Source organism: Pinus tabuliformis, chromosome 3_2 (genome assembly GCF_031772625.1).
Source record: "Pinus tabuliformis cultivar Carrire ecotype Pingquan chromosome 3_2, CPIR1, whole genome shotgun sequence".
NCBI classification, from domain to species: Eukaryota; Viridiplantae; Streptophyta; class Pinopsida; order Pinales; family Pinaceae; genus Pinus; species Pinus tabuliformis.
In genome coordinates this window covers 53152816-53224904 of record NC_142302.1, presented here as the reverse complement: position 1 = coordinate 53224904, position 72089 = coordinate 53152816, and positions in this window count along the sequence as shown.

Below are 72089 nucleotides of genomic sequence, written 5' to 3'. Positions count from 1 at the left end.
TGTTCAAGTGTTATTGAGTGATCTCAAGTGTTGTTGCATTGATTAGAACATCTCTAGGTGCATTTCATGGTCGTAACCTCTTTGTTGTTGTAAAAAGACACTTTTGGGTCACAGTCACATGCACTTCACTCGTGGTACTTGGGGAACACAGGAAAAGTGGTGTTTTGATGTATAATTATCAATTTTCAAGCTTGTCTAAATTTTCTTAATGAATTGGTATGTGTCACACATGGTTTTATGTCTAAAACTTATCATGTTCACCCCTTTTCCTATATCCTAGACTTAGACAAATCTTTGGTTTCAAAGAAAACCCATTGAGGTCAAGAGCGCATGAGTGCACTCTAAAGCCTTGATCGGGGATCCTTCATTATTCGGAATTGTGCCATGCACCCTCCAAGAGCACAAAGCACACTCCTTAATGCATATTTCCCCTTCCTTGTTTTGAACTGTGCCCTTAAAAAACAAGGCCTTCCTTTAAGTGCACTCCTTCAACCTAAAGGAATGCACCCTCCTTGAGCACACTCCTTTGACTTAAAGGAATGCACCCTCCTTGAGAGAACTCCTTCAACTTGAAGGAATGTGAATGTACCCTCCTTGGGCACACTCCTTTGACCTCAAGGAATGCGCCCTCCTTGAGTGCATGAGTGCACACTGAAGGCATGAATCTTCCTCCTTCAACCTTTAGACTTGTTCCATGTGCCCCCTTGGTATCTTGAGTGCATGAGCGCACTCTGAAGGCACGAAGGCTCACCTTTAGCCTTTGGGAGTGGGCCATGCACCCCCCTTAGTTTCTTGAGTGAATGAGCACACTCTGAAGGAATGAAGCCTCACCCTTAAACCTTCGAGATTGCGCCATGCACCCCCATTGGTTTCTTGAGTGCATGAGCACACTCTGAAGGAATGAAGACTCATCCTTCAGCCTCCAGGAGTGCACTCTGCACCCTCCATCTCTCCCTTGAGTGCAAAATGTATTTGGGAAGCTTGAATCCTTCCCCTTCATCCTTTGAACTTGCGCCATGTGTCCTGCCTTAATTGCCTCCCTCCCTTCAGTGCATGAGCACATGCCGAAGGCCTGAAGCCTCCTCCTCTCAACTCTTCAGCCTTACAAAGTGCGTCTATGCACTCAAAATCTCTTTTTTGCCCTTTTGAGTGAACTGATAAGGAATGAAAATAAAATATGCATTAAACATGGTATAATAAGATGTTTTCAAGCTGATAGTTGCTTTCCATGAATGATTATTGATACAGGTATACCAGAAACAACATGGCAAGCACGCACAAGGAAGATCAGGCAAAGAGAACAAACAAAGGAAGCATGGAAAAAACGAAGAACACACTTGAATCTTGATGATAAAAGCACCCTGAAGACTCCATTTGATCAAAGACCCTTTGGAGGGTAGAGACATCAACAATCAAAGCTGCTTGAAGAATGAAGATACAAGTGGTAGCCATGTCACCACTAGAAAAAGTCCATGTCATCAGTCACTATTATTCCTAGTCATCAAAGATAGTGACATGTCATGTTCTCATCACACACTGATGTAAAAGTCATGATGTATTGTTGTAATCATTGTAAAGATATATAAGTAGAAGACCAAGAGTCATGTATGAACTAAAGAATCATCATATGTAATTCCAAAAGTCATTTGGAATTACAAAGTTTTAGAAGTTCGAAGGTCACTAGAAGTTGGAAAGTCAAGAGTCACGAGGATGCGAAAGGTCATGCTTCAAGTTATAAATAGATCCTCATTTCTCATGTAAAGGACTTTTAACCTTGGATTCTCCCACAAGGCATTAGAGAGACAAAGTTAGTACTTTTGGGGAGCAAGTAGTGGCTCTAACGCTCCACTATTGGAGCTAGTGGTGTTCATTGTATTTATGTATCTTGGGAATTTTGCTTAATATTGAAGCCTTCTAGGCCAACACGTTTTCACACATGGATTGTGAATGTTTCTAAGACTATTATTTAAATGTTTATGGTTCATGTTTTCTTTCATCAATACTGGAGTAATTGAACTATTTCGGTGACTTCAGTGCTTCTTGTTGGAAATGTGTTGTTATGTTTATAATGATCGTCACATTCTTGTGAACTATTTCGCTTAATGTTAGATGAGCCTTTCTCTTTCACGGGTGTCTCCATTAGGGTAGTATTATTACTTATCTCTTAGAGGCTCACTTTATTTCCCTCCCTTTTGAAGTAAAATAAACTTGATACATTTGCAATCGAACATTTACAAGGCCCAATCACTGGCTCATTCAAAAGCACATGTGCACTTCTCTCTCGTGATAACAGCTAAAGCCAAGGCATATCTTTAAGAAAATCGCAATTGAGCCATATTCCAGATGGGGCTCCTACTCGAAATGGTGTGAGGTCTAATATTTCCATCATCTTCAACAACTTCCTAGGGTGACCAATTTCCTGTTAGGGTTAGCCTGTCCAAACGTGCATATGTGGGATTTTCTTCATAAGTACACATTCCCTTGTCCAAATTGAGTGCTTCAATAGTCAAAATTGGTCCTCTAGAAAATAGGAATCTAGTCCCATGGTTGTAATCTGTCACTGAGCTGCCAAATTAAAATTGGTTATTAGTCTACCTCTTGAAGCCATTGTCTCCATTGGTTGCTAGAGCTACTATGTGCCTAATATTCTGCCACCATATTCTTGTTTTTTTCTTTCATATTGATCCTTACATCCTTTGGTTCCTATAAGAGATGGAGGTTTAGAAGTTGTTTCTATCAGTCTTTTGAGAAAAGGGAATTATGACCATATTTAATTTCCTAGAAGCAATGATGTTGAATAAGTTGCATACCTTTCTTGGCTAAATTCCATATGGAGGATATGTGTTTGGAGAAGTGCATTCGAAGAGGTCATTGGTGGGGACCACATTATTGTATATGTAGTTAAATATTTCTTTCCATAAGGCTTGATCTCCTTGAATTCATCTCCACCACAATTTTTCTCCCATATTTGTGCTTAGAGTGTTAGGGTCTCGCAAACCAAGTACACCTCTTGGCTTAGGGAAACAAATCTTGTTCCAAGCAACGAGTGTCCATTTCCTTTCCTTTTTCACTCCTCCCCAAAGAAATAATATTTGAATACTACGTATGGAGTTAAGAACATTGTTGGGAGCTAACACCACTAAAAAAATATAGTATGAGAGAGATTGGAGGACTAATTTCAGAAGAACAAGTCGCCCTCCTATGTTAAGAGAACAAAATGTCCACCTATCCAATTTATTATTAATTTTTATTATCAACTCTAACCAAATATTAGTTTTCACTGAAATATCCACAAGGGGGGGGGGGGGGGGGGGATCTTAAATATTTGGATGGATGTTCATAATTCTATACCCAAATAGTTGGGCTACATAAATTTACATTGCAAGAGGACTACTAAAAAAAAAATCTTAGATTTAGCTTGGTTGATATCCATACTAAAGGAACATGTGAATTCCTCCAAATCCTTGTGAATAGCTCTGGCATATTTCACTACGGGGATGCCCATACACATAGTATCATCAATGAATTGTTGGCGGGAGATGGGAAGATCTTCCTTGAACAATCTTATCCCTCTCAATTTATTCTTTGAGATTGTTGTCTGAAAAGCATGACCTATACCTTCAATCACAAGGATGAAGAGGAAGGGACATAAAATATCAACTTGCTTGATTCTTCTTGATGGGGAGAAAGTTCTTGTAAGGGATCCATTCAACAACACCAAAAAAGGGCTGAGGAAATTAATGCTTTGATCCAATTTTTGGATCCCATAAAGTTTTTTGTTTAATTATGTTAAGTATGGGATTTGTAGGAGGATTAAGGAGTAAAAAAGGTATGTACGATGCATAGAAGAGGGCTGGTGTAGGAGGTAAGGTGCGATGTTGGTGGACACCACATAGTAAGGAGGTAGTGGTGCCCGAGGGGAGGAGGTACATACAAGGAAATATCAGTGGTTAGGATTTTGTAGCAGGGATGAAGTCGACAAGGGATGTCATGGAAGGAAGGAGGTTACATATATATTTTAGGTGAATAAGGAATGGAGGAGTGGAGCAGTTCATTGGGAAAATATTTCAAAGGGTCGTTAGTATTCAAGGGCTAGCTCAAATATGGGATCAAGAAATATCCCAATGGCCTATAGAATAATTGGAGCAATAAAATAGAGGGTCAAGAAGATTTGAAGGGCTTCTATGTAAGGATAAGAAGGAATGTTGAAGAAGAGAAAGGGGTTGGATGAAGGAAAGGATGGAACCGAGGAGATTGTCCAAGAAAAATGTGTACTAAGTCATCGATTATTAGTACTTTTGGTTTTATGATGTCTTTCTGTATGTCTTGGTCATGGGCATGTACGCTAAAGTTAGTAGTTGTTAGGCAACCGTGTTGTAATGTTCTTATATATATGTGTGTGTGTGTGTGTGTATACATATATATATATATATATATATATGTGTACACACACACACACATATATATATATATATACACACACACACACACACACATATATATATATATATATATACATATATACATATATATATACATATACATATATATACATATATACATACATATATATGTGTGTGTCTATATATATATATATATATATATATACATATATATGGGTTTTTCACTATAAGTCTTTTCCCTATTCTATACATGGTGTGGATTTTAAAGGTTAGTGATCCTGCTAGTGTCATGGTTGTATCACAAAAGATAGAGCCTTTTTCTTTTATGATAATATAATATGATGGAAGGTTGAGTTGCCCCCTATATTTCATGTTTATATTTGAATGTACAATGCTGTTTATAATTTGTTGGATTTCTGTGTGTTGAATGTTTTATACTAAGTTTTGAATATTTGTATATGTGTTCAATGGTCTGGATATTTATAAGGATGTTAATGTTTTTAGATAGTGTTGCATGTTTGTAAAGGAACTAGTTTCTGGTATTGTTGATATCTTCGTTAATGGCTAAAGGTGTTACTTGATTTGACCTCTCACACATTTTCCTTCTGGAACTGTTTGCTGCCTGGTGAGATGATGTTCTTAACGCACTGCGTGGTGCACAGTACTAGGGTGATGGTAAAGTGCCTGTTTGGGGGGAGTCCATTGTCACAGTTCATAGGAAGTCCTGTCAGACTACAGAAACTTGGTTTTGACGGTTACCCATTAGCATCTTGGGTGAGACTTCACCCACTCTGTGGGTGTTGCTGAAAGGGTTGATGTTGAGAGGGTTTTTATTGGCCACTGCGTAATAAATCTTAGGTCTTTCAAAATCCCGTGCGCCAACAAATGGTTTCATTGTTAGGACTATGATGCTTGTGTGATAAGATTGTCTTGTAGGAATGTGGAAGCCATGGAACCCCACCCAAAAGGAGATTACCCGGTGGCTTAAGCAGAAGGAGCATGAGTTTGCAACGAAGGAAATCAGGGATAGGAAGCAGAGCACAAATAAATGGTTGTAAAAATATGTGTACATTGATTTCCACGAAGTGTTATTTTTATAATTCCCAAATATATTGACAGAGTGGATCCAATGGTTAAAGGATAATAACCTGACATATTTCCACGATGGCCCAAGGAAGTGGAAAACACAGGAAATATTTTAGCCCCAAGCAGTAAGTAATAAAACCTCACGTGCTGTTGATTTATGGTTTGAAATCATGTTGGAAGGATACATTTTCTAGTTTATAGTGGAGGAGAAAGTGTGATACACCACAACGAAGCAGAAGTTTCTGAAGGGACCAAGAGGCAGGTTCATAAGGTCGATATTGTTACTTATCAAGATGTTGTTATAAAACCACAAATTTATACCATTGGAATCAGATAATATGAGTAGCTAGGCCACTCTTGCACAAGGCGAAGTTAGGGAGAACCAGGAAATGGTCTAAGGAAAAGGAAAGGAGAAGAGGTATAAGGATTGCAATAGAAGCTGACAGAAGACCCGAAAATGTGCATAGGAAGGAGAAGGGATAAGATGGAGTGAGAGAGTTACGAGGGTGGAACTTTAAGGAGAGGAAGGAGGTTTCGATCCGGTGACGTAGGAGGAGGTTGGTTGGCATCAATGCCTACCGAGAGAAGAATATTGGAGGGAGTAGTGCTAGTGATCAAAGTTATAAAGGAACATAGTTTGGTATGCCATGGACAGAGGCAGAGGAAGAGGAAGGAGAATAGTTGAGTCCATGTAGTGCAAAATCTTTGGAACTAGAACAACATAATCATACCATACCTAGTGTTGAGCCCACAACCTCATGCACATCCATAAACTAATAGGTAAGTACTTAGCGTGCTGATATGATTGGCATAGAGGGAAATCGTAGTCAAGGAAGAGGAAATACTAGTAGTAATGGGATTTTTCGGACTATAGGAGGATCAACACAAGGTACTCAAGTTCAAAGTGGTGTGTAGTTGGGGTTGCAAATTTCTAGTAGTTCAGCAAGTGCATGTGGAAGTACTTCGTAAGGAAGTACTATGCAAAACATAATGGAATGGGTATACTTATGGATGCCAATGTTTCATGGCGCTGGGACCGAGGACACATAACAACATCTATTAGTGTGTAAGGTCATCTCAATAACCAAGTAGGTCCAGGATGAGGCCACAAAAATTATGCAGCTGGAAGAAAATTTTAGGGATCGTGCAGTGATGTGGTATATGAAGTTTAAAAGCGCGACTCCAGCTGTAAATAATAGGACTCTAATGGAGATCAAGTATGCATTCATCAGGAGTTCTAGAAGCCAAATTTAGAGTCTCGATGCATTACAGAATTGAAGGAAATTAAGTAGGGTCTAAGTGAGTCAGTATAGGATGTCTTTGACTAATGATTCAAAGTATTGAATGATAGGCTGACATTCAAGATCCCAGATGCGCAACATAAAAAATGGTTCATTGCGAGATTGTTGCCACATATTAGGATACCATTGATGCAACAATAGATAGGAACACAGTCAAAATCTCTATAGATCACACTTAAACTATAAGCTTTTCTAGTAGGAGGTTGAGAGAACAATAACACAGCGTAGGTGCAGTCACAACTAGATGCATTGAACTTACATCTTTAGGATTTAACGAAGGGGAAGGAAAAACGGGAAGATGTATGGTCCACAATATGTCATATAGAGAGCCACCATAGAAATTAATGCAAGTTGTTGATAGACTACATGGTGACTAATGCAATGAATTCGCTTATGCAATACATTGGAATGTGGTGTGAGATCTGTCAAGTATGGGGACACATACTAGCAAGTTTCCCAATGATGCAGAAATATGAGGCTACGACTCACACTTTGTTTTGCGACTTACAAATTTGTAGGGCATGATATCCATCATTTTCATGCATTGGAGTTGATACATGAGTGCACTTTTGACTTGTTCTATGTGTAGGAACCTAAAGGGATAGAGACCACATCAACTAGCTTCAACCAACCCGGGTATAACCAAGGTGGACAGTATAACCAACAAGGACGAGGATGGGGAGTGGTGACTAGGGGACTTGGAGGACCAGGTTAAGGGAGAGGAGGATTTGGCCGACGAAAGAGTACCATAGTTTTCTACTATAGGCTTTAACCCTACACATAAATTACCCACAAATAGGTTCTTACAATAGAAAAATATACAATTACTAGAACATAAAATATACACAGATATTTTCTCCTAGAACCCAAACCGAGAAAACCAGATTGATTTTTCATTATTCCTTTCAATGTTACAATACATTATATACATTTTGAAGCATTCACAAACCCCAACCCATTAACCCTGAATTAGAACATAAATGTAGTCCTTTGACCGAATCTACAAAATACCATGGGAAAAAACCATCATGGCTAAAACCATGTGCGAAAGCCATACTGAAAACCATGGGTAGGTCTACCCACCATTCTTGGTTCCGCATAAAAAAAATCCTGGGGAAATATCTTGGACCCCATGCAACCCCCAATAGGGGGCGCTTCCGCACACCCCCCCCATGCTTGACGCAACACAACAATTCTTGGGACTAGTGGTGGAAAGAATATAACACATACCCAAAAATATCCCACTTGTTTTCTTTCCACACATGGGGAACACAAGAGTACACAGTCATTGGTCCTACCCTGCAACACCCATTGTTTCTCTACACCAAGAAAATTCTTAGTGCCCACAGACTTTGACAATGTATCTGCAACATTCTTCAAAGTTTCCACCTTTTCTAGCAACACCTTTTTCTCTTCAACCATATCGCTCACAAAGTGATACTAAACATCAACATACTTTGTCTTCGAATGATAAGCATGGTTCTTTGCCAAGAAAATTTCACTTTGGATGTCACAGTCTATCCTTATAGCTTGTTGTACCAACCCCATACTTGAACACAATCTATGCATCCAAAATTATTCCTTTCTTGCATGAGTGGTTTCCATGTATTCAACCTCTATAGTTGAAAGTTCCACTACATACTGCCTTGTGCATCTAAATGACTGTTCCTCCAAATAGGTTAAAAATGTACCCACTTATAGATCTTTTATGATCTATATCTCCAGCCCAATCTGCATTAACAAAGCCATGTATGTCCAACATTTTTTCCAATACTAGTCTTCCTTAGTAGCATAAACCATAATCACTAGTGCCACACAAATACTTGAAAAATCGATTCACTGTTGTCCAATGATCCTTTCCTAGTTTTGACTTAAACTTTCTCATTACTCCCACTGCATGTGAAATGTATGGTATAGAACATACCGTTTCTTACATCAGACTACCAACCTCACTCATATATGGAACACGGGACATGTCCTCCTCCTCTTCTTGTGTCTTGGCAAACTATTTAGAAGATAACTTTACACCTATAGGAATAGGAACCTTCACCAGTTTACTATCATGCATATTAATCCTCTACAATATTTTCGTGACATACTTCCTCTAGTTTAACTAGAGCTTACTCTTTGCCCGATCTTGTTTAATTTCCATGCCCAAAATATAGTTTGCAACATAAATATCCTTTATGTCGAATTTAAAGGAAAATTGGGTCTTCAAATCTTGGATAATTTCTTTGTCATTTCTAATCAACAACATATCATCTACATACAAGACCAAATAAATAACACGATCACCAATTAATTTAAAATACATACAATGATCCGCTTTGCTCCTTGTGAAACCAAGTCCTCGTATATATGTATCAAGTTTTTTATACCACATCCTTGGAGCCTGCTTTAACCCATACAGAGACATTTTTAACCTACATATCGGTTCTTTCTGACCCTCCATCGTAAAGTCTTCTGGTTGCTTCGTGTAGATTTATTCTTCTAGATGTCTGTGAAGAAATTGTGTCTTCACATCCATTTATTTTACCTCAAAATCAAAAGAAACATCAATAGATAAAAGTAATCTAATAGAAGCTAACTTGGGAACAAGAGAAAAAATATCACCAAAGTCAATTCCTGACACGTGGGAATAACATTTTTCTACTAACCAAGCTTTGTATTTCTCCACTTTTCCTTTTGCATTCATATTATTCTTAAACACCCATTTTCTGCTATTGGGTTTCCTTCCAATTGTCAACTCCACTAGATCCCAGGCCTCATTTTTGTCCAAGGCTTCCATTTATCAACCATGTCCTTTTTCCAAAGTTTTCCATCATATGAATCCACTGCCTCCTTGACAATTCTACGATCATCATCAATAATAGATAAAGAAAAAATTGAATAGAAAGCAAATGGACTATACCTCTCTGGATTCCTTCTCTTTAGAACTGATCTCCTCAAAACTAGAGTGTGTGTCTCTTCCTGTTCTAATTATTATTCTATTGTAGAGTATGATTCTTCCTCTTTCAGTTCAAACTCTATCTTCTTTGGTTCCTCTTCCTCTAGTAGGACTTCATGTTTAATAACATATTTCACCTCTTTAATTAACACCACATCTCATTTGTATAAAACCTTCCTTGTTTTTGGGTTCCAAAGCTTATAATATTTTAAACCATCCTTATACCCAATAAAGACGCACCTTTCATATTTACTATCCAACTTGGTTCTTTTCTCCTTTGGAACATGTACATATGCATCACAAACAAATACCCTGAGATGTGAGAGACAAGGTTTCTTACTAGTCCATACCTCATGTGGAGTCTTATCCTCCAATGCTAATGAAGGTGATTTGTTAAACAGGGAACATCTAGTATCCATTGCCTTTGCCCAAAATTCCTTTCCTAACCTGACACCACTGAAAACACTTCTTGTCTTTTCCATCAATGTCTTGTTCATTCTTTTTGCAACTAAATTTTGTTGAGGTGTGTATGGAGTAGTCTTTTGTCATGCTATACCACACTTCTTACAGAACCCTTTGAATTCCTTCTTGCATAACTCTCCACCATTATCTGTCCTTAACACTTTATATATCCATGTATTCCTCTATAATTCATCTATAAATGAGACATAGTACACAAACTTACCTAATTATGGAATTGACATAGGTCCAAACACATCACTATGCACAAGCTCTAATATCCCTTTCGCCCTCTTAGCACCAGAGGGGATACTCACCTGATTCTGCTTCCCATATACATAATTTTCACATAAATACAAATCTAGGGAGCTATTATACATACCTTGTATGATACCATTTCCATGCAATATTGAAAGGCCCTTCTATCCAATATGTCCAAGTCTTTGATGCCAACAACATAATATTTTCTCCAGAAACGACCATATTTTCTGCTCCACTTTTAGGAACCAAAAAATTGTTGCACCCATCAATAACAGTTCTACACAAAAGCTTGTACAAAGTCCCAATCTTAACTCCTCACATCAATACCAGTGCTCCCTGAACCATCTTGGTTTTTTACACCTGCATCATCCATCTTGCTTACAAAAATTAGATTTTTGGCCAATGAAAGAATGTGAAGAACACTAGGAAGTGTTCTAATCATTCCACTGTGCAAATTCAACTTGAATTTTATGCGTCCTATTGTATCTATTTATCGAAGGCATTTTTTGGCTGCGAAAATATGCGGAGAAACCAACTCAACCAACTTTAGGTTCAAGATGGCCCTCAAACTGGAGGGGTCTCCCTTAAGTGTTACGAGGCTTTAATGTTCTTCACTGTTAATGAACAAAAACCTATGAAGCACAATGGCTAGATCTAGGGGTTGTTTTATAGAGTGGTTTCTCCGAGTTTCCCATCCCTACCCAATAAATAAGTCCCTCTTCTTGTAGAGGCCTGATAAAAGTGCCAACATTCAACATGAAAAAATAACATAGTTTGAAAGGTTTTGATATAAGAATGTAGGATAAAGTAGATAATTAACATATCCTCCCTAAATATCCAGTTATTTAATAGGCTCAAAAGCTTATAGAAGAACCTTTATATCTGACAATAATAAATCTAAGAATTAATATAGAAGAAACAATCTATTGATTTCCAGGTGGCCAATTAAACAAATTGTTCAATATTTTACTCAGTAATGATCATAACTTTGCAATGGGATTCCATTGAGGTTGAGACTCAACCTAACCTTTCCCATTGTCTTATACAACCTCAAATATATACATGTAAAAGATATGTTATTACAGGAAAGTACTCACATGAAACATATTTTGTCAGAGGCCCAAGCCAAAATCCTTTGATTAAAAACTCTATAATCACAGTCTTTAGCAAAAAATAGGGTTTTGGCATCAAAATTCAACCCTATTACATTCAAAATAACATAATATATAGAACATTACAATCCTAAAGCTGTTACAATATTTCAAGGATCAAATCCTACCAGTTAACTAAAAATAAAAATAATATTTAATTTAATTTGCAAGAAATCTGGAAATGCTTCATTGATTGTTGATCTTATGCTCTTGAATCTGTAGTTGATTCTTTGACTGCTGAATTTCCTCTTGAATTATGTGATTTTTATTTTGTTGTTAATTCTTTTCAACTTGTTGATTTGGATGTCTAAATGTTTCCTACAATCATTGATTGAATCCCTGAAAATCTGCATTTGAAGCTTATCTGCCATGTATCTAATTTGGATCCAATGCGCTAGATCTTCTTGAAATGTTGGAATTACTTCAAAGTATCTTGAATGTTGAAGAATTCTTGAGTCATTTGTTTTTGGTAATCTTTGATCTGTTGATGCCTTGCTACTTGTCTTCTAACTTCCAACTATGTCCACAATTTTAGTTGCCTTCAAATATGGAATTATTGAACCAATTGGTGATTTTATGGCTTTATATACTCAATCACCTACTAAGAAATATGAATTTGTTGAAGATTCTATTGCTGTAGAAATCAAATCACTAATTTATGCCTTGTAACTTCGGTGCCCGAGAAGAGATGATATTGTCTTTAGACAATAATTATAAAGTGATTTCCTAGAAACTGGGCCAAGATGCCTATTGAATAATGATCATATAATCGCTGCAAAATTACTACTCATATGCACATATTACAGACCATTGCAAAGATAATGTAAGATAGATATGTAAGTCCCCATCTCTTAAATTTCATACTGCTAGTTTTGCCTAAGAATGCTAAATTTGATCCTTTGTGGGGAGAAATATAATGAACATGAAACATGAAACATTGCAAAACTCTGGAACTAATCATATCATAAGCCAATGCTAAGTTTTTTTTAAGAGATGGATTGCACCATCTATGCTCAAAATCAGTTCCTTTCATAGCTTCAAATGCATATTCTAAATGAGTTTACATAAATTTCATAGATGCAAAATGTTTAATTTTCGAACAACACTGTAGTGAGACGAGTATGCTTTTTATCTTTGGAAAATACAAAATCACATCATCACTACTTGAAATATCATATGTTTTTAGTAATGAAGAAAATTTGTGCTCTGTATCATATCTAGGAAAAGTTGCATAACCATCCAGATCTCGTTTGAAAACTTTTATTGGAAATTTTCAAAAAAGAAGAAGAAGAGAGAATAGGTCTTTAGTATCATTTCCAAATGCGCTAGTGGCGATTCCTAACAATATTTGAACTTTGTGTATTTCTGAGACTAAGTTTCTCTTTTGGTTATGAATTCAAAATATGCCATTATTTGAGATGTATAAAACCCTTAGAAACTGGTCCACGTGTTACATTAACATCTGCCTTCATTATAACTTCAATTTCACCTTTTCTTTTAGGTCAAAAATTCCAGAGCTAGGAATTACTTCTATAGTTGTAGTAATTGTTGAACAAGTGCCAACAACACTCCTTAGCTTAAGGGCAATGGAATTGTTGAAAAACAATAAGTATAGTCCACCCTTTCTCTTTTCATTTCAACACCCTGAATGAATTCATCCTGTTGAAATATAGAATTGTACTTAATTGTGTACTTACAAATCTGGAATTGATTCCTTATGTGTCATATGCTCTTTGACCGTCCACTCGTCTCCTATTCTTATGATCATAAGTTACCTTGTTCAAGATTCACCAAACTAGATATGGAAATAATTACTCCCATAAGAGCTGAGAAGGATCCATACTATATATGAAAATGTTAGCTAGAATAGCACAAAGCCTACCTTGATATTTATCCTTCCAAGAAAAGAACTAGCCAATAAGATCAGAGTTATGATAGAAAAAATGAACTGTAAAATAAAAGGCTATCTTCTACCATGTTTCGCTTCTCAAAAACCTAAATAGGCCCACGATAGGTGAGACATTGGCAATACATACTCCAATAGTAGAAGGCTAATTGAAAAGCAAACAAGTTTGGAATTTTGATAAAAAGGAGATCAAGCCAATACCACAAAGCTCCATTACATACTCATAATTTTAGCAAGGGCATGAACATAGTTTTCAAGTCTAACAGAGTAAAATACCAGTAATAGCTTGATATTCTGGCTCTAGGCTACCCGAATGCTTAAATAACAAGTCCATAGAAATTTTATAACTGGTGTAAATGAGTCCATGTCTAAAAGTATTTCATAATTAACATGATTGGTAAAAAAATAAGATCTGGTAAATACTCTATCCATTGGCTCAAATTAAATCTATCCATTGTGTAGATCTATTTTCTGGTGCACTGGACTGAAACTCTAATCAAACATAGATTAAAATTTTGGGTTGATTGTATTGACATTCTCATTAAAAATAAAATTTCATGTTGTTGATTGGAGTTTTTCCATTGTAAATTCCATCTCCTAATGACTGTCACATTCCTTTCTGAGTGTAGTGACAAAATTTTCCCATTTGTTGTCTTCACATTGCAAATACTGTAAGCCCAGGGAGAGTGAATGGAGAAACAAACACTCTGATCGATATTAGCACACTGACTTGTATTAGATTGAATCACTAGGATGTGAAAGTTTTTTTTAAAATATTTTCCTCTACATCAGTACCTTCAGGAAATGGGTGCAACGCCTTGATCCTTTCCATCATTAGATACTTTAATCGATATGGTTTCTTAATGATAATTTAGGCAGGCCCTTATTCTTGGAAAAGCTAGTGCTTCCTCCTATGCCTTCCTTCTTCTTTTTTTACACATAGGAATTAAAAACCATAAGTGGAATTGTGTGGGGGGGTACTAGCTGGTAAGAGGTTTTGAGCTAGGGGGTGCCACAATTTTCTAGTGCCACATGTGAAGGATGATTTTGATAAAACCATTCATTGCGGACCTTCCCCCTTCTGTTAAAATTTGAGCAGGCAAAGGGGTCCACAATTCATAATAACCATTGATAAAAAATGATGGGGCACGTGTCATAAAGAGATGTGTGCTATTTTACTCCAACCTTTGCTCTAAAATAATCATCCAAATGCTACTCTTGCTCCTCCTCCACTTTGTACAACACTATCTCAATATTTGCCATTAAATATGTAGCCTTTTTCTCAATGAAGTGAAATAAGTTGTCGATGGATTCATTGATTCTTGGTAGTCAAGAGGAAGTGCAATACCATATTAAATTCTTGTCTCAACAATTGAAATCTGGCACTGTAAAATGAAAATACACTTAGGCATGCCCCATAAACAATGCATTTTTCCTTCACACCTAAGCTCATTACTCTGATCGGTGTCGAGTGGATTCAACAACTTCTCTATGGGCTTCATTCCCCTTTTAAAATGTCCTTATCTGGTTATGTCAATTCTTTGACATGAATTAGGCGTTTTTCTATATGTAAAATTAGCATTGGCCTTTGAATCATGAACTTGAACGACACTTCACATTGTGCTTAACATTTACTTTGGGCGATCTCCTCTGTAAAACAATACCAAAATCTATCACCAAGTTGCTAACACTTGGCATCATATCTAACACCTAGATACTTCATTGCTTGAATTCCGTGGTGTTAATTCCTTGATCTGCACTTTTTTTATTGTTATCTTAGTGGGATTTATCCCACACACAGCAAGAGAACACATAGTAAATGCTTTATATAATTGACTACCCAAAGTTCATTTCGACATGTAGTACATCACTATACACTCCCGCACTTGACCTAGTGCTTGTATATGGAGATTTGATTCGCATTGTGACTTACGTGGATAATTAAGAGATTGGGCTCTTAACCTAGTCTTTTATTTTTCATTTAGTGGGAATTATCCCACATCGACCAAGTACATAACATGGCGGCATTTATTTTCACCGTTAGTTTGATCCATAAGCAACACGTTTGACAAACACTATAATCCCCTGTCCTGTACGGCTTCGTGTTGTGGGCTGGCCTTGGCTTGCTGTTGTGCGTTGCGATAATGACCCTCAATTTTTTTTTCCTATGCTCAATTTTTGAGCCTACGATAACTATTGTTTCAATCCCTCTTGACTCGTCATGTTGTTTTTTTTTGGTCTTTTATGTGTTTTCTCTTAGTGTCGTATCCTCTTAAGTCAATGTTTTTCCTATGCTCAATTTTTGAGCCTACGATAACTATTGTTTCAATCCCTCTTGACTCGTCATGTTGTTTTTTTTTGGTCTTTTATGTGTTTTCTCTTAGTGTCGTATCCTCTTAAGTCAATGTTCCTTAAGCATTGTCACTTAACCTTTAGAAGCATTTGAGTAAATTAATCCATGGTTAGGTGAAATCGTCATCTTTCTTGACTTAGAAACTTGCCTTATTTCCATGCACACACTCGAAAAACACTCAAAAAGAACGAAAAAGAAAACAAAGGCAAGAAGATATCTCACAAAAGGAAAAAGTACATTTTAAGTTGACAAAGACATTCACTTGAGTTGAGTGCACTCCTTCGGGATGAAGGAGTGCGCCCTACTTGAATGCACTCCTTCATGCTAAGAAAGTGTGCCCTACCTCGGCGCACTCCTTCATGCCGAAGACATGTGTCCTGTCTAGTTGCATGCATGAGCCTGGGGTAAACTCCTAGAAAATAAGAGCCTTCTTAAATCCTCTTAACTAGCCATTTCATGTGATGGCAAGTAGCTATCATGCATGGATCACTTCTGCATGTTAATTTCTTTAAATAAACTTAGTTAATCATTCTTTACATAATAATTTCGTCTGAGTTAATCACACAACTGGGGAATCAAGAATCTTTTCATCAAACAATGTTGCAAGTAAGTTTTGCATGTCAAATCCTGCTATCGATTTTCATGATTTCACTGCCAAATCTTGCTTTTCTTGTTGTTGATCACTTGTTTTTTCAGTTTTTTGTTGGTGTTTATGCAAAATCTTCATGTTGCAAGAGTTAATCCAATGTTGCATGCAAGAAACTCTTCACATTATTGAAACCTTCTATCTTCTACCATGCATGCAAAAGGAGCTGTAAAGCCTTGCAGATCTTTCTCTTCCTCATATTATCATCAAATCCTGTTGATTGAACTTATTTCTGAGACTCTAATAGGAAGAGCGCACTTCTTGAGCTCAAAGCCCAATCAGCCTTGAAAACTGTGCCCTATTTGACTAAGTTTTCTTCCTGAGCACGTGAGCACATCACAAAGGCACAAAGCATTCCCCTTTGACCCTTCAGAGTGATACAATGAACCCTCTTTTCTTTAGAGTGCATGGGCACATTACGAAGGCATGAAGCCTCATCATTCAACCCTTTGGCATGCAAATATGCACCCTCCTTTCCCTTGAGCGCATGGGCACTTTGTGAAGGCCTGAAACCTATTTAACCCCATCCTTCATCACTTCAGAGTGCAATAGTGCACCCTCCTTGTCTCCTTGAGTGCATGGGAACACAGGGAAGACCTAAAGGCCCCTTTTCCCATCCCTTCGACCCTTCAGGATGCGACAATACACCCTTGTTTTTTTTTCTTTCTTGAGCACATGAGCGCACTATGAAGCTCTGAATGACCATGCATGTAGCCTTCATGCTTTGAAAGTGCTCCCCCTTGTTTGCATGTGTATTTTCTCTTACATGCAGGTTATTTTATGTTGTCATTCATAGTTTTTCATGATCTATCTTATAATGGCTCTTTTAATGTTATTTACAAGTATTTTTGCATAGTTAGGTTGTTTTAAGCTAATATTATCACTATGAGTGTGTTGCCCCAAACAGGTGCTCGTGCTACAAGTGTTGCCACTTTGTCATCATCTGTTGGAGACATGTCGCCTCGCAAAGTGACCTCCAAAGAACTTTCAGAAGCAAGTGTTGATGAACCTATGGAAGTTACAAGGCCCAATGTTCCCATATATGTAGATACTCAGTGCTTCATTGATAAAGGCACACAGGTCACTTGGAGAAAAATATACAACACATTCATGCAGGAGAGGTTTCTTGGGGACTTAGAAGATTTGCATGCATATATCAATATCAAGAAGTCCAAGATGCACATGATCGCATGCAGGTTCCCAATGATGCCACGTGCGAAGGTAATTGAATGGATCATCACACACATAGATGATTCTCACATTGTGCTACGCAGTGAGAACAATGGTTAGCTTGCCACCTACACTGGTGATGACATGTAGACATATTATAAGATGCTCAAGCCCACTGAATATGCCAATGATGAAATTTACACGAGATGGGAAACCATTAACACTAATGATGTTATTAAAACATGGTGTTGAGAGCCCGCCAAGTTCCGCCATCGCCCATCTGTTGTGTATCCGATGAAGATTCTCAGAGATGTCTATTAGTACCTGATAGGCATGTATTTTTGGTTGTATGGGCTTAAGAACGCTGAGGTGTTTCAAGAGAACTAGATATACACACTCGATATAGTAGTGACCCATGGGAAGTTTTTCAATTGGGCAAATATCCTATCATTTGAGTTGCAACATCAGGTGGCATGGGAATTTTTTTTTACGAGTGAACATGCCCTCAAGTTCTACATGTCTACATTTATATTAGATGGAAACTATGCACAATATACATTCCCAGAAATGAACTGGAACTGGACGCTTGAGGAGAAGTTCCTGGTCTACTTTTAGTGCATCGTGTTATCCAAGTTGTGCTTTAGAGGCATATACAAGTTAGATGAACAATTCTTTGCAATCATATTTCGAATGATTTTTGAAATCGATCCTCATTGCGTGATAGATAAAGTAAAAGAGTCACTTTGATATATCACAGACTAGTTTTCAGCTCCATAGGGTACATGCATAAGGTGATTCAGTTGTTAGATATCCCCTCATCTTATGCTGCAATATGTGACTAACAAAGTGGTCATGCAAGTGTTGGTTTAACAACGAACTTGGTCAAACAGTTTTGTAACCAATTTAGTTTTTAGTTACAGTTAGTTTAGTTATATGTAACGGTAGCTGTTCACAGGTTATATTGAATACCATGTAATGAAATCATCATCGAATAAACAGATTCACTTTTCAGTTTGCTATTTTCTTGGTCTTCTCTCTCTCAATCTGTTCTTGCTGTTCAGTCTTTCTTTCTTTCTCTGCTCATAATTCTAGAAGTGGTATCAGAGCCTGGACAAAACTCCCTGATCCTGTAGACGGTAGCAGAAGTGCTGGATTCCCTGAGGACGACCTGCGGACGGCGTGGACGGCGGCTGAGTGTGGACGGCCCTGCGTTGAGGCTTGAAGATTCGTCCTGTGGACAGCGTTGCCCTGTGGACAGCGTTTGCAAGAATCGATCCCTGGTTGCCCTGTGGACAGCGTTTTGCAAGAATCGATCCCTGAATCCGGCCTGGCTGTGCGTTGAATTTCTGAATCTGGCATCGGTGGATTGGCTGTGCGTTGTTGAATCCCTGCTCCTGTGGACGGTGCAGAATCCAGAATCGTTGGAGTGGCTGTGCGTTGTTGAGTCCCTGCTCCTGTGGACGGTGCAGAATCCAGAATCGTTGGAGTGGCTGTGCGTTGAATCCCTGCTCCTGTGGACAGCGTTATCCGGGTATCGTTTTTTTTTTAAACAGAAATTTTTAAAGGAAAAGAGGGTTTTGCAGATCCTTTAAAAGATAGCAGTTTGCAGAATTTTTTTAAAGATAGCAGATTGCAGTTTTTTTAAGATAGCAGAGGAATTTTTCCAGAGGTTGTTCAGAAATTTTTTTAAAGATAGCAGAAATTCAGATTTTTTAAAGATAGCAGCAGAGATTGAAAAGGGTGTTGTAGTTGTTTTTTTTTTAAATATTGTAGAAGAACAAGTTTGCAAGGGATTTGCACGAAAAACAAAAGGGTTTGCAAGGGGGAAGTTATTTTTTTTTAAAACCCTGAAATCCTAGGAAGGAGGGAAAATGGCCAAGATGTCGAATGCAAGATTCGAGGTGGAGAAATTCACCGGAAAGAGCAATTTTGCTCTTTGGAAACTGAAGGTTAAGGATCTGCTTGTGCAACAAGGGTTGCACAAGGCATTGGATGGGGTTACTAAGAAACCCACAACCATGACTACTACAGAGTGGGAGGACTTGGATGCCCGTGCTCTCAGTACCATCCGGCTATGTCTAGCGGATGAAGTTCTCTTCAACATCGTTGAAGAGACCACGGCGTCAGGTTTGTGGGAAAAACTTGAAAACCTTTATATGACAAAATCATTAACTAACAGAATTTATCTGAAACGACAATTATACAGTCTTCGAATGAAAGAAGGTTCAAGCGTTGCAGAACATTTGAATGTCTTTAATACACTAATTTGTCAATTAACAGATATGGAAGTAAAAATACAGGAAGAAGATAAAGCCATAACCTTGCTGTGTTCTCTGCCTGAATCATGGGATCACTTCGTAACCTCGATCAGCTTCAGCTCTGCTGATTCTTTGAAGTTTGAATCAGTCGTGGGAGCTCTTCTGTCTGAAGAGGTACGAAGGAAATCCAGCACTGATACAACTGCATCAGAAGCCATGGTTGCTAGAGGACGCTCAAAGGAAAGAGGAGACAAACCAAGGGGAACTTCCAGGTCGAAATCGAAGGGCAAAAAGTGTAAGGCAAAATGTTGGAGCTGCGGTAAAGTTGGACACTTGAGGAAGGACTGTTGGAAACGGAAGGAATCCGAAAACCTGAAGAACGAAGCGAATCAGGCTGATTCAGGTATTGTAGACGAAGTTTTATCTGCTGAAGATTTGTGTACGATAGATGAAACTTCACCTGAATGTAATGTCTCTCATAGTTTTGATAGCTGGCTGTTAGACTCTGGTGCTTCGCATCATATGTGCCCACATAGAAACTAGTTTACTTCGTATGAAAATGTAAACAGTAGTTCTGTATTTATGGGTAACAATATGTCATGTCAGACTGTTGGGATGGGAGATATCAGGATTAAGATGTATGATAACACAGTTAGGACATTAACTAGTGTTAGACATGTGCCTGATTTGAAGAAAAATTTAATCTCTTTGGGAGTGTTGGATTCAGATGGTTATAAGTTTATAGGTCAGAATGGCGTTTTGAAAGTCTTCAAAGGTGCCCTTATGGTTATGAAGGCAGAGAAGGTCGGGAATCTTTACAGGCTAAAAGGAAGTACTCAGGTCGGTGAAGCAGCGGTTGCGTCGGAAAAGGAAGAAGCAGGTACTCGTCTGTGGCATCAGCGTTTGGGTCATATGAGCGAGAAAGGTCTTCACATACTGATGAAACGTAAATCTCTTCCCGGTCTGAAATCCTTGAATTTAGATTTCTGTAAACATTGTGTGTATGGGAAACAGTGTAAACAGAGATTTAAAGTTGGCAATCATAATAGTAAAGATGTTTTAGACTACATTCATTCTGATCTGTGGGGGCCTTCCCCTGTTATGTCATATGGAGGTGCATTGTACTTTTTAACGTTCATTGATGATTATTCTCGTAAAGTTTGGGTCTATCTGCTAAAAAGGAAAGCTGATGTATTCAATGTGTTTAAACAATTTAAAGTAATGGTAGAGAAAAGAACAGGCAAATCTATTAAATGTCTAAGAACTGACAATGGTGGTGAGTTCACTTCTGTTGAATTTGAACAATACTGTAAGGATGAGGGCATTGTTAGACACAAAACTGCTGTTTATACTCCTCAGCAAAATGGTGTTGCTGAGCGTATGAATCGGACTCTTATGGAAAGAGCCAGAAGCATGATCAGCAATGCTAACTTGCAAAAGGAGTTGTGGGCGGAAGCAGTATCTACTGCTTGTTATTTAGTTAACAGATCACCCTCAGTAGCAATTGATTGTAAAATTCCTGAAGAAGTCTGGACAGGTCAGTCTTGTGACTATTCTCATTTGAGGATATTTGGCTGTGATGCTTATTCTCTGATTCCGAAAAATCAGCGTTCAAAGTTAGATCCAAAGTCGAAATGTTATGTCTTTGTTGGGTATGACTATGCAGTGAAAGGATATAGGTTGTGGGATCCTACATTGCGGAAGATAGTTATTAGTAGAGATGTAACATTTGATGAATCATCTTTGTTAAAATCAAATGTTGAAAGAATTGAACAGGAACAGGTATCGCCGAGTCAACGAGTTCAGTTGGAGGCTAAATCTTTCGGTGGCAGTCGAAAGGAAGGAGAGACTTCTGGAGACAAAGGTGTTGAAGACACAAAGGAAGCCGTTGAAGCTTCTGAACCAGAGCAAGTTTCTGAACCAGTTCAGCAACCAGTCGCTCTGAGAAGGTCTACAAGGGAAAGGAAAACTCCCAAAAGGTATGAAGATTCTGCTGCTTCATCTTTTGCTTTGGTTACTGAAGATGGGGAACCGTCTTGTTATAAGGAAGCGATAGATGATACAAATAACGAGAAATGGAAAAAGGCTATGGAAGAAGAAATGGACTCCTTAGCCAAGAACAATACCTGGGATCTTGTAGAGCTTCCTGAAGGGAGAAGTGTTGTTGGATGTAAACGGGTCTTCAAGCTGAAACGGAAAGTTGATGGTAGTATTGAGAGATATAAGGCGAGACTGGTAGCAAAAGGGTATTCTCAGGTTGAAGGTATAGACTTTCATGAGATTTTTTCTCCAGTTGTAAAACTTGTTTCTATACGTACTGTGTTGGCACTAACTGCGTTGCTTAATCTTGAGTTAGAACAGTTAGATGTTAAAACAGCTTTTCTACATGGTGATTTGAACGAAGAGATATATATGGAACAACCAGAAGGTTTTGTACGAGGTCGCAGCAGAAGATTAGTTTGCAAGCTCAGGAAATCATTGTATGGTCTGAGGCAGTCTCCCAGACAATGGTACAAGAAGTTTGATTCCTTCATGGTGAGCCAGAACTTTATAAGAAGTGAGTATGATCATTGTGTGTACTTCAAAAGTTTCAATGGCATATTCATTATCTTAGCTTTGTATGTTGACGATATGCTTATTGCAAGCAAAAACATGGAAGAGATCAACAGGTTAAAGGCTCAACTCTCTAGGGCGTTTGATATGAAGGATCTTGGAGCAGCAAAACATATCTTGGGCATGGAGATACACAGAGACAGGAAAAATGGTAAGCTTTGGTTATCACAGCAGAAGTATGTGGAGAAGGTACTTGAAAAGTTCTCTATGAATAATGTGAAACCTGTTAATGTTCCTTTAGCTTCCCATTTTAAGCTTTCTTCAGTTTTGAGTCCTAGAGCTGATGAAGAAAAGCAGTATATGTCTCATGTACCATATGCAAATGCAGTAGGCAACTTAATGTATGCGATGGTATCTACAAGACCTGACATTTCACATGCAGTTGGAGTTGTCAGCAGGTTCATGGCAAATCCAGGTAAAGAACATTGGCAAGCAGTGAAATGGGTGCTTCGATATCTAAGAGACACAAGAGATCATTGCATCGTCTTTGATGGTAGTGAAGGATCAGTCTGCGGATATGTAGATGTTGACTATGCAGGTGATTTGGACAAAAGAAGATCTACTACAGGTTACGTCTTTACTCTTGCAGGTGGAGCAATTAGTTGGATGTCAAAGCTTCAAGACACGGTTGCATTGTCCACTACCGAAGCTGAATATATAGCTGCTTCAGATGCCAGTAAAGAAGCAATCTGGTTAAAGGGTTTGCTCGACGAAATCGGAAGGACGCAGGAGAAAGTGAGTGTACTTTGTGACAGTCAAAGTGCTATTCACTTGGCCACAAACCCTGCCTATCACAGTAGAACCAAGCACATTGATGTGAGATATCATTTTCTGAGACATGTGATCGATGGTGGAAAAGTAGCTCTTAAAAAGGTCCACACACGAGAAAATTGTGCAGACATATTCACAAAGCCAGTTACAGTAGAGAAGTTGCGGTGGTGTTTAGCTTCTCTTGGCTTGCAGGAAAGATGATGAATGGGAAAGTTGTTGTCAAGGTGGAGTTTGTTGGTTTGACAACGAACTTGGTCAAACAGTTTTGTAACCAATTTAGTTTTTAGTTACGGTTAGTTTAGTTATATGTAACGGTAGCTGTTCACAGGTTATATTGAATACCATGTAATGAAATCATCATCGAATAAACAGATTCACTTTTCAGTTTGCTATTTTCTTGGTCTTCTCTCTCTCAATCTGTTCTTGCTGTTCTGTCTTTCTTTCTTTCTCTGCTCATAATTCTAGAGCAAGAAGCTGCAAATCAGCTAGACAAGGGATTATTAGGAATTATTCATAGGAGAAAGAAATCCCCTTGGCCTATCTTTCCATTGTGGATCAGATTGTATGAATTAAAGAGTCACAAGGCTACGATAACAAAGATATAGGAGTTGGATCACCTACACTTTTACACTAAATGTTTCGATGGATATGGTCCCACACGAATTGTTAGGTAACATTGTCAAAGGATCGGTCACAATATGAGGTACTAATCTATGTCTACAACAGAAGATGAAAATATAAAGAACTAAAACAATTCCAACATGAAGACACATCCATTATTGGAGGATAGTTCACCCCACGATCCACCATCTCAATATTTTCAAGAGTAGGAGGAGGAGGAGACAACACCTCAAGTAAGGAAACTAGCTCCTAAGAAAAGGATCAGATATTTGTCGATAGGTAAGAGCAGTAATAAATGGAAATTTGATCCCTTAAGCTTAGGAACTAGACAAGCAGAGTAAGAGGAAGGAGAAATAGAAGAAGAGGATAGGAAAAGTTAGCAGGATTAGTTGCTTGAAGAGCAAGAAGAAGAGAGGAGGAGGATAAAATAAGAGTAGCGGAGGCAGTCCTAGGAGAAGGAAGCAACATAGATATTGGAAGAAGAACAATTGACTCAGGAGTTGGAAGAGGAGAAGTTAGAGGAAGAAGATACCATCCAGCCAATGGAGGAAGAACCAACTACTCCAGGAGAGCATCCTCTCATAAGTGTCATCTTCCATTCAGAGAGATGGGGATCACACCTCCACCAACAGACAAGGTCACAGATGTATGTAGTGTAACATTTGAACAACTTAAGAAGAGTATCATGCAATAGAGGTAAATATATTTCTTAAAGGATCCTCAAAATCTAGTCTTAGTTTTCATAAAGAAGGTGATCTCTGCCAACACTAGAAGAAATCTGAGGGAAGTTATGGCAACAAATGTTACATTCGTTACAACAACATAGGATAACTCATAGCACTTGTTGAATGAGAATGCCAGGTTGAGAAGGGGACATGCTACATTGAAGCAATATGTAGAACATCTTGTAGCGGAGAACCAATGACTATCATCATAGGACTTCAATGCCATAGAATGGTAGTCAACCATGCAAGAAGAGTTGGGGCCAATGGAGGATACTATGACATGATTATATGATGAAATGATACTGATACAATAGGTCGTGCATCCTCTCAGTGGCATTCAAAAGAATGCACAAGAAGTGTTCAAGCTCTTGAAGATAACCAAAAGAAAAATTGACCACATGCAAGAGTGGACTACCAAATAGTCGGAGGCTCCACAACATTTGCAAAAGAAAGATAAGATTACTGCAGAAATTGATAGAGTTCAGTTGAGACTCCACCTACAGAACTACTCACATCTTGGAGCATAGTTGGTTAGCACTATGGCTACCTACAAACGACTACATAATGGGTTTGAGTCTCTTACATAGAAGCATAGGATACCTGGCATCAAGTAACTTGAGGAAATCAGAGGTAGGGAGTTCATCTTTTAGGAGATCAGAGAATATATTGAACAAATCAAGCAAGCGATAGAGAAGGAAGGGTAACCAAGGACATTATTTAGTAGTATGCCTTTGCACCGGTCAGAGCGCACATGAAGCTCTCATGGCCGGAATAATGTACAGTCAAGCTCCAAGAATACACTGATAGAGGCATTAGAGGTGGAGATGCGCTACACAGGTGACTTGACATTCCGGGTTGAAGCCATTGTGAAGGAGTTCAAAGCATGGAACACTTACATTATAGGTGAACTCCATGAAGAAGAAAATCGTTTATCCATTTGATTAGTTTTGTCTTGTTAGGCCACCGTCTCATTTGTAAATTGTCTTATGTAATAAATATCAAATGAAATCCAATGGATACATGTGGAATATGAAAATCCACACATTGGAGTGTAAAGAGTCATGCAGTGAATATGGATAGTCATAGGAGTTGAAGGGTCATGAGGAAGCTCAAAGGTCATTGTAATTTTTATAAATATCTCCTCATGGCTCAAGCAAAGGGATTTTTTGGGCCATGTCTTTTGGAAGGCTTTAGATTCTAGAGGTCTTCCCTTGGCTTCTCTTGTAATACATAGGAGATAGATCACTCTTTGGAGAAGCAATTTGTGGCTTCATGTTTTACTATTGGATACAATGTTTCATCTATGTAACAATGTACTTGGGACCTTTCACTTTTAATCAAAATCTCAATGAACCAAAATTCCTTCACACATGCATTGTAGATGTAGTTGGACTATTCTGGTTATGTTTATGGTATATGTTGCTTTATTCACATACTAAGTTAATGAACTATTTTGTTGCTTAGTTATGAATATTATTGAGTGAATGTTTTTACGTTTTAACAATTGTTGTTTACTATGTGGAATAATCTGAAGGTACTCAGAAAGCCATTCTCATTATTTCATAGTCGCCTTTTAGGATAGTACTATTACTTTTCTAACCAGTATCTTGTTTCCCTCACCAGTAGTGGAAGTTCCCCTTATATACCTTACATTGGATGTCTCACAATGCTCACATTATTGATGCCCCAAAGTAGTGTGTTCTCTTGTGTCAGTTGATACACAAGGCATATCCTTAAATCATTCCAATGGTGGCCAGGTTGTATGATGTGACTCCTACACCAAACCGTGTGAGGTATAATTGGGACTTCACATCTGGGAGGTTGCCTTACAATGTTGGCGACATCTATCACTGTCAACATTCTTTGGCACTAGAAGGAGGGATATATGATAAGATGAGCCTGTGAAGTTTGTTTAAATCTCTTATATTTAATGGTGTATATTTTTACTATATATTCAATAGCTTATGTGATATGTTAAAACACAAGACATGAATCTACTCTACACTTTAACGGGAACCAAAATTGATTGATGAAAACAATAAGCAGAAAAGGAAGAATATCAATCACACATAACATAATATTTCTCTAGGGAAAGAAACTACTAAAAACCCCAAATATCTGAATTGCATTAACTAGAAGATCTGAGAAGAAAATGCAATTCTTGTTCATCCTGAACAGTTCCTACACTAGTATATTCTAACTCTCTGCTTCCTAGGATAACTCTTGCCAACACTTAGCGAATTTACTAGCCTTCCAAGCCCCTACTTCCTTGCGAAATCCCTAAGGGAATTAACCTATATTTAATGTGGAAATTCCCTGTCCATAACTGCGCAATCCAAAAATAGGACCTCAACTGATTGCATGAACCATCTGTACAACTCTAATCTCAATTGGGTCTTCCTATGAATTGACATGCATGCATTATTTATGAGTGAATCTTAAGTTTACTGGTGTGGTACTGGTGATGCACTGGTGCACTACTCCACTACTAGACCTCTACTAGTTCCTCCAATGGTTAGAACTATTTTAACTGACTATAACTCAATTAGACTGGGTTATCTAATTACAACTCAAAATAACTTCACCTAGGCCCCTAAAATTTAGGGATCACTTTACATGACTCTAGATATACTTCCAAGTCAAATTTCCTAAGTCAATTAAGTTGATTTAACTTAATTAACTATTACAAGTTGCTATGAGAATAGAATTACAGTTTAATTTAAGGACAAATTAAATTGGAATTTCTTGTTACTATTTTTAACATTTCTTGTTGTTATTTTCAACAAATGGCTTCATCCCAAATCATAATCTTAAGGTGTTTTACTTAAGCTTTAGATCTTTCAATCCCCACGAACTTTCTTGATAAATTGTCATGATTTAAATTTGATGGCGAGGGTATAATGACCATCCTTCATTACATTGTTGAATTTGTCCAATTCTACTTTTTGAATGGGGTTTTTCCATAAGAAATCCATGCACGGTTGTTTACCATTACATTGGATGGTCATGCGATGCAATGGTACTACTCTTTACCCAGTACTTCCGTCACATCTTTCAAAAATTTGGTTGATGAACTTCATCGAGTTTTTGACAAGTACGAATATTAAGATGTTATTAATGAAATTGATAATCTTAGAAAGGAACTGAATGAATCTCTTCAACATTTCATTGATCGATTCCTTCATATTTATTATGAGTTCCCAGATGAGGATGTGGACTGGCAGTTCTTAGATGAGAAATTTTGTTTCTTATTCTACATGTTCAAAAAATCTTTTGGATCTGATGCTTCATGTCCCCCTGATCCAAAATAATTTTAGCATCCTAAGGAAGAACAAGACATTCCTTTTGTTCCATGTCCTCCACCTTTTGATGTTCTGTGTTTTGAACCTGAATCGGTCATTAAATTGGAAGAACAATTAATTGATAAAGAACTGATTTTTCTTTCACATCTTTCATCTGATGGTGATTCATTCGATCTTATTAATCAACCATATTCTAATATTGATATTTGTCTAGTCAATCTTCCACCCATTAATCAAGATGAACCCTTGGATGATCATGAACCTAACAATTTTCTTCTTTCTGAATTATACAATGATGATTGTCCAAATAATATGGATGAATATTTGTTCTTACATGAAGATTTGGATTTGTAGCAATTTCAAATGGAGTTTGAGGTGGTTATCGATGAATTCCTTTAAGGTATATCTCCATTTGATCAAGAAAATGATATGTTTACAATGGAAGATTTTTGCAGTAATTTTGAAAATCTATCTTCTGAATCCCATGAGTTGATTAATGAATCTTGTTTTGATAAGTAGATGACCTTGTTTTCTCTGATTGATCATCAATCTTGTCAAGATTCAAAGTTAAGTTAGGGGAATAGGACAATTCAACATACATTGATGGTTATGTCAGGTTCCTTTAACCATGACCATAGTTTTGGTTTTGGTCAGTTCATGATTCATTTACAAAGTTTAATCATTCAAATCACCACATGGGATGTCAAATCTCTCCTGAGGGATGCTCTTTTTATCCACATAAAAATTTTCAACCCCCAGGGAAGGATATTTAATTTGATTATTGATCTTCCACTGCTACATCCCATCTCAAACAAATCTCTAATATGTAAGGTAGAAACAAAGAAGAATCTTAATGAATCTCTTTCATCATCCATCGAAGAATCCCACGTGCACGATGACTTGAATTATGGTCATCCTGATGAAATTTATTATGACATGGACTTGTCTTTGTTTAGTATTTCTTAGTTATCTTTCCCTAAATTTTGTCATCATGATCACGTCATGAACTCACTTGAATATTCTTTTATATCCAACCTATGTCACATGGCTTTTACTTGCATACCTCTCGCAAAGTTTTGTATGGTCACATGCCTGATGATTTTTGCTTTTGTGAAGTCTATTGTGTGGTAGATCAGTCACGTGAAGTACACCATCGTGTTTTCACTCCATGTGCTTGTAGAGCAATGCAAATGTTTGCACGGTTTCTTTCCTTCACTGCACTGATTTCTATTTTAATCCTTCATGATCACATCTTATGGTCTCAAGGTTGGGAGAATATTTTGTGGCTGCATTGGAAATTTCACTTTACATGACCCGACCCTCTACTGTGTAGGTTAGGTTAGGATAGGTTGCATGTAATTAGATGCATTGCATTCTTGTTCTGTATTTTCATCTCCCATGTTTACGTTTATTCTTTTAATTTTCCTTGTCTTTGAATAAATCAGTTCGAGCTTTGAGATGATGTGGCTTAATCTTTTGTGAATGGAAAGTTGAAGCACACACAACCCTTGGCTTATCTGCTACCCTCTTCCTTGACTTGATTTATCCCTGCAGTTGATGATTTTCTAACGAAAAATACGATCCTTTAGTCAGGAATCTCTAAGAAAACCATGAAGCTTGCATCTATCTAGCATTCCCATTCTTGCACTCGACTTTCTTATCTATCTGTGTAGAGTAAGATAAGGGGAAAAATTTTAGTGATCAAAGCATCAAAGGTCTAAAACTTGTCTCTGAAGGAACAACCTCCTCTACTCTCAATAAGTTGGGATCCCTCTTCCACCTGTGAAAATAATAAGTGCCTATGCACAGTTCTATGAAAAAGAAAAGAAAATATAAAGGGTGAATGAAGAGAAAGGCTTCCTGCACATGGAGGTGAAGCAAGCGACTTCAGCTAGGTACTATCTAGGCTCACTGGAAATGAAACAACATTTGTGTTCCTAAAGCGAATCCGTTGGGGTACTCTCCAGGTCCGCTAATAGTGGAGCAATGCCAGAGATGTAAAACTCATACTTTTATTGTTTCATTTGCAATAATATATTACCCTTACTTACGTTGACAAAATAATGATACGACTTGCTATATTTTTGTGTTATGTCGAATAATGGAAGATGGGAGACTATATCCTTAACCTGGTAAGAATGGGGAGCTAAGGTGACCTACTAATTGAATCAATACTTCCTGAAGAATGAGGCTCTACGCTTACAATGAAACCATTTTAGAGAAGCTCGGATTCTCTCAGTGTGTCGTCAAGTGTTTTCGTTGTGATAATGACCCCCCAAATTTTTTTCCTATGTTAATTTTAGAGCCTACGATAACTATTGTTTCAAGTCCTCTTGAGTCATCATGTTGTTTGTTTTGTTTTTTATGTGTTTTATCCTAGTGTCGTATCCTCTTAGGTCAATGTTTCTCAAGCGTAGTTACTTAACCGTTAGAAGTACTTGAGTAAATTAATCCATGGTTAGGTGAACTCATCATCTTTCTTGACTTAGAAACTTGCCTTATTACCATGCACACACTCAAAAAACACTCAAAAAGCACGAAAAAGCAAACAAAAGAAAGAAAATCTCTCACAAAAGGAAAAAGTGCACTTTAAGTTGACGAAGATATGCACTTGAATTGAGTGCCCTCCTTCGAGCTGAAGAAGTGCACCTTACTTGAGTGCACTCCTTCATACGAAAGACATGCTTCCTTCCCAGTTGCATGCATGAGCCAACTTGTTGCATGAGGGCACACTCCTAGAAAATACGAGCCTTCTTAACTCCTCTTAACTAATCCTTTCATGCGACAAAAAGTGGCACTCATGAATGGCTCAATTTTGCATGTTAATTTATTTAAATAAAATTAGTTAATCATTCTTTACATAATCATTCCATCCGAGTTTATCACACAACTGGGGAATCAAGAAGCTCTTCATCAAAAAACATTGCAAGTAAGTTTTGCATGTCAAATTCTTCTATACTTTCCAAGATTTCACTGCCAAATATTTCTTCTCTTGCTATCAATCGCTTGTTTTTCAGTTTGTTTGTTGGTGTTTATGCAAAATATTCATGTTGCAAGTGTTAATCCACTATTGCATGTAATAAATTCTTCACATTATTGAAACCTTCTATCTTCCACCATGCATGTGAAAATAACTATAAAACCTTGAAGATATTTCTCTTCCTCATCTTATCATCGAATCTTGTTGATTGAACTTATTTCTGAGCTTCTAATAGGAAGAGAACACTCCTTGAGCTCAAAGCCCCATAAACCTCGAAATTTGCGCCCTGTTTGATCAAGTTTTCTTCCTAAGCACATGAGCACATCATGAAGGCACAAACATTTCCCTTGAACCCTTCAGAGTGCTACATTGAACCCTCTTTTCTTTAGAGTGCATGAGCACATCACGAAGCCTTATCATTCAACCCTTCAGCATGCAACATTGCACCCTCCTTTTCCTTGAGCACATGGGCACATTGTGAAAGCTCGAAACCTGGTTAACATCATCATTTGTCCCTTTGGAGTGTGACAATTCACCCTCCTTGTCTCCTTGAGCACATGGGTGCATAGGGAAGAGTTGAAGACCCTTTTCCCCATCCTTTCAACCCTTCAATGTGCAACATTGTGCCCTTTTTGGTTTTTTTTTTCTTGAGCACATGAGCGCACCATGAAGCCCCGAATGACCATGCATGTCCCCTTCATGCTTTGAAAGTGCACCCCCTAGTTTGCATGTGTATTTTCTCTTGCATGCAAGTTATTTTATGTTGTCATTGATAGTTTTTAATGATCTATCATCTATAATGGCTCTTTGAACATGATTTACAAGTATTGCTGAGTAGTTAGGTTGTTTTAAACTAATACTATCACTATGAGTGTGTTGCCCTAAACAGGTGCTCGTGCTACAAGTGTTACCACTTTGTCGTCATCTGTTGGAGACATGCCACCTCACAAAGTGACCTCCAAAGAAATTTCAAAAGCAAGAGTTGATGAACCTATGGAAGTTACAAGGCCCAATGTTCCCATATTCACATATAGTTAGTGTGGTGAAGTAAAATTATAAGTGCGGACATGAATGAATTTCTCTAGCCCGATAATGGGTCTAGCCACTACAGATACATCCTATGGAATATTTCCTTAGGTTAGGATCAATCAAGAGGGCCTACCTCTTGGTCGCTTATCCTGCTTGATGATGTCCTCGCTTGCTCATTCCAACAATCTCTCACTTCCTTCTTCAAGCTCTTGAAACAAGTAAACAACAACAGACAACAAACATGATAATAGACAAATTTCAATTCAACCTACTTAACAAGTCAACAAACATTAAGCCATGAATATGTAATATTAAAAAACATGTAGGAAATCAATCGATAGTTTCATATATTAATATTCAAAGAGAGATTACAACCATTTGTCTCGACGTCGCAGTCTTCCTCTTACAAGACTAGGTTCCCACACACTTCTGCTAGCACTTCATGATGGCTTCAAACAACAATAGTTTAAAGACTCTTCCCTTTAGGCATCACTCCAAACCAAGCATGCTTCTCCCTCACACAACTAGATCGCTACAGCTAGTAGTAGCTTGCTTGTCTAAAATAGTATATTCACACTCAGCCAAAAGCCTAACTCTCACTTTCACACTAATATGTGCTTGGGAAGAAGGGAGGTTGATATAGGAAAGATGGATGGGAGATGGATCCTCTTCTCATGGGAGAAGGACTTATCCCTTGAGGTAGTTCCATCATTATAGGGGAAAGGAGCCCAAATTGTCATCCTCGACCCTATCTGGCCAAACCATTTAACAGAATTTCGTTACAGAGCTTCTAGATATGGAAGATTTGGCTCTAATTTAAAAAAATTTCCATAACAGGACCGGCGCAACTGGAACACAGCTCAGTCGCATCGATCGGCGCACGGAATAGTGCTAATCTCTGCACATCAGTGAAGCGAGAGATTGATGGAATGAGCAAGCGAGGACATCATCAAGCAAGTTAAGCGACCAAGAGGTAGGCCCTCTTGATTGATTCTAACCTAAGGAAATCTTCCATAGGATGTATCTGTTGTGGCTAGACCCATTATCGGGCTAGAGGAATTCGTTCGTGCCCGCACTTATAATTTTACTTCACCACAAACTGGCGAATTCACCACAAAGTGACCTCCAAAGAAATTTCAAAAGCAAGAGTTGATGAATTTGTGGAAGTTACAAGGCCCAAGGTTCCCATATTCATAGATACTTAGTGTGGTGAAGTAAAATTATAAGTGCGGACATGAACGAATTCCTCTAGCCCGATAATGGGTCTAGCCACAACGTATACATCCTATGGAAGATTTCCTTAGGTTAGAATCAATCAAGAGGGCCTACCTCTTGGTCGCTTATCCTGCTTGATGATGTCCTCGCTTGCTCGTTCCAGCAATCTCTCACTTCCTTCTTCAAGCTCTTGAAACAAGTAAACAACAACATACAACAAACATGATAATAGAAAAATTGCAATTCAACCTACTTAACAAGTCAAGAAACATTAAGCCATGAATATGTAGTATTACAAAACATGTAGGAAATCAATCGGTAGTTGCATATATTAATATTCAAAGAGAGATTACAACCATTCATCTTGACGTCGCAGTCTTCCTCTGCCAAGACCAGGTTCCCACACACTTTTGATAGCACTTCATGATGGCTTCAAACAACAATAGTTTAAAGACTTTTCCCTTTAGGCTTAACTCCAAACAAAACACACTTCTCCCTGACATAAATAGATGGCTACAACTAGTAATAGCGTGCTTGTCTAAAATAGCATATTCACACTCAACCAAAACCCTAACTCTGACTTTCACACTAGTCTGTGCTTGGGAAGAAGGGAGGTTTATATAGGAAAGATGGATGGGAGATGGATCCTCTTCTCATGGGAGAAAGACTTATCCCTTGAGGTAGTTCCATTATTATAGGGGAAAGAAGCCCAAAATGTCATCCTCGACTCCATTCGACCAAACCATTTACCAGACTTCCGTTACGGAGCTTCTAGATATGGAAGCTTCAGCTCTAATTTAAAAAAATTTCCATAAAAGGTCTGATGTGACTGGAGCATAGCTTAGTCACATCGATCAGTGCGGAGAATAGTGCTAATCTCTGCACATCAGCGTGGGGGTGACAAATGTCATTAGTGCCGGTCTTGTAAATTGGGCAAAATAGAAGTTTCAGGGGAAATGGTGCAAAAGGGAAATGATCGGCTCATGAAGAGGGGCATAATGGGAGTTTCTCCATGAAGGCAAAGCACGCAGGGTTCACTGTAGAGGTCCTCCAGGATCAAGGAACGGGGAATACAGAGACAGTGAAAAAATGTTGTGTAATAGATGCCCCCTAAAGTGTGAAGGCCGAGCTAGAGTGAGGGATGAAATGCTTTATAAATTAGTGCGGGGAACCGGTCTGCCGTCAGAAAACTTGCAAGCAAGTACAGATACATATACATAAACTGAGATCTCTGTCAAATTATACATGAATCATCGCATGGACGCAGCCATCCAGAGAATGATCATGTAAATGGATCCAGGCATGGGCGCAACCATCCGTCAAAGAGGATCATAATGAAACCAAGTTATGGTTGTAGCCATCCAATAATGAGAAGGATCACATATGATAACTCATGGTCTGGGTGCAACCAACCACCTGAAAGATACATGCATATCATCATAAACCATGTCACACCACTTTACAACCTGGACTTTCGTGATCTGAGTCTAGGGTCTTGCGCTCCAACACGATCCGATCAAAGTACATATTCTAATATGCGAATATATGTGTTGACGTCGAGCATGCTATAAAGTCGCTTGATTACCAGTCCATGATGTAAACTGTTAACAAGCGCAAGAGAAACCACCAATAATGAAATTGGCCCTCAAGGTACTATCAGCACAATCCACGGGATGTGAATACAAGAACTGAAGTCGAACATCTGCGAAATCACTTGATCGAAAGCCAATGATGTGAACTTGTCATCGAGTGTGAAGAACTTGCCATTAGGGCATGCAAGCTCTAAGGTACTGGAAGGGAGCCTCTTGGTCAAATTCCCAGATAATGAGTTGAAGTTGACAGAAAGAGACCGTGTCGAAGGAGGGCCACAATGAATCTCACATCATTGACACGAGACGAGAGGATGCAAAATGATTTTGGATGATACAGAGAATCAGAGGTAAGTGTAACTACGGAAGGGCACCTCTTGAACATATCGACAACACAAACTGGAAGTCTGGCAGCTTTTGGATCAATAGGATCAGTGGTCATGATGACATGGCAGAGATCAAATGGAAGGCAAAATGAACAACCCAAACCCAGGAAGGTCAATGATACAAAGGAGGATATCCCAACCCGACACGAAGCAAAGAGTGTCATGTTCAAGAGTGAGTTGCCGACATGACTGATAGATTTCCAAATTTTCCCCCACCATATCTAGCGAGTACCCCAATTATTTTTTTATTGCAAGCTTGAAGGGGATAGCATATGTTTGCACTGTAAGTTCATCCTTCGAACAAATCCAACCTAGTAAGTTTAAAGAGCCCTAGAAAGGAGAAGCTCATGTTCATCATGATGACGAATCTGATTTCATTTAATAGTTTAACGAGTTCGACAAAGGTGTAACTTGGTATCTTTTACATGTTTAGAGAGTTTGAAAAAGACATGTAAAAGAAAGCTCCACATGGTCCCTTTTTGTACATTTATGTCTCTCAAGCCCAAAAAGGTAGAAAACGATACTTGAGAGAATCGCTTGACCATTTCAGTCGAGTAACTTTTTCGTAAATAGTGCCTCCCAGCTGAAAAAGGGGTAAACTTATACTGGGCACAAGATGTTTCACATCCGTTAACGAGTTTGAAACAACAAGATCTCGACCATCTTTTCGTTTTTAAAGGGTCGGAAAAGAGTTGAAAGCGGACCCCCTATTTTTATTCTCTTTAACGGGTCAAAAAGGGAAAAATACTCGGCGATCTTTTCATATGAGTTTAACGAGTCAAGAAAAGAGCTGAAATATGACTCATCACTATCATCGAACATCCATCAACTGTCACTGCACAAGTAAGACAAAGTGTATTATCGAGTCCTTGAGGCAAAATAGGTAAAAAAATATTCACAAAACTTGATATTTTCATGAAAAATGAATAAAAAGGGAAAAAGTAAATATATTTTTACCATTTACCATTTTACCTTTGCAGTGAAGATTTTTTACCCACTTTTTCCCTAGTTTTTCTGGAGCATATTGCGGGAGATCCGGGAGGTCAATCAACGAACCGTTAGTTCTAGGTAATAGTCGAAGCCCGAAGCTCCATTTTCATGCTATTCATTTCTGTTTTTAGCCATTTTTTTAGATTTGTAGGGAGGTTTTTAAGAATTTTTTTCATCCTCAGCCGACGCGATTTCCGGGCACGAGGGAGGGTGATTTACACACCTGGCCGCGCTGACCGGTGTGATTGTTTCTAAAACAGGTGCGCTGACGTCGTGAAAGGGGAAAAATCAATTTTCCTCAAGAAGTGACCATTGAAATTTGGATTTTATGTGCCAAAATTGATCACTAACTTAAATAAATGGCTTTTGCGGGAGAGAAATTGTCGAAAATGGTGGATTGGAAGGAAAGAGAACACGAAGATGTGGACACCCAGGCAATGAATGATCCAAATTTCTTGGAGGATTTGAGGGCTTGCGGGCTCCTCAAATTTTTCCTTACACCAGAAATGCGGGCCCAACCCGAATTGCTTCGATACTTGATAAACCTTTGGGACATCAATCATGAGATTTTTTTCATTAGGGTCCAAGAGTTGGAGTTGACAACTTCACACATCTACTTCATCACTGGGCTGTCCGGCAGAGGTGAGCCAGTGAACTTGTATGGGTCACGTCTGATTGGGGCAAGCATATCTTCCCTGCTTTCCGAGCATTTTCCTGAGGCCCTGAAATCCAAAAGTGGGAAGATCGAGATTTCCAGTGTGCGGGATTTGGCACTAAGGGTGCTTCTGTTGATCATCAACAGAGTGGCGGGGTCTTAAGCGGAAGATGAGACTAACAAGTCAAAGTTCCTTTACACTTTGACTGTACAACTCCTACGATCTTCAACTGGGCAGAGGCCATGAAGATGAACATCAAATGCCAGTTGTCCAAGGCCAAGGCAGGAAATCTGAAGCAATTTGGCTTCAAATCAGTACTTGTGACCTTTTTCCTAGAACAAGTGTCATTGTTCCAGTATCAGTTGACTGAGGTTGATCCTCCCACGCCACGCGATCTGCGGATGGCCTGTTGGAGTCGTTTAATGCCCAGGATCACTAGGGGTCAATAGATGTCCTACCGACCAGCATTATTTTCATGGCTACGATGACAAAAAATTGTCATGGAGGATTGGTTGTACAACAGCACTGATTTCTATGGAGACCCAGATATGCCCTTCCCAGATGGGGAAGGCTTTGATGACGAAGGTAAAAACCAATTTTTTGATTTTGATGTTTTTAAATCGTTTTTTCTTTTTATATATGCATGCCTATAACATTTCACTTGTGTATGCAGATGTTGGACCAGAGCGGCCAGCCGGGATGTCCTCGATAGCCAGGTGCTACCCCCGTCCTATTGATGTTGTCACCCCTTATCAGGAAGGGAGCGATAACAAGGAGGAGATTGCGAGGAACCTCGAGGGGTTGACTCATGGTATCCCAGAGTATGCTCAGATAGGAGACATGCCTCGGCAGTACCAAAGGCACACAGTGGGAGTCTCAGATCGGATCTGCCGATTGCTGAGTCATGTCATACGAGCTGTCTCATGCTATCATGACCACCATGCTGAGTAGTTCCTAGGTCTAGTACTTACATATTTTTTGAGGCCTACGTGCCACAGACGTTTGAGGCCTACGAACCGCTGATGTTATTATGGACATACATATTATTTTTTTGGGGTTTTGATGTATCAAACATTCTCACATATATATATATATATATATATATATATATATATATATATATATATATATATATATATATATATATATATATATATATATATATATCTATATCTATATTGTATTTTCCTGTTTATTATGGTACAAATGGTTTGTCTTATCTTTTACATGTTTCACAAATGTCTATCCAACTCGTAATTAGCTAATGCGTCTAGGAATATGATGATATGTAATATAATCAAAATGTCTTTCCAACAGACGGATACGAAGATACATTCGTAAAATTTGAGGGTTCCTGACGGAATATTGCCTGTTGAGTTGAAGGACGACAAGTTGTGAATCTAGGTTGACAACCAATTCTCTGATACCCAGAGCAATGGCTTCTGATAACAGTTTGATGACCGCATTGTACTCAACAATGTTGTTGGTTGTACAACCTAGGCAGATACCTTGAAGGTCAATCAACTCACCATTAGGGTTATAGATAGCCCATGCCCCAGATGATAGGTTCCAGGTACTACAGCAAGCACCATCGGCGAAACCAACATCAGGAGACGCAGATGTCTGCAAAGCAAGAAAAGCATAGTAAATAGGGGGTTTGTTTGAAAACTTATCACACAAAACCATGTTGTACAGAAATGAATCACACACCAATGTACATAAGCAACAACGCAAGATGACCTAAGAATATTACTTTTTGAGGTAAAGCCCATTGCGGGGCTTATCGAGAGGATTTCCTTCATAATCAATAAGTTCATAGGCTCCTTTCTGCAAAATACGTTTTACAATATAGGGCCCGTGCCACATAGGTTTGAACTTGCCCACCCCCAACTTATCATTAGCTTGGTCGTATAGCAGTACTAAATCACCCTCGGAGAAAGCATGAGGGGAGACCGACTGGTCGAAATGGGTTTTGACCCGTTTCTTTTGTGCTTCGATGACCATGGCAGTGAAATGACCAGTCTCATCCAGTCGTTCTAAATATAAGAGGCGTTCCTCTTGAGGTGATGTTTTAGGGAGGATTTCAACAACTAGCATAAGTGAAGGAGTCTCACATTCGATTTGTAATGTTGCTTCTAGACTGTAGACTAGTTGGAACGGTGTGAAACGAGTGGCATCTTTGGTTGAAGTTCGGTAGGCCCACTGAGCTGAAAAAAGCATGAGATACCAATTTGACTTGTGCATCCCAATAGTACGTTGAAGCTTGGTGACCAAAACTTTGTTCACAGCTTCAACTTGGCCGTTGGCATGAGGGTAATATGGGGTCGAGCCATTGTGGCACAAGACAAATGCAGATGTCAGTTCTGCCGTCATCTAATCCATGAAATGGGTTCCATGATCTGTGACAATGGCTTCGGGTACGCCGAACCTGTAAATAACATGGTTAAAAAGGAATTGAGTTGTTGTCTTACCATCTGCAGAATATGTAGGCATTGCCTTAGCCCATTTGGTGAAGTAATCCACAACAACGATAATGTAGCCATGCCCCCAGCTGAATGAGGGTTACATGTCATATAATCGATGCCCCATTTGGCAAAGGGACCAACAATAATGACGGGGTGTAGGTGAGCATGTGGGGCACACATATTGCGTTGGTAGATTTGGCATTCGTGACACTTGCGGATGGCAAGAATGAAGTCTTTGAAGATGGATGGCCATAAATAACCAGCATGAAGGATTTTCTGAACTGTAGCATAACCAGACATATGACCACCACATGCCCCGAAGTGGCAATCATTGAGAACTCTTTAAGCTTCCTCAATCGTGAGGCATTGATGAAGAACAGAATCGACACCGACATGGTATAAAGTATCACCAATAATGTGGTAGGGTTGAGAATGATGCTGAATCCTTCATCGATCATCTTTGGTCAACGTGGACCAAAATGTGGAGGTTTGGAAATGCACGATGATATCACCGTACCATGGATCAAGGGTTCTAATTAGGAAAATGGTCTCATCTGGGAGTTGTTCATCTGCACCAGTAGGGAGAGCTTTGGAGGGAAGGGAACAAATCAATTCAGCGAAAACGAGTGACTTCTTAGATTTGGCCGTAGTGAAGACCAAATCGAATTCTTGCAGGATAACGATCCATTTAGAATACTTGTCCCCCAGCAACTGACGAATTAGGATGTAGGTCATAGGGTTTCATTCAGAAATCATTGTAGTTGTTCGTAAGAAAATATAATGCCAAAAACATTGAACAACCTGGACAACGGCTAAAGCCAACTTCTTGACATGTGCATAACGTGTTTTAGTGTCGAAGAGATTCTGACTCAGGTAGTAGATCACGTGTTCGCCGCCTTCGGCGTCATCTTGAACCAACACCATAGCTATGGTGCTAAGGGCTACGGCTAGGTAAAGGAAGTAATCTCGATAATAGTCCGGTGGATGCAATAGAGGAGCATTTATGAGGATAGCCTTAAGATCATCAAAATATTTTTGGGCTATCTTGTCCCATGCAAAGGGTGTTCCTTGTTTGAGCAACCGGGTAAATCTTGTAGCTAGCCTGGCGTAGTTGGGTATAAAACGACGAAGAAAATTGGCCTTTCCTTGGAGGCTCTAGAGTTGGTGTAGTGAAGATGGAGGGGGTAAGTTTACAATGGCCTCAACTTTTAGTGGATCCAGGTGAATCCCGTCCTTGGAAACGATGAAGCTGAGGAGTCGTCCTGATTCCACGCAAAAAACACATTTGTGTGGATTTAACCGGATGTTATAGTGTCTGCAACATAGAAAAATCTACAGAAGGTGGTTTGGGTGATCTCGTCGCTTACGAGAATGGGTAGGAAGGTCATTCAAGTAAGGTTGGACAATGTTGCGAATATCATGAAATGCATAGGACATTGCCCATTGAAATGTGGCCCCGACATTTTTGAGGCCAAAAGGGAGCTTCTTGTATGCGAACGTACCCCATGGGCAGATAAAGGTTGTCTTCTCTTGGTTGGCCGGTGCGATATTGATCTGGTTGTAACTAGAAAAACCATCCATAAAGGAAAAGATCTCACTCCCAGCACATTCATCAATTATTTTATCAATGAAGGGAGTAGGATAGTTGTATTTAGGACAGGCACGATTAAGATCTCAATAATCCACGTGAATGCCGATTGCGCCTATTTTTTTAGTAACCGGGACAATATTGGACACCCAGTTTGTAAGGGAAATGGGATAAATGAACCCAGTTTTGAGAAGCTTTTTGACTTCACCCTTAATAGTAGCGACCTTCCTAGGGTGCACCGGACGAAGCCGTTGGCGAATGGGTTTCACATTCGGATACATTGTAATTTCATGCACCACAATGCTGGGATCAATGCCAAGCATTTCTTCGTAAGACCATGCAAACACATCACGAAATTCCTGAAAAAGACGAGTATATGTCTTGATCTCATATGGAGAACAAGATACCCCGATATGAACGTGTTCAACGACACCAGGTTTGATAGAAATGTTAATCGACATCGTTTGGGTAATATTACCCAAATTTCCTTTAGACCATACTTCATGAGTAATAGCCGATGGTGGAAATGGAGAAGAGGACTCTTCGAAAGAGGTAGACAGGACTGCCGGGCGAGGCAGGAATGAGGAGCGATGATGGGTATCGATCCATGGTGGTTCCTTGAGAGACATGATTTCCATGATACCTTCATCAGTGAGGAAGGTCTCGGTCAAGGGATCGGATGATTCCAAAGTGCCAAGCCAGGGGAATTGAGAATACATATCGAGAGAGGTCTTCGAGATATGAGAATTAAAGGATGCAGAGTTCGCAGCCGAAAAAATTTCCACGTGATTGACTTCGGCGGGACTAAGCGGCATGACGTCGCCCCAAGCATCAACTAGATCTGGTGCAGGTATGACTCAGGGATCAGATCTGATTGAGATCATGTTGACGGAGGCAACATGAAGTGGTTGGAGTGGAAAAATCCCCATTAAGGCAAAATCTTTGAAGAGACCTACTCCCACATTCTCAAAGGGAGCACCAGAGCGCTTGACATATGGAACATTGCCATCAGACAAGGAAGAGGCAAAGAAATACAACTGATCAATGGTGAAAATCCTCCCTTGATGGGGAAAATGTATCACACGAAACAAAGAGGAGGCCATGACATGCATGGCATGAGTCCAACTTCGATCGAGTAGAAGATTATAATTGAGATTGGCGTCAACAATCTCTACTTCAAATTGCACTGTCTTGCCTTCTAGGGTGATGGAAAGGTTGGGTAAGACACCGAACGGTCACGAATCCTGCCCATCAAAAGCTTCCAATGTGTTCGAAGACTGGTTCAGTGCAAGGGAACCAATAGCCTTCCAACACGCAGTTGACATGATGCATTTAGAAGAACCTTCATCGATGACAGTGCGGTGGATGGTATTTTCATTAATGATTACCTAAATAAGAAAGGCAATCTGATGAGGGAGTCTCGGAACATGGTTCTCTAGATTGAAACAGATCAAATTAGAATCAGTGGGATCAATGCCCCCAATAGTTGATAGCAAAGATTTCCGCTGCGATGGGTAGCTTTGGAGTACCTCGAGAGCTAACATAGCTAACGGTGCTTGAGCCAAATCTTCAACAATATTGTAATGCTGAGTGGCTCGGGCATTGGGATTATATGAGGATTTCTATAGCACACCTCGAGAGGGTGGCCGTGTAGCGGAATCAGGGTTAGGGCACTCGATTTGCAGAGGGCCAGAACTCGGGGTAGAAGAAGAAGGTGGAGCTTCTTTTTCTTTCCTTGTTGTGGGAGTTGGAGTTTGATAATCCTTCAATCGGGTAGCCACATTAATGGGTGTGCTCATCATGAACACTTGAGATCCAGAGGAAGCGAATTGGGGTTGGTCTACCATCTGAGTCTGCTGAGACAGAAAAGGCTCTTTGAGGACAGCATGGGTCCCTTTGAGCAAACGACTAACTTCAAATCGTTGTGGACAATCCTTAGTATAATTATCCTCCTCATAGATGAGACAAAGATACTTGGGTTTCCGTTGCGAGGATTTTCCAGCAGATGATTTGGGAGGACCCTATTTCAGGGCATCGACTTTAGCTTTGCCTTTGCCTTTCTTTTTTTTTTTTTTTGAGGATTTGTCTACTACGGTAGACTGGATAGCATGAACCTCTGAGGTTTTACTAGGGCCTGGAGGATTTTGAGATGAACTGTTGGGATCAGTATTCGAGACTGACTTTTGTTTGGAAGAAGTTTTGGCAGCGGCCTGGGATACTAAACCAATAACTCCATCAACGGGGCCTGGGTGACTTCGATGTCACGGGATCGGATGACGACCGCAGAGCATTGAGTAATAATTCATATAAGGTGCCAAACTGAGAGTAGACCAGGTCCAAGTACTGGGCATGAGTGATGGCTTGCTCTTCAGTGACGCATCCACCCATGGCTATATCGTGAGCAATTGGGGCTACGAACGATTTGGTAAACCATTTGGTGAGCAACTGATCAGCTATCTCGAACTTGATCAGTCAACGTCTACATCTCCATTCATGGATATGATCAGAGATGTGCATCATAGTGTCTTTCTTAAGCGATGTGAGCAGATAGGTGCCCGTTTCATAACGAACCGACAACTGAAAATGTGTGAGAAAGGCCATGGCTAACGAATTGAAGTCATGAAAAGTACTTCGAGGTAGCTCGATGTACCATTTTGCTGCAGCACCTGTGAGGGTTCGTTGGAAAAGACGAAGACAAATGGAATCATCCACGTATGAGTTCAACGAGCATCAGAGGTGATATGTCATCACATGGGCCTAAGGATCTTCTTTAGCTTTTCCATCGAACTTTGGGCAATCACTTGGTATCTTGGACGGCACTGGAGGCCAGTACGGTGAATGAAGAATTGGATCATTCGTAAGACGTGATACATCCGGCAACTCAAGTGTAGCCAAGAAAGGTAATTGAGTGTTAAAAGGCATGGGAGGTCAATAGGTGGGCCCATAAGGAGGAGCCCATCCCTGCTGGTAAGGATTTTGACCCCGCAGTGGGCGATTTTTGCCATATGGCATCTGAGGCTACCCCCATTGCGGATTACCTTGACCAAAGGGAGGATTCAGACCTTGAATACCTTAAAACTATCCATGCATAGGTTGTTGATGGGCAACTTATGGGTTAAAAGGCTGCTGAGCCTGTTGACCTTGGACATATGGGTATGGGACCTGTTGTCCTGGAACATAGGGCTGTTGGGCCTGTTGTCCCTGAACAAGAGGGTTCTAGACCTGCAGTCCTTGGGCATAAGGTTGATACGTTTGTTGCCCTTAGCTGGTAGGATTCTGAACCTATTGGCCCTGGACAAGAGGATTCTACACCTGCTACTGTAGGACTTGACCTTGAACCTGTCCCTGCAAGGGTTTCCCTTGTTGATAGGTATACAAGGGTTGTTGCTGCCCAGGTTGGTTTCGCTGACCTTGCGGTTGCAAAATTTGTCCCTGGGTTTGCAGAGGTTGGCCCTGCGAGGGTATGGGTTGAGAGGTATGCAGAGCATTGCATCTACTGCTACGCGACCTGTTGCAACTGTTGAAAGGACTAACCTTGCGGTTGTTGCAGGTGACCTTACTGTGGGATAATCTGCCCTTGCTGTTTCATGGAAAGCCCTTGTTGCAACAAATGTTGCCCTTGCGGTAACAAAGGCTGCCCTGGTTGTTGCAAAAACTGTCCCTTCTATTGCAAGGGTACTTGAATAGTGCCCGGGAAATTACCGAACTGAATCTGGCCGTAGCTAGGCTGAATGTACTACGCAGGTTGGAGGGTGTAAGGTTGATTAACCAATCCTTGAGAACCATATGGAACGTAAGGATTTGGTATTGTACCTAAGCCCCATAGGGCTGCTGATACTTAACATTGCTCGATCCAAACAGACCACCAAGATTATGGACCTGTTGGTACTGGACATTGCTTGATCCAATAGGGTCAGTAGGGTTGTAAATAATACCAGAAAAGGGATGGTTAACCAAGCATGTGAGCTTGTGAGCCGCTCACATTAGTGGCACCTGACACCATAGAGACATTCAGGTTCTGCCCCCCAGGCGGTGGCACAATCTGGCCATTGACTAATGGGACAGAAGAGCTGGTAGAGATAATCTTTGAAATCGCTGGTTGAGACTAACGCGTCACTGGGATCGATGATACAAGAGTGTTCGAGATGGTGGGTTGCACCGGGACTGAAGTAACAACTGGTTGGGAAGTCGTGTTCATGATGAACGGACCTAACGTAGGCCTGACACCTGACGCCCAAACAAAATTATGGTTGTGTGATGAGACACTAGGTGTTCCTGAAACTAAGTGCCCTAAAGACACATAGTTGGCTGGCAAGTTGGCGGGAATACCTTCTAAATAATGGAAACCCTCGAGAGGGAACTGCAACTGCAATTCTTCCCCCTCAACAGTGTGTGGAGTTGAGACTTCGGACTCATCTGGAGAGGTGAATGGAGCATTGCCTTCAGGTTCCATGTCTGAAAACAAATGACGATGAGCAGCCGAACGTGTACTGGGGGATAGTTCCAAAGGAACACTCGGTTGATCGTACAGATTGTAAGGGTGTTGCAGTGATATCTCAACAGCATCAAACAGAGGGTTCGCAGGATAGATAACCAGCCCAAGTTGACGATCAATGGTTGACGAGTTCTCTGGGGTTCGAATAAGATTATCTGGAGATTTTGGGTCAAGATCAGCAGATGACCCTGAATCGAAAGTAGGTAGAGGACGAGATGACAATGGTTGAACACTCAAAACAATCACGAGTTCAACATTTTGGTCCTCAAATGACTCTGATAACTTAGGATGCTCCTCGGACAATCTTTCAGATGGAGGAGAGGAAGAGGAAATGGGTCAACCAGATGGTTCAAACACGATGACCTTGTCTTAGTCGACAGAACAAATAACTTCAAGGCTTTAAAATGTCCTTTTAAGGGAACCCACGATTTGGTCAAAAATCTAACAGGATGTTTTGGATCATGGGCAATCAATTATTTAAGACACATAGGTGACTTATGTTCTTTCATTTTTTAAGAGTCAAGAAAGAAACAAAGATGACTCTATAGCTTTCGATTGGAAACGAGCTCAAAAGGACAAGTGTTCGGATGATATTTTAAGTTTAATGAGTCAAAAGGATCAAATGACTACTCTGGATGATCTAGGTAAACATGATTACCAGGCAACTGTGAACTGCAGAATACCTCCTGTCGAACCAAGAAGTACAAGCACGCAATCTCCCAAAATGTTGTGTTTGGTGTATCACGTTCACAAGGTGGTCGACTTTGCTTCCTAAGGATTAAAGGATTGCAGCCTAGTTGGGTCTCCTGTTATATACGCGATGGTACAGGGAGCATAAATCCGTGCTAGCGCTGTATAATGCCGAAGCTAACGATAGCTGCGAGGTTTACAGATGTCAAAACATGTCTCTAGCCTAGACCTTCTAGATGTGATCGCTAATGTCAAATGTGCCTTAGGTTAATTGAATTCATTTTAGAGTTGATCTTGAGTTAAGTTTCAGTTTTCAGGTCTTAGCGATGCTACTTGAAAAACCTAAAAATGCAACTAAATGAGACAAGACCCTTTCAATTCGATGAAATGCTTACACTAGAGAGAGTAGAAACCACTCAATCAAAATGCAAATAATCAAGCAACTAAAAACGAAGTGATTTTTCACTACTTTACTTTTCAGATAATAAACTAATGAAAAATGCATTCCAATTCCTAATTTCCTGACAAGCACTTATATATTAGTCCTTTCAAAATGAAAATATTTCTCTTCCTTTTTCAAATGTTGATGCAATTCTAGTTTTTAAGAGATGCAAATCATAATGATGCAACAAGCTAGAATTTCATACTTTCTCATGAAACAATGAAACAATTTTTTTCGCATGCAATCCTTCAATGAAATTTTTTTCAAGACTATGAGCTCTTCAAGCAGATGCAAACATGAGAAGAGAAGTTTATTCAAATCAATGAAACACTGACTTTACCAAACACAAGACTGACAATGTAATCTATGCCAGAAAAAGATGTTCAAACTAGTAAATGAAACTTTTTCAAACTTGTGCAAAAAGAGGTCAAAGTAGTAAGAGGGGCTAAAAACAAATGCAAGGAGCAAACACACTCACAACCGAACTTGATGAGTCCACAAGTTGTTGAATGGGTGACTAGCTAGATGCCCTAGTGTCGCTGGCCACTCAATGACTCAATCAATCAAACAACAAGATGACAAGCCTACAAGCAAGAAAAAACCAAATGAAAAGTAGCTTTCTAATCAGGGAGAAAATAATGAAAAGGCTCACAGGGTCAAAAACACAAGAGCAGAACACACTGGCCAAGATTGGGGTCTAGCCCTAATCTTCACTTATAGGGATCGGCGTGATTGCCTAACTGACAACAAGCACCAGAGGCGGGTTGGATCAACTGTTCCTTCGCAATTCGCGCTGATCGGCGTGACTGTCAGCCGATTAAACACGATGTCTGAAGGAACTAAGGAAAAAAAAATTGAAACAGGGATGAGATCTGCTCTTATGGATTTTAGACTTATGCCAGTAAGTAGGAGAAAAGCAACAGAACAAAAGGGAAAACATGAAACTAGCAAAGTTCTCACGAAATCATGAAATCCAAAACAAACAAAAGGATGGGATTTCCCTAGCAGAGTCGCCAATTTGCGGTGAAGTAAAATTATAAGTGCGGACATGAACGAATTCCTCTAGCCTGATAATGGGTCTAGCGACAACAGATACATCCTATGGAAGATTTCCGTAGGTTAGAATCAATCAAGAGGGCCTACCTCTTGGTCGCTTATCCTGCTTGATGATGTCCTCGCTTGCTCGTTCCAACAATTTCTCACTTCCTTCTTCAATCTCTTGAAACAAGTAAAAAAAAACAGTTAACAAACATGATAATAGACAAATTGCAATTCAACCTACTTAACAAGTCAAGAAACATTAAGCCATGAATATGTAATATTACAAAACATGTAGGAAATCAATCAATAATTTCATATATTAATATTCAAAGAGAGATTACAACCATTCATCTTGACATCACAGTCTTCCTCTGACAAGGCCAGGTTCCCACACACTTCTGCTAGCACTTCATGATGGCTTCAAACAACAATAGTTTAAAGACTCTTCCCTTTAGGCTACACTCCAAACCAAACACGCTTCTCCCTCACACAACTAGATGGCTACAACTGGTAATAGCTTGCTTGTCTAAAATAGTATATTCACACTCAGCCAAAACTCTAACTCTGACTTTCACACTAGTATGTGCTTGGGAAGAAGGGAGGTTTATATAGGAAAGATGGATGGGAGATGGATCCTCTTCTCATGGGAGAAGGACTTATCCCTTGAGGTAGTTCCATCATTATAAGGGAAAGGAGCCCAAATTGTCATCCTCGACCCCATCCAGCCAAACCATTTACTAGACTTTTGTTACGGAGCTTCTAGAGATGGAATCTTTGGCTCTAATTTAAAAAACTTTCCATAACAGGACCAGTGCAAATGGAACATAGCTCAGTCACACCAATCGGCACAGGGAATAGTGCTAATCTCTGCACATCGGTGCAGGGGAGACAAAGGTCATTAGCGCCGATCTTGTAAATTGGGAAAAAAAAAACTTTGAGGGGAAATGGTGCAAAAGGGAAATGATTTGCTCATGAAGAGGGACATAATGGGAGTTTCTCCATGAAGGCAAAGAATGTGGGGCTCACTGTAGAGGTCCTCTAGGATCAAGGAACGGGAGTATAGGGACAGTGAAAAAATGTTGTGTAACACTTAGTGCTTCATTGATAAAGGCACAAAGATCACTTGGAGAAAAATATACAACACATTCATGCAGGAGAGGTTTCCTAGGGACTTAGAATATTTTCGTGCATATATCAATATCAAGAAGTCCAAGATGCATAGGATCACATGAAAGTTCCAAGTCATGCCATGTGCAGAGGTAATTGAATGGATCATCATACACATGGATGATTCTCACATTGTGCTACGTAGTGAGAGTGGTAGTCAACTTTCCACCTACACCAGTGAAGACATACAAACATATTATAAGATGCTCAAGCCCACTGAATATGCAAATGATGACTTTTACATAAGATGGGAAACCCATGACACTGCTCATGTTATCAAAACATGGTTTCAAGTGCCTTCGAAGTTTTGCCATCACCCATCTGTAGTGTATCTGACAAAGATTCCCAGAGATGTATATCATTACCTAATAGCTATGTATTTTCGGCTGTATGGGATTAAGAACGCTAAGGTATTTTTAGAGAAATAGATATACATGCTCAATATAGTAGTGACATGTGAGAAGGTTTTCAATTGGGCACATATCCTATCATTTGAGTTGTAGCATCATGTCGAACGGGCAAAAGCATCTTTACGAGTGAACCAGGCACCAAAATTCTACATGTATGCATTTCTCTCAGATGGAATCTATGCACAATATGCATTCCCGGAAATGAACTGGAACTAGATTTCTAAGGATAAGTTCCCGATCTACTTTCGGCATAGACTGTTATCTGAGCTAAGCTTCAAAGTTTTATACAAGAAGTTAGTTGAACAATTCTTTGCAGTAATCTTTTGCAGGATTTTTGAGATCGATCCTCCTTGCGTATAAGAGTCACTTCGATATATCGCAGATTGGTTTGCAGCTCCACATGGTACATATATTATGTGCTTCGGTTTTTATATATCCCCTCATCTTATTCCGCGATATGTGACTAACAAAGTGGTCATGCAAGAAGTTGCAAATTAGCTAGACAGGGGATTATCAATAATTTTTCACAGGAGGAAGAAAGCCCCTTGGCCTACCTTTCCATTGAGGATCAAATTGTATGAATTAAAGAGTCACAAGGCTATGAAAATAAAGATATAAGAGCTGGATCACCTACACCTCACCACTAAATATTTCCATGGATATGATCCCAGGGGAATTGTCAGGGAACATTTCAAAGGATCATTCAAAATACAGGGTACTCATCTATGTCTATAACAAAAGATGAAAAGATAAATAACTAGTACAATGCCAACATGAAGACACATCCAATATTGGATAAAAACTCACCCCATGATCCACCGACTCAATATTTGCAAGAACATGAGTAGGAGGAGATACACCTAAAGTAAGGAAACTAGCTACCAAGATAAGGACTAGATATTCCTCAACATGTGAAAGCAATAAGAAATGGAAAGTTGATCCCTTAAGCTCAAGAGCTAGACAAGCAAAGTAGGAGAAACGAGAAATAAAATAAGAGGAGAGGAAAATACAAAAGGATGAGTTACTTGAAGATAAACAAGAAGAAGAAGAAGAAGGGAGGAGGAGGATAGAAGAAGCACTGCAGAGGCAGTCCTAGGAGGAGGAGGATAGAAGAAGCACTGCAGAGGCAGTCCCAGGAGGAGGAGGCAACATGAAGATTGGAAGCAGAACAATTGACTTAGGAGCTGGAAGAGGAGCAGCTCGAGGAAGAAGATACCATCCAACTAATGGAGGAAGAACCAGGTACTCCTCCATTACTACCTGGAGGAGTACCTCTCACAGGTGGTCATCTTCGATTCAGAGACATGGGGATCACACCTCCATTAATTGATAGGGTCATGAATGTATGTAGTGTAACATTCGATTAGCTAAAGAAGAAGATCACGTAACAGAGGTATAGATATTTCTCAAAGGATCCTAATAATCCATTCTCAGTTTCCACAGAGAAGGTGATCTATGCCAACACTAGAAGAAATCTGAGGGAAATTATGGCAGAAAATGTTGCATTTGCTACTACAACATAGGATAACTCAAAGCACTTGTTGAATGAGAATGCTAGGTTAAGAAGGGAACTTGCTACATTGAAGCAACAACTATAACATCTTGCAACAGAGAACCAATGCCTATCATCATAGAACTTCAATTTTTCATAATGGCAGTCATCCATGCAAGAAGAGCTGGGGCCAATGGAGGATACTATGGTAGAATTAGATGATGATATGATACTGATATAACAGGTTATGGATCCTCTCAGTGACATTCAAAAGAATGCACAAGAATTGGACAAGCTCCTAAAGATAACAAACAATGCAGTTAACTAGATGCAAGAGTGTACTGCTAAATACCCAGAGGCTGTGCATCATATGGAAAAGAAGGATAAGATTGTTGTAGGAAACAATAGAGTTCAGTTGAGACTCCACCTACATAACTAATCACATCTTGGAGCACAGACAATTAGCACTATGGATTCCTATAACTTACTACATAATGGGTTTGAGTCTCTTACAAAGAAGCACAGGATTCCTGCCATCAGATCTCTTGAGGAAATCATAGGTAGTGAGGTCATATTTCAGTATATCATAGAATATATTGAACAAATCAAGAAAGCGACAGAGAAGGAATACTTGGAGGTAACCAAGGACATTATTCAAAAGTATGCCTTTGCAACAATCAAAGCACACATGAATCTCTTATGGTTGTGGAATAATGTATAGTCAATCTCCAATAGTATTATGACAGAGGCATTGGAGGTGAAGATGCACTACAAAGGGGACTTCTCAATCTGAGTCGAAGCCATCGCGAAGGAGTTCAAAGAATGAAACACTTACATTACAAGTGAACTCCATGAAGAAGAAAATAATTTATCCATTTGATGAGTTTTTCCCATTGTCAGTTTTGTCTTTTTATTTTTATTTTTAAGGGTGGTTCACAGACATTGAGTGGTTGCTACATCCATAGGAAAATCTAGGTAGATCAACCTGAAGGGATCTACCTATCAACCAAACAAGCAAGGCCTGACCCCAAGTGTGTCAAGGAGATTTGGCCCCGTGACCTCCCGATAGGCGAGACATTTAGCAATAGAAACTCGACCAACTAAATTATCCCTTGGGGATTGTCAATTTTGCCTTATTAGGAAACCATCTCATTTGTAAATTTTCTTATGTAATAAATATTATGAAATGAAGTCCAAGGGACACATGTGGAATATGAAAAGCCACACATTAGAATGTAAAGAGTCATGTAGTGAATATGGATAGTCATAGGAGTTGAAGAGTCATGAGGAAGCTCAAAGGCCATTGTAGTTGTTATAAATAGCTCCTCATAACTCAAGCAAAGGGCTTTTTTGAACCATGGATTTTGGAGGGATTTAGATTCTAGAGTTCTTGCCTTGGCTTCTCTTGTAAGACATAGGAGATAGATCACTCTTTGGAGAAGCAAGTTGTGGCCTTGTGTTCCACTATTAGATATAGTGTTTCATCTATGTAATAATGTACATGGGATCTTACACTTTTAATTAGAAGGACAATGAGCCGACATTCCTTCATACATGTATCATAGATGTAGTTGGACTATTCTAGTTATGTTTATGGTATATGTTGCTTTATCCACATACTAAGTTAATGAACTATTTTGTTGCGTATCTATGACTATTATTGAATGAATGTTGTTACGTTTTAACCATTGTTGTTTACTTTGTGGACTAATATGTAGGTACTCAACAAGCCATTATCTTTATTTTTGGGCCCCCGTTTAGGACATTACTATTTCTTTTCTAACCAGTGGCTCATTTACCTCACCAGCTATCGAAGTCCACCTCGTACACCTTACATTGGATGTCTCACAAAACTCACATTCTTGTTGTCCCAAGGCAATGTGTGTTCTCTTGTGTCGGTTGATACCCAAGGCATATATTTAAATCATTCTAATGGTGGCCAGACCGTATGAATGGATGGGACTTGTTGGGCCTCCAACTTGTCATGATTTTGTTGATGAAACCATCCATTTTCGCATCATTCCATTCACCCATTGTCAACATTTTTAACCATATTTCTCCATAAACAGACCAAATTCCTGCATACATGTTTACATGGTTTATTATTATTATTTCTATTATTTTTAATGAATTAAGAAAAACTTTGCTTGGTTTTACTAATGATAGTTTGGCCAGTTCAATATTTTGCAACTCAAGTCAATTTTCATAGCTATCTCCATGGTTGAGGTAGTAGCACCACTCTAGAAGGAAATATGACACTTGGGATTAGTTTCTAGAAGCTCCAATATGGATTTTTATTGGTCAAATTCCACCCAACTCACATGTGTGGACCTCCAACAAGAGATGAAAGGAAAAACGAAGTAGTTTTGACTAGTAAACTTCAAACGTGTTTTCTGAGCAAATGAAAATGAATTTTGGAAAAATAAAACATGGGTTGTTTTCAGCACAAGCCCAATTAGGTCCTCGTTGAAAAATTTCCTCAAATTCGTTACCATTTTGAGATATTTTTGGGGTACTTTGGAGACCTATTTTGTAAATTGCATGAGAAAATGGTTTTGTAATTTCACAGTCAATGCCCAGTCACCAAAAAGATTGGAACGAGTTGTTATTTAGAAAATTTGTGGTAGGGATATCACATTTATCATATTTCAGCTGATCTTTGATCCAAGTATCCATCAAATAAGATTGGATTTTATTTTCAAAATCGATCTCATGACCAAAACTCAAGCAAGAAAATTTTGAGTTTGTTAATTGCCTCAAAACTCTAAATTGCAGTCTCTTTGATGGGAGGAGAGATCATATGTCAATGATGAATATTAACTTGTAATTTTTTTTGTTATTTGAAGAAGAAGAACTCTGTTTTTTCGACTGATCTTTGATCCAAGTATCCATCAAATAAGATTGGATTTTATATTCAAAATCGATATCATGACCAAAACTCAAGCAAGAAAATTCTGAGTTTCTTAATTGCCTCAAAACTCTAAATTGCAGTCTCTTTGATGAGAGGAGAGATCATATGTCAATGATAAATATTAACTTGTAATTGTTGTTGTTATTTGAAGAAGAAGAACTCTGTTTTTTTCCCAATGAATGTAATCTCTTATATGGTGCAACTCTTAATGAAATTGGTGATTTGAATCAAGTGATCTAAGTTTATAATTCCTCACACTCACAAGGAGGGCCCCCGATGGAGTTGTGAGATAATACAGTAATCTCTTTTCTTTTTTTTTAGGAGGGCCCCTGGTGGAGTTGTGAGATAATATAGTAATCTGATTTTTTATTTTTTATTTTATTTTATTTTATTATTATTATTATTATTTCCAGTATTTTCTTTGATTTAGTTTTTAATCTCTTTAGATGTTTGAATTATCTATTTTCAATATAGTTTGGTTACTTGCTTTTTTCTGTTTGTTACAGGTTTAGTGCTCAATATAAACTTAAAAATCCAAAAACAATTTACTTGGAAGTATTTTCCAAGAATTGCTTTCATTTTCATGTTTGTTCTAGTCATCATTTTGATAATACATGAAGGCTCTTGCACTTGAAATTTTGTCAACATATCATTGTTTTTCACTGCTTTCTAGAATAGTTTCCAATTCCAAGTTTTGTAGAATAGTTGTGCTTTTAATTTGATAGTTAGATTTCCTTTCATTGTTTAATAGAATAGATTTCAATTTTTGTTCAATATAATAGATTTCAATTTCTTGTCCAATTAGAATAGATCTCGAAGTTTTGATAATATAGTTTTCTTTAAAAGTTCATTTAAATTTCGAAGTTTTGAGTTTGAATTCATTAGCCTTTTAAGACAAAACATGTGCATATGCTTATAAAAATTTTGTCATAAACAGGTTTAAATCCTCATGTTCAATTAGATTAGTTTCTTTGAATTGAAAGTAGATATCCTAGCACATACAATTCATGTATACTTCGCAATCTCACGTACCTGGATTGACATATAAATGCAAGTAATTTAAGAGTCAATTAAATTACCCAACATGCTTCCTACACTAAACGGTGTGAGGTCTAACTGGGACTTCACATCAGGGAGACCCCCTTACAATGTTTGCGGCATACAACACCATCAACACTTGCCTTGCAATGTTTTACCCTTGTTGAACCCTTGGTAGTTGGAATAAACTTAGAGATTGGGTTGTTGACCCAATATTTTTGCAATACCAAACTGACCCGAAAACATAATTTATAATTTAAATAAACAATTTTATAAAAATATATAATGACATTTCTATAAAATTAAATTTATAAAGTTAAAACTAGTATTAAAAATAACCTAGGTACCTGTATAAGAATCATTTTTCCTTAAAAAATTGCATATGCCTGAAAATTTAGCAAGGAAAACTAGCAAAATTTGAAAATTTTTGTGACATTTCAAAGGGGTCAAAATATGTTACAACATAGGATACAACTGGGGATCGCTTCCCCATGTGGGACGCAGAGAACTAGTATACCATGTGCCTTTCTTTTGGGTATGGAGTTATTGTCACAAAACCATCAATTACTTTCCACTTGCAACCTGCAATTTGATATAATCAAACTGATACCAATCCAAATACTGTAACTTGCAATCTAACAACTGCAACTTGTAATATGTAACCTGGAAAAGTGTAACCATTGCAAACTCAAACTGATTTATAAAACTCACTCCACTGCTTCTCCATTAGGCTATGAGATCACCAACCCACACTAGTACAATATCCCACAATTTATGTCATGTATACTAAAAATTGAAGACTGGAATCATATTGTTGAAGCCATTTGAGAACTGAACTGCCAATAAAATCCAATTTGAAACAAAAAATGTGCTTAATCCTATGTGTTTATTTATCACACTTTCCATGATCTGCTTACTTATGTGAAATAAAAATTAAATGCAACTATGCAAGCATTTTGTTCAGTGGTTGAACTTCTTGTATGTCTTGATCAAGGGTAAAATCAAATTCAATATTGACAAAATTTTAAAAATTGAAACAAGAAGTTCTTCAAAATAATGAGAACTAATATCAAAATAATCCTAAAGACTCTCACATTGTCATATAATGCCTCCAACTACATTTTTTCTTTCATGCATTTCATTTTGTTGGTTGTCATGAAGTGGAGCAAAAACCAAATCAAATCTCTCTTATTTATGCTCACTCTCTTGTTATTCTGCATTAAAATCTCCAAACCATTGCATTATTCCCTGAAATTTGGAACCTGTACCAATCCTTAACTGAAACTGAGAATCAATTGCTAAAATTAAAATTGAAAATACTGCATATTAAGGACTGATATATTTGAGAAGGAATGAAAATTGATAGCAGGTCTAATCCATTAGGCTATGGTGTCATTAACATTTTATTTTTATGAATTCTTCCTTTTACCAATATCCACACACTGCAAACTCACACTGTTGAAACTTAGACAATCCATATATTTCACACCAATCACTGATCTATTAGACATTGAATGTTGAAAGCAATCTTATTTAATTTCACACTTCTAATTTTTTTTTTCTCAGTGAAAAAACTAAACTATTAAAATATATACAGAGTTCGTAAATACATCATGGCAATACCAGTATGAGACAGGCTCTGGGCATTACACCCATGAGCCGATAATGCATCAGACACCAAAACATACTTTCGCCCTCACAGGGGCAACGGACACAAAAAAAGGAGGTGCCAACCATTACCTCCCACGCAGGGGAGTCTGCTCTTGCCCATATCATTAACAAAAATTGCATGTCATAGATAACAAAACTGAAAACGCCAAAGACTATAACTGCAACTTGAGCGACCAGGCAAACCTTGAGCGCGAGCGCCATCATTCGTCCGATTGCTCTTCCACAATTGGGCACCACCCATAGTAGTCCGGCTCAGCGTCAGTTGGAGAGGTCACTGCCTCTTCCCCGATGCCCGCCTTTGGAACATTCTGAGCATGCTTGGCAATTTCCGGGTCGGTAGCCGGAACCTTTGCTTCCTGCTCCATATCAGCTTCCGGAGCCTGCTCTGCTTCCTCTGGATTGACTTGCATCCTTTGCTCCTGAACATTCATGGGGTCGTCATCCTCTGGATCATTCTCAATAAACAGAACAGAAACATGCGCTAATCCTTGGGTTGTTTGTCGAGCTGGTAAAATTGAAGATGGTGAAACCAAAGGCTGGCAGGGTGGTCAAGCCTGAAGCCCCTGCATCCAAGAATTGACTGGAATGTAAGGGGGTGGCTCCAATGGTTCTAGCAAGATTGCAGAGGCAACAATGACCAGCACGGTCCCCTTCAGGCCTGCGTGAGCCCCCTCCTCTAGAAGAGCCTCGACGGCTAAGCATACGTTGTCGAGGTCTCACCATTGAGGGATGAGAAATCCAACAAACCACAAGATGAATCAGGCTTTCTGAAACTAGAGCCGACCGCGTGATGAACCCATCCACCTGAGAAGGGATCTCAACAGCGACAGAAAGGCCAGCCAACTACATAACTGCCAACATTCCCTGCTCAAACCCTGTTTTATTCTCAGCTTCCTCACCTACCCTGCTCGGGGTCCTATCCGCCATTACTGCTGCCTGACGCTGGATCGAATGCGCTCTCCGGGCATTAACTGCTCCAGGTCCCCTCGCCTTAAACCTCCCTCGACCTTTCCAGATATTCACAGTGGGTGCCACGTGATGGCTGAGGGGCGGCATGTGTCCAGCCGCCCACTCCTGTCCCGTCTCATATGTCACCCGCATCCGGGGAATTTCACACTTCTAATTGACTTAGCTGAAAATTAGCATTGTTAGGTGTAGTCATACTTCCAGTGCAACTAAGTGAAAATTGGATTAACTAACAAACCACGTTGCATGCAACTGAAAACTTGAAAAATATTTACAATATAAAACACAAACTCTATAGGGAATTGATATTTACAAGTGAACTCGGAAAGTTGCATCATCTGTTAACACTATAGATTTCTGATCACAACAGAGAGGAAGAAAAATATAGAGCTCAATGCAAATATTACTAAACCTTAAACAAACACAACAATGAATGGAACTAACATTTCGAACCAGTGGAATCACCAAATAAACAAAATGGAGCTTCCATGTGAAAGAAGTGAAATCAATATTTAATTCCTATTCCTTGTTCATCAATAAAGATTAGAACTAGTCTTGATCATTCTTTGGGGAAAGATATATTTGCTACTGAACTCCAAAGAAACGACACCAAAATTTGTATCTATTTCTCAAAGGCATTTTTTGGCTGGGAAATTGCACCAAGAAACCAACTCAACCAACTTCAGGTTCAAGCTGGCACTCGAACACCTTGGATACCTTTCCAGCGAATTGGTATATTGAGTTGGAAGTGCGTAAAGGAACACAAGATTGGAATGAAATGGCACAAAAATTTAGGACTACCTTTAGTTTTGAGGCAGAAGAGCTAGCACTTGATGAAACATTGAAGGTGTTGTGGCAGAAGATATTTGTTGAAAGAACCAACGGTGTTGTGAAACATGCCACCATATTCTGCGCTTTGACATCTGTAGCAGATGCAGGAGTTTTTGGAGTGCTAAAACATAACAGAGCAAGGAGAGGATGAAGACGATCCCTGGAACATTCAAATTCTAAAAGTGGAAGGGGAATGTGCAGTAGGTGGAATGCAATTGTAGTTTGCATAGTACGCACAACCTATTAGGACTCGGAAGGTGAACATTGGGATAGAGGAAAGTACCAAGATGCCAGTTGTTGGGGACTATTTGGATGATGACACCATCAAAAAGGCTATAGAATTGATGCACGCGTATTGGGCCCTATTCTCAAACATCTTTGAAGAAATGAAGGGAATTGTCATGGAGTTAGGAGAAATGAGGATTCCCTTAAAACATGATCCAAAGCCCGTGAAGCTACGACCTTATTGAATTAATCCCATCTATAAGGAGAAAGTTAAATGGGAACTAGAAAAAATGTTGCAAGTAGGAATCATCGAACCAGCGGAAGAATCAAAATGGATAAGCCCAATGGTGGTCCAGAACAAGAAAGAAGGGGAGATTAGGCTTTGCGTGGACCTCCAAAATTTAAACGATGCTTATGTGCGCAAGCCCTTTCCCACCCCATTCACAAATGAATTTTTGGAGAACGTGGGTGGATAAGAGGTTTATTCCTTCACCAATGTGTTTTTGGGGTACCACTAGGTGAGGACCGCTAATGAAGATCACCCTAAAACCACCTTGGCAATGAAATGGGGATGTTTCCAATATAAAATGATGTCGTTCGTTCTGAATAATGCACTAGTTATTTTTTCAAGGATAATGGTGGCAACGTTCAAAGAATTTATCCATAAATTCCTAGAAGTTTATTTGGATGACTAGACATTGTTTAACCTATTGAAGAAGCACATTGAGATTCTACGCCTGATGTTAGACAGATGTAGACAGTTACAAATCTCTCTAAATTTTAAGAAATGCATATTTTGTGCTCCTTTTGGTATTTTGTTGGGGCATGTTGTCTGCAAATAGAGGTTGCTGGTGGATCCAGATAAGATTGTTGTCATAGTGGATCTGTCACCTCCTTCCTCAATGCGGTAGCTAAGATATAACTTACGACATATAGGGTATTACCGAAAGTTTATACAAGGATATGCTAATATTATAGCACCCATGGAAATGTTATTGAAGAAAGGAGTAGAATTCTAGTGGACAAAGGAGTGTTAGCAGGCCCTAGACACCTTGAATGAGAAGATGGTGTCTGTGCCTATCTTGGTATTTCCAGACGAGCGTAAAGAGTTCCATGTGCATGTAGATGCATCGTCCATTGCACTAGGTGTGATCTTGGCTCAACTTGGGGAAGGAGAAATTGATCGCCCTATCGCCTTTGCCGGTAGGAGGTTTTCAATTGTGGAAAAAAACTATACCATTACTGAAAGATAAGGGTTGTTGTGGTGTACACCCTCCGTAAGTTCAGACACTATCTATTGGGAAGTAATTTCAAGTTGTATACCAATCATTCTTCCCTAAAGTACCTCGTTTTTTATCAGGAGAAATATTTCTTCGAAATCTTCTCTCCTAAGTTTGACATTTCAGTTTGGGGTCCTAAAGCGACATCAATTTTCCAGTTTTAAACAAGTGTTGTATTTTAATTTGACAACACTCATAAAATAACTTGTGATTTTGATGTTTTCATAGCATTTATTGAATCCATGTTAATTCCATGTTTGTCAACGATAAAAAATATGAAATTGGTAAAAAATTATAAATTTGGTGGCACAAGATTTAGTTTTATAAAATTAATGTTCTCGGTTCTATAGTAGAGTTAAAACTTTGTTTTGCCAAATATATTGGGCCTGAGGTTCAATCTCCAAGTTTTCAAACTAATCACCAAAACCCAACAATTATCAACCAAGTGCTAAGCTAATGAGGGTCGAGGAGCTCACAAAGAAGATAAAACCCTTGTTTATTTCATCAATGTGGGATATATCCTCATAGATTATGTTGGCATTGAAAAAAAATACAAACTAAGAAAGAAGGTAGTACAATCATCATATGGCACCAAAGAGCATTCACATGGAGCACCGAGCTATCTTTGTGTCTATCCATCTATTGAAAAAAAATTATAATTGAATGAACACATGTCAAATATAGTGAAGGCAATGATTAACCAACACAAAACACCTAGAGAAAGGTTCATGCATTTCCAAATGTAAAATGTTATGATTAAACACTCATTTTCCATCTAATGTTGATGTCATATTTTCAATTGTCAAAGCATTCAAGACATGAAACAAATCAACAATCAAAGAGCAAAAACGCTCCCAAGATTTTCTATAGCACTATGTTTTTTTCCCTGTTTTAGTTATTGTATTCAAGAGGAGTTTCGAAACATTTGGAAATGAATTTTTGAAAACAAAAAGAGGTTTTTGTTAGGAACGGGCTCATTTACAAAAATATCTTTCATTGTTTACACAAATATCACAGTTTGGATGATAAAAAGGAATATTTGGACCATATTTTTCAAAACTTTTCCAGATTTATTTTTCTAAAAAAACTCACGGACAACAATTGATGAACCACCTCATCAATTTGATTTGGGGATCAGATCTTACCATCTCCTTGATTATTTAAAATAATAAACTAAATATGGATGAGAATGTTTTTAGATCCGTTTCTTTTGGATCTTGATAATGACATACATATCTTTTTGATATTTTGTCATATTTTGTAATTAATTTTTTCCAGAAATTGTGGATCTCACTATTCTGTAATATTTCTATAAAACTTATGTTGAAAGGATAAAAAGGGGTCCAGACTTGAGTAAATAAACTTCTATAATTTGTAATAGACTTTTTTTATTAATCAAATTTGCAAGATCACAAGTACTTGATATTTTGATTCAAAGATTCATGTGAGAGCATTTTCCTGTATATACTTTCTATTTTTTGCTCAAGTAAGAGTGGGACCTTCGATTAAACTAGTAAAATACATAATGTACATAATTCTGCACCCACTCTGTGAAAATTCAACAGCAGTCGGGCTGTCAAAAAAACCGAAACAAACTTCAAAAACCAAGAAAATCCCTAACAAGACTACAGAGGAGCCTGTTAGTCGGACTGTCGTGCATCAAAATACAAAACTGAACACCCTTATGGACAGGCCCATAGATCCGATGACGCACACAACTTCAACAAAAGACCAACCATAAACTGTTAAATAACATATTATCCCGAAGACCGTGCGATCCAATCTTCCAAGATCCAACGGTCACGCGTTAATTTCGGGTTGGCACCTCTTCCTCACTTTAACTCTGCTTACGGACCCGAAGAGGACTTTAGGCTGCCTATCTAAACTTTATCGGGTCCGAATGCCGAATTATCATTCGTGCACTTTCTCCGCCCGAAATCCATAGGATGGAGGATAACCAAAGGGATCACGGCAACTAGCCCCCTTTTTAACCTCTCTTACGGATTTGAAAAAAATATAAGCCCCCTCACTATAAAATTTCGGGTCCGGATTGAAGAATAAAGATCGAGCATATTTACGCCCGAAATGCGTAGGATGGCTGTGATCTCGGGAAATAGCCCACCCTTTAACATTTCTTTCGGACCCGAAGAAAAAATGGGCCACCAATCTATATTTTTTCGGGTCCGATTGTAGAGTTAACCTATGTGTATTTTCCAGCCCGATATCCATAGGATGATAGAGATTCAGGCCATCTTTGGTCAGGATCCTTCCAACCTGCCCGCTGTTTACCTTCTACCTCTTCCCTGTGCATTGTCCTCTTTCTTCAGTTTTCATTAGTCTTTGCTTAGCTTATTTCTCAAGCTCTGAAAGTGCTCCCGGTCTATGTTAGCCTGTTGCTGACAGTCTTCGCGCAATTTTCTTGGGGGAGTCGACATCTAGTTATATCTTATATTGCTTTTTGAACAGAGTACCCCTTCATTCGCCAACCGATCTGCTAGCCTGTTAGCATTTCTACGAACATGAACAAAATTGAGGGTTATTAGTGTTTTCAGGTGGGGTTGGATACGTTGATATACATGCAATAACCGCCAATGTTTCGACACTCTTTCTGGTGTTGTGCCATTGCATATTTTCTTGACTGAATTGATTATCAACTCAGAGTCAACTTCAATGATGGTGTTATGCAAATTTGATTCAATTAAGATTTCTAGGCATTGCTCCATGGCCATGAGTTCTGCCATATTATTAGTGGCTTTCCCCAAATAACTATGAAAGATGATTTTTATGTATCCCTTCTCATCTCTTATGGCTCCGCCATAACCAGCCACCCCAGGGTTTCCTTTCAAGGCTCCATCTATATTGCATTTCAAAAATCCATGAGGAGGAGGTTGCCAGAAGTCCTTAGCTGCTGTTATGTGACTAACAATCTTGCTTATGCCCTGGGTGAAAGGCACTTGAAGATCCAAATGCATAAGTATTTGAACATCCTATTCTTGAGGTGGATTCTCATGGGATTTCTTTATAAGGATGCCTACAGTCTCTTTGAGCTGTCTAATGATTTGAGCTATGATACTCTGGGATGAGACCATTCTGTTCTTGAAATTCCTATTGTTGTGTTCTTTCCAGACATCCCAGATTAGAAAGCCTGGAACCAGAGTCCAAGCCTTGTTGGTTATTTCATACTCAGAGAAGCTTCTCCTCCATTTCTTCAAAGTTCCAGTAATGCTGAGAATGTCCCTATCTGTTTGTCTGAAGATTGAAGCCACCCAGTTCCACAAGGTGGAGGTAAAAGGGCAGAGATTGAGAAGGTGTTCCATTGTTTCTTCCTGTAATTCACATAACTAGCATCTGGATGGGCCTGCTACACCTCTTCTCCGAAGGTTATCCCAAGTCAGAATTTTCTTATGATGCACCAACCACATGAACATTTTGATTTTCATCCAGTGCGGGTTCTGCCATAGGTCCTTCCATACCCTATCAGGGTTTGGCATGTCAAGCCCTAGGGTCAGTCTCTTGGCTTCTTTAAGGTTGAAGTTGCCTTCGTTGTTTCTGCCCCATCTCAATTGGTCTGACGATGTTGATGTCAAAATCTTTCTTTGTTCCAAGATCACTGCAAGAGCTTCTGCCTGGGCCTTCAGAGGGGTCTCTTCACTATAAACCAGTTCCTTCCATGTTCTCCATTTTCCCTTGTTCCTGGCCTGATCCCAGAAGTCACTTACCCTAAGTAGGCCTTTATTGTCAGTGTCATTCTTGAGATAGGCTAGTTCTTCTCTTAACAGAGTAGGTTCCTGTTGCCAGTTGTCCTCCCAAAACCAAGCTAGGTTTCCATCTCTGATCTCCCAGAAACTGTGTTTCTGTACAATGGCTCTATTCTCCCATGCTTTGTTCCAAATGTGGGAGCCTTTGATGAGCCCAAACATCCGAATGAGATCCCTTTCTTGCCAACTATTTTCATACTTCTGCTTCCAGATCTTGGCCCACAGGGATACCGTTTCCTTTAGCCATCTCCACCATAGTTTAGCCCCCAAAACTCTGCTTAGGGTTTCAGGGTCATGAAGTCCCAAGCCTCCATGTGTCTTAGGTTTACAGACCTTATCCCATGCAACTAAAGCCCATTTCTTTTTCTCTTCCCCTTTGCCCCAAAGAAAGTCTCTTTGGATATTTTTGATCTGTTGCACAACTCCTTTAGGGGCAGGAAGGGCTGAAAACATGAAGATGGGAATAATTTGTAGTACAACTTTAGTTAGCACTAGCTAACCTGCTAGATTCAAAGACCTGCTTGTCCATTTTCGGACTTTGTCCTGGAGTTTATTAGTGACTGACTCCCAAACAACCTTGCTCAGAGGTTTTTCCGTTAGGGGAATACCCAGATATTTGGAGGGTAGCTGATCTCTTTGAAAGCCCAGAATTCTCGTGAGGTTTCTCTGAATAGCAATGTCAGTATTAAAAAAGAAAATTTTTGACTTGGTAAGACTTACCTCTATCCCAGCAGCCATAGCAAAGTCGTTTAGGATTTTCTTGAAAGTTTTAGCTTCCTTGACTGTGGGTGTACCCTGCAGCATAGTGTCATCCACAAATTGTTGGTGAGTCAAGGCATCCCCATTCGTGGTGAGTTTAAGACCCTGGATCTTACCTTCTACCTTGGCTGATTTGATCGCATAGCCTAAACCTTCCATCATGAGAATAAAGAGGAAGGGGGAGAGCGGATCACCTTGTCTGAGGCCTCTCGAAGGCCTAAAAGTTCTGGATGGAGAGCCATTAAGCAGGATTGAAAAACTAACTGTGGTAACAAGGGCCATTACCCATCTTATCCAGTTGTGGTCAAAGCCATACGCTTTTAGTACTTCCCTGATATAAGCCCAGCTTAGCTTATCATAAGCTTTTGCTAGGTCAAGTTGGATGATCATACCTGCTTGCTTATTGCTCTTGAGAGAATGTACCACCTCGTGAGCTTGGATGATGTTATTTAGAATTTTCCTTCCTTCCACATATCCAGTTTGTTCCTCAGACACAAGAGTAGGTAGAAGGGGCTTGAGCCTATTTGCAATTACTTTGGATATAATTTTGTACACCACATTGCATAAAGCTATGGGTCTAAATCTGTCAGGTGTCATAGCTTTTTCCTGCTTTGGAATCAAAGTTATGAAAGAGGCATTGAGTGCCCTCAAGACAGTTTTATTCCTCCTCGAGTCCTCCACTACCTCCAGGATATCATGTTTGATTGTTTCCCAACATGCTTTAAAGAAATCTACATTGAACCCATCTGGGCCTGGAGCTTTCCCATTTTGCATCTCTTTGATAACTTTGCTGACCTCCTCTTCAGTCACTGGCCTGTTAAGATTGTAATTGTCTTCTCTAGTTACCAACCTAGGAATGCGCTTTGTGAAGTTATTGATAAATTGTGATCTGTCTATGAGAGGCTCCTCTGCTATGCTTTGGAAATGCTGAACTAGAGTAGATTCTATTTCTTTGTGGGTGCTGAGCTGGTTTCCTTGAGTATCTCTGAGTTTTGAAATCCTGTTATGAGACCTGTGTTCCATGGTTGACTTGTGAAAAAACTTTGTGTTTCTTTCTCCTTCTTTTAACCATTGCACTCTCGATTTCTGTCTCCAAAAGATCTCCTCTTGCTTGCATTTTTCCTCCCATTCCTGTTGGAGAGAGTCAGCTTGTAATTTCCTTTCCTCAGTAAAGCCATCTGAGATGAGGACCTGGTTAATTCCCTGTAGTTTCTGTTCAACTTCTTTTTTGGCTTTGAATATATTGCCAAACTCACTTTTGTTCCAATCTTTTAGCCTGAGTTTGATGTGTTTCAATCTCTGGTGTAGAAGGAACATAGTAGTTCCCTGAACGGGCATGTCTTCTGTCCACCATTTTTCAATATTGCTGATGAAGTCAGGGTGTGTGAGCCAAATATTCTCAAACCTGAAAGGTCTATTTCTCGGAGTGCCTATAAAAGAAGCTTCCAGTTGGATGGGCCAGTGATTCGAGCCTCCAAAAGGGAGAATTAAAGTAGACAAGTCAAGGCCTGTGAGAATGAGGTCCTCAGAGATAATAAATCTATCAATCTTAGAGGCAACTTGAGAAGCCCCTCCCCTTTTGTTGTTCCAGGTAAAGGTGCCATTTTTTGTCTCCGTATCCACTAGCCTCATGTCATTTAGGAAGTTCTGAAAGGCTATGGAGTCTCTGCCTAGTGTTCTAGTCCCACCTTTTTTTTCCGTAAGAGACCTGATCATATTGAAGTCCCCTCCCAGAATCCAGGGCATATCAGGATATCTTTCTCTTAGCTTCTCCAGAGAGATGAGCAGCTTGAGCTTGTCTTCAAGTTTTTGAGGACCATAGACATTAGTGAACAAATAGACTTCCCTGTCACCCAAAGGTTGGATTACCATCGATAGGTAGTTCCTAGATGCTTAAGCATCTAGGATTCCAAGCTTCTGAGGGTTCCAAAGTGTAAGAATTCCTCCTGCTGTGTTGTCTACTTTAACTTCTAGATATTCATACTTGATGAGCCATTTACTATGTATTTCTCTTATTTTATCTATTGAACATTTTGTTTCTTGGATAAACATCATATCTTGTTTATATTCTTTTATTCTATTTCTTAGATTTCTTTGTTTCCTTTTACTTCCTAGTCCCCTAATATTCCATGTGGTGACCTTCATTAAGAAATTTTTGTAAAAGAGTAACTGGTAAGGTCTTTCATCTTACCTGAGTTGATCATAAGCTTCCCACACTCTATCAGCAACTCTTTCTATCTTTTTCTTCCTCTTTTCCTGCCTGGATTCTTGGGATCGTGTCTCGGTGTTGCCTCTATAGTTTTAACCCCTCTGTTTTCCTGGCTATCATGGTTCCTTTTGACTCCAGAGCCCTTTGCTTGAGATCTCCAAAGGAAGAGCTGTTGTACTCTATCATACTCTTCTTATGGTAGGGAATCAACCCCTTTGGTGGTTCCCTACTCTAGGAACTTTTCTAAATCGAGATTCTCCCTTTCAAGAATTTCCTGCAGCTCATGGTCCTCCGTTCCAACCTCACTTGGGGTCATCTCATGGTCCCTATCAAGTTCCATAGTGCTAGGCAGATCCTCCTTTTGTTTACTGTTTTTAGGTGTATCCTCCATGCTATCATCTTTTCCCTTTTTTGCAGGACTATCTTCCATTACCTGGTTCGTCCCATTGTTCCCATCTCCTTCTTCTAATGTTTTGAAGCTGTTATGACTTGGTCACTACTCCTCACTGATTTTCTTTTGGTTCCTTTTCCCTCCTTTCCCTTTGCCTCCCACCTTGGTAAAGCCCTCAATATCTTTGCCTGTGTTGATTTTAATATTATTCTCCATCTTGTTCAATGGGTAGTCTCTGAAGAGGTGCCCGTGTTCATGACATTTGTGGCATCTGAATGGGACATGTTCATAGTCCACCACTTGCACCCATTTGTCATCATAAACTTCTAGAATGATTTCGTTCGGAAGTGCTCTAGATAGGTCCATTTCTACGCATATTCGAGCAAAGGAGGTGTATTTCCCTCGCAGAGTTGCATCTGATATTTTTATAAAATGACCTAGTTTATTGCCTATGGCTTTTAAGGATTCTGGCTGCCAATAATCTAAAGGTAGGGAGTAGAGTCTTATCCATACTGGCACTGATGTGAATGTCTCTCGTTTCGAGATGAAATTCATCACCCATGGTCGCATATAGAGGCCTACAGCCACGTAAAAATATGGTCCTCCTTCGAATACTCTGTCCTTGTCCTCTAAGTTTGTAAACACGACTGTGAAGAAACCCTTGGACCCAAGGTGAAGATTTATTTCACCCTTAGGTTTCCAGTGGTTCTTTATCCAAGCATACAAAGCCTTCTCCGTTGGCCATATACCCATAAATTTGCATATTACTGCATAGGTCGCCATGTGATCTCTGTGCAACTGAAGCGCCGAGTCACTTAAAATAACCCGGGGTGTAATGGTTGACCTAGGTTTGCAGATTCCTGTCATTTTCTTGTGCTCTAGTCTTTGACTGCCTCCCCCCATTCCCTTTACTTTTCTGTCGTCCTCGTGATTCTCTTCCTGTTCCTGGTCCTGAGATCTGAAGTTTCCCTGTTTCTCAGTGTTGATGCTCCCCGTCCTTGTCTCCATTGGCTTCTTGAATCGGTTGGAAACTACATGACTATAGGAGGGAGTGGAACTCCCCCCTCCTCGTCCCTCCATGGTGACCAGCTTTGAAACCCTGCTATAAACCCTAGTTCAATGTGCTTGATGTGGAACCTCTGTTGTCCCCTTCTTTTCACTTCTTATTCACATGCATCTCTTGTTTTTATTTCCTTCTACTTCTGCATTTAGTATTCATTGCCTATCTATACTTTCTACATGTGATTGTTTTCCTTTCTCCGTATTTCATTTTAATGTGTTACCTTTAGTATTTAATTGAAGGCAACGATTCAAAATTTATCTATGACGCTCTGATTTCATAGCAGTTAAATAATTTCACCCTTTCTCTCTAAAATTGCATTAGAATTCATCTTCTATTAGATGCTCTAATGTAATGGATTGTTTTCTCTATTCAACCTATAACTCAATGATTATTTAATGTCTAAGAAAGTGTTGTCTACCTTTCTTTTTTCATTCATGGTTCATTCAACCAATATGTTTCATTTGGGTAAAATTTCAAGCAATCTTGACTCCATGCCCAATGGTTTTTTTTCTCTATCCAACCACTTTATTAAACCCTTACCCTACCAAGGATCTAATCATTGTGTTGAATATATGAACAACTACCAAAGTGAAAATTGGGTAGTTGATTCATAGAGAAAGCCCTCTATGGATTGGAAGGACCAACTTATGATCCCCAAGATTAGTTCAATGTTACCTCTATATTTTCCTTTCATAGTCGAGAAAGTTGCGGAGTGATAACATCGTTAACAATCTAGTGTTGGGGGCGACAATCTATAGGTGGATGCTTTATTTTTAGGAATATGATTTTTAGGTGGTGGTCAAACCAAGAAAACAAAATATGGGGCCAGATCATCTATCGTGTCTGGATTTGGGTGAAGAGGCGTAAAATTTGGAGGATAACCTGTTGGACGCAAAATTATTTATGGTTACTTTGGTGGATGACTTCTTTGTAAAAATTGTGAAGTTTCTGAGTATTGGGACAAACGACTGTACAATATCACACAAGAAACAACTAGTGGTTTAAGAAAAAAAGTACCAGTTAATTTCTGGAGCTTTGTATAAGCTCAGAGCAGATGGAATTATGCATGGGTGCATTATGGAGCATGAGCGACCAATGGTCCTAGTAGAAGCACATGCAGGGGTCACAAGAGGACACTCCGTAGGATGAATTATGGTGCATAAGATCTTACGTGTTGGACTGTGGTGGCCCACAATGCATGTTGATGCAAAGGAATTCTGTAGGACTTACAACCACTACTACATTTGGGCAGAAATTCCGACAATGGAAACCAACAGAATAGCTAAAATTGGAAAAAGTGTTAGATGTTAAATGACTTTTTATTTTATTTTATTTTTTCTAAAATCTCGATTACCGTCGAATATCTAATGAAATTTCTTTACAGGTCGAATATTTGATGGAATGCCCTATCCTGTCGATTATTAGACGTTTTCCTATAATCCCTCATGTCATCGAATAACCGACAATCGTTCTTTTACCGTTGGATATCCGATGCTATATCCAATATGAAAATGTGTTGTCCAATTTCCTACAAATGGTAAATAACTGTTGCATAATGTTCAATTCCACCATTAATGGATTTTTGGGTTGACAACGTCTAATATGGGACCCCTTTCGATCAATTTGACTAATTAAAATAAATATAACATTAATATTATAATTAAATATAATATTATATATATATATATATATATATATATCTATATATATATATATATATATATATATATATATATATATATATATATATATATAATAAATATATGTGTGTGTGTGTGTGTGTGTGTGTGTGTATAGAGGCCCTAATATCATATGACTTTGAAATAGTTGCTATATATATTAGTTGCAATTGTTTTGAAAGGTTGTAGGTTGATTTTGAGGTTAACTTTTGAACAAAATCATCACTGAAAGTTTGGTGACAAAAAATGTCACATAACATTCCTCAAGGAGATCAAGGATACGTTGGATTGTCATCAAGGGCTTATGAGGATGGAAAATGTTATTTCCCTTATAGAAATAAATGCAGGGGCTTGAGGCCAAGGAGAGTTCTATATAATAAACTAAAAACCATTGTAGAGACAATGGACACACTGAAGGTGAACATGAATATCATACATTTGTAAGTTATTTATTATATGACTTTGTATTGTGGATTTTTTTTGTAAATGTTCACATGTATATTGTATTTTAGATTGTATGTCTTTATATTGTAAATTATATTATCTTTTATTGTAAATGTATTTTATAATATTCTTTTGGGCGGTGTTTCAACTATGTTGTCATCTTGATGTGGACTATAAATATTATTTGATTATTTTCGTTAGGGTCTTTTAAGGGGTTAGGTCGAGTTATAGGTTAATTACTTTATGGGGTTAGGGATAAGGGGTTATTGTTTACGGGTTCAGGGGTTAGGGGTTAAGGGATTATGGGTTAGGGGTTTAAGGGCTTAGGGGAATGGGGTTAAGGTGTTAAGGGGCTAATGTATATTTAGGTGGTTAATTTTTAGCGGTGAATCATGGGTTTTTATGGAGAGTTATTAATAAGTTTTTAAAGTATATTATGTAAAATATTACATAAAGAAAGAATATGACATTAAAATGATGAATGCAAAATAAGATCAATATGTTTTTTATTATGGTCGTGACTATATATCTTAGAAAGTGTCTCACTTCCTACATGTCAAGAAATATAACATCTTTCTTAGATTTTTTCAACATATTCTTAAATATCTTGATAAATTGCTAAACATCATCATTGATTTGTTGTCTTTGTTTCTTGGTCTCACCTAAGTTGTCTTTATCTTTATCTTTGTTGTCTTTGTTTTCCTTATATATTATATTTGTAAACTATTATTATATTGACGTTTCAATATTTGCTATATATACTAATATTACTTTATTGATTGTAATTATATAGTATGGACCCCCTATGGCATTGCTTGATGAGGAAGAGGTGGTTGTAGTACAAGCACTTGTTCAAGAACATAGAGAGATTAATATTGAGGATCAATCTAATGATCCCATGGAAGAAGATAATGATGTTGATAATATATTTGAAGAAGACGGGACAAATAGATTGATCCAAGAGACTTTTAATAATGTTGGAATGAATGATGATGACAACCAGTATGATGACTGTGCTTTTGATTTACCTATACTCGAGAGGGAAACTAAACCTCTTTATGAAGGCTCAAAAACATCTCTTCTCTCTGTTATATTGTTGTTGGTAAACTTAAAGGTGGTGAATGGTTTGTCAAACACACGTGTGACACAACTCCTAAGATATGTAATATATTTTGTGACATTTAGTACTATCTACGTGATAAAGTAATTATTTTTTCCATTGTTTTTAATGGTAGTATGTTCATCTGCAACATTTCATTAATTTGTAACATTTGGATGCAATATGTATGATTAATATTGTTTAGTACATTAACCAATTATTATTATTATTATTATTATTATTATTATTATTATTATTATTATTATTATTATTATGATTATTATTATTATGTTGTAGATTATTAGGTGAATTTTTGTTACCACTTTCAAATGTTTTACCTCGTACGTACCGATATTTACTTGTTATATTGGAATGGAGTATCAAGCTATTCATGCATGCCCTAATGATGATATTCTCTATTATAAAGAACATGCGTTGAAAGAAAAATGCCCAAAATGTGATGAGAGTAGATATCAAACTGATAAAGCAACAAAAAAGGTGTCTCACAAGGTTCTTCGTTATATTCCCATAATTCCACGCCTACAACAATTGTTCAGGTGTTAAAGCGTACCAAAACTTATGGATTACCATGCAAGGAATAAAAGTGAAGATAATGTTCTTCGAATGCATGCAGATGGATCTGCATTTAGGAGTATAGTGGAAAAGTAGCTAGAGTTTAAAAGAGAACCTCATAATCTTAGGCTTTCATTAGCAACTGATAGTGTCAATCCATTTGGAGAGGTCAAATCTACTTACTCAGTGTGGCCCATTTTTGTTATCAACAATAACATTCCCTCATGGAAGTCAATAAAGAGGGAGCACATAATGCTGACAATGATTGTTCTAGGTATTAATTTGTTTAGAATACTTTTTTTAACACAATAACATCTTAGTTATCTTGTTTGTTTCATAATTTTGTCCTATAATTTTTTGTTAGTTTACTCATATATGTTAAATTATGCCTTATAATTATGTCTTTCAATTTTTTTTTATTTACTCATATATGTAGTAATTATGTATTGTATGTTCAATCAATTAGGTAAGTACCAGGTCAAAGATATGAATGTATATATCGAGCCTCTTATCGATGAGTTAGTGGAGTTATGGAACGATGTCACTATGTATGATATCTCTAGACCAGTGGTTGCATAAAGGGA